Source organism: Polistes fuscatus, unplaced genomic scaffold, assembly GCF_010416935.1.
Source record: "Polistes fuscatus isolate 324 unplaced genomic scaffold, CU_Pfus_HIC Scaffold28, whole genome shotgun sequence".
Lineage (NCBI taxonomy): Eukaryota > Metazoa > Arthropoda > Insecta > Hymenoptera > Vespidae > Polistes > Polistes fuscatus.
Window position 1 is genome coordinate 438102 of NW_025113105.1, and position 65721 is coordinate 503822.

The 65721-nt window shown below is 30.6% G+C and overlaps 4 protein-coding genes across 4 annotated transcripts; 1 reads left to right on the top strand and 3 right to left on the bottom strand.

Annotated features, from left to right (window-relative positions):
• Positions 1–5553: 5553 nt before the first annotated feature.
• Positions 5554–6422, bottom strand: LOC122519025 (histone H1B-like). Its single transcript, XM_043638190.1, is given in 2 exon segments — positions 5554–6171; positions 6173–6422. Coding segments are annotated over 2 exon segments (393 nt in total). The 5' UTR covers positions 6328–6422; the 3' UTR covers positions 5554–5933.
• A 6046-nt stretch (positions 6423–12468) lies between these two features.
• LOC122519005 (tigger transposable element-derived protein 1-like) lies at positions 12469–21297 on the bottom strand. The gene is made up of 4 exons (XM_043638169.1): positions 21176–21297; positions 13745–13884; positions 12713–13630; positions 12469–12650 (listed from the first exon to the last, which is right to left on the bottom strand). Exons 1-4 carry the CDS (start codon positions 21295–21297, stop codon positions 12469–12471), a joined length of 1362 nt encoding a protein of 453 aa, XP_043494104.1.
• Positions 21298–21309: 12 nt separating this feature from the next.
• LOC122519006 lies at positions 21310–22032 on the bottom strand. Its single transcript, XM_043638170.1, has one exon. The coding sequence runs from the start codon at positions 22030–22032 to the stop codon at positions 21310–21312; it is 723 nt and encodes a 240-aa protein (XP_043494105.1).
• Positions 22033–26074: 4042 nt separating this feature from the next.
• LOC122519007 (piggyBac transposable element-derived protein 4-like) lies at positions 26075–28939 on the top strand. Its single transcript, XM_043638171.1, has 3 exons — positions 26075–26323; positions 27177–27189; positions 27327–28939. The coding sequence occupies exons 1-3, from the start codon at positions 26075–26077 to the stop codon at positions 28901–28903; spliced, it is 1839 nt and encodes a 612-aa protein (XP_043494106.1). The 3' UTR covers positions 28904–28939.
• The last annotated feature ends 36782 nt before the right edge of the window (positions 28940–65721 follow it).

Genomic DNA, 65721 nt, shown 5'->3' on the forward strand with positions numbered 1-65721 from the left:
ACTGTTTTTGGGCAATATAGTATATACTAAGTTGCAGTCTTTCCAGTATTAATACGAGAAAAAAAAAGCAAAAAAAACTAATTTCTCCTAAACTATATTTATTCATGTAATGTCCAAATCGGTTGTATAAATGACTAATAAAGCGAGATAGTAATACAAGCATGATTGATGATTTGCAATAATCAAAGAACTTCTGAATCAATTGCTTCAATATGCTGCATGATGAAGAATGCTCCTTTAACGTTTATAAAATGAAGTTAATTTTTATCATATATTTTTATTTCTTATATTTATTATGCTATCTATATATTTTACAAAACATAACTGCATAGATCTATAAAGTTCTTCTTAACAAAGACCTGAAAATATGGACAAACAATTTTTTCCAAGTTCAATTCAGTAACACCAATAATAAAAACAAGTGTGAGATATCTCATACTAACATATAAATAAAAAAAAAGATTCATTTTACCATAATGTCCGATTGATTGAACATCTGAAACTTATATCTATCTTAATAGTACTACATTCAGTGAAACCCGCAAATTTAAAAATATTTTATTGTGGTTATTCAATTTAAAATGACAAACAATATAATTTATAAGTAACCGATCATTACTTCTAATAAGGTAACTAAACCACTTGGTAATTTACACGATTGTTATACGAATTTCAACGTCTTCACAAAATACAATTCTGAAGCATTGATGATATGTATATTAATGCAAAACTGATTCCTTCTCTTTCTGTATGTTTTGATATTCCCTTGACAGGTTCAGCCACGTTAGCTTGACTTGAAACTAGTTCGCGTTTCCGTATCAACGTCATATGTGCTATGTATATATCTACATTACCGCATACGCGTTTGATATACCAAAAAAAATCAAAACGTCTACCTTCAAATTATTCATACGTCAAGAATAAATTTGAAATAAAATTTTACAACGATTTAAAAAAATTTTAAGCTACAATTTATTTATTAACAATCTTTCAATCTCGTGTAGTTGAAGCATTAATTATACGAATAGTACCTTGATAGTTAGAGGATATTCTGTAAAATCATAACCTTTTCGAGGATATTGATATATATTTAATCATGTTCTATTTAAAATTATTCTACGTGAAACAAAAGTCTACATCACATACAAAGTGGAAATCGAAAAAAAATTGCAAAGGCGACACAATCAAACCTACTTGCATATTGCAATACAAAAACATATGAAAGGGGTAGATCGTGCAGATCAGTACTTGGCGAACAGCAGTATCTTACGAAAAACTGTAAAGGGGTAAAAAAAGTTAGCATTTTTTCTGATAAACTGCACCTTGTTCAATGCTTATAACTGTACTGTACCTATTTGCCAGAAAATAAAACAGATACACAAAATTTCTACTGGAAGTAGATAGAGAATTAATTAAAATTTAACAGTTAATGTGGATTTCAAAGAATGTAGCAACCCTGACGCAACTCTGACACTTCTCGAATTTCTAAAACAGCGCCTTATAAAAACACACCTTTCAGGTTTTCCGGACAAGTAAGAGACCACGTCTTAGAAACAAAGTCACTACCAGAAAAGCAAATCCGAGTAGAGCATGCAGAGTATGCTCTTCAAAGTGAAAACGAAGCAAACAAGATATATTTGTAAAAGCTGTGTGTACCATTACACGTAGGTGATTGTTATACAGCTTATCATACGAAAAGGAAATATTAAAAGTTGAATAATAAATAAAATTTATTAAAGTTTACTTTTATTGTCTTACTTCCACATCCAATTACGAAAAATAGCCAGTGACATGAGATAAATTTTTAGTAAAATTGCCGGTCAACGATGTGTTAAGATTGAGAAATTCGAACCTAATAATCAGTACTGGTTAAACTGGATACTAACTGCAGATTTATCAACTAAAACTAAAGTACACGATTCGACAGAAAAATATAAGTGTAAATATTTACTTACTAATTTAGTGTATGATTCAACCAAAAGAATATATACATCTGTCCATTTCTATTTTGGAATCATTCCTTCTGAACTATTCCAATTCTTACTTTCTAGTGCATGTACTCTTTCGCGTAGCAAATGCATTTTCAAATGCCACAGGATTTTTTTCACTGACATGAGTAAGGCTGATTGATTTGAGGATTTTTTGGATTATTTGTATTGTCGGACGTTAGATCTGAACGCCGTAAAGCTTTTAAGCATTTTAACGGAGTTTGTTGATAGAAGAAGTGAAAGTCTTTCAGATATGTAAGAAATCAATTCATAAATAATAAATATTAAAAATATGTTACACTTGTGTGATGGCTTGAATGTATTATGTAAAAATTTCGTAGATAGCATGAGTGTGAGAGAGTGTATAGGTATAGTGAGTGGAAATATGTAAAACATACATACACATACAGATAGACCGATCAATATACAGGATGTAGTAGCATAAACGCGGAATACTATGAGATAACTTCAACACATCAAAATCAGACAAAAAGTTTATATGAGCATATATCCTATTTGACCATGTTTAGAAATTATATCGAATCGGAGTTTGGATTAACTGAATGCACTTACATTCACAAGAGGTGTTCAAAATAGCTTCCTTGTACCTATGCACAAGCTTGCAGTCGTTTTACGGGCGATTGCCTTACTCTCTCTCCATATTTTCGAACAATTGCTCGGATATACTGGAAGTTTTTGATAATTCCTTTCACGAAGTATTTCTGCATTGTTTATAGGTTTTTTTTTTATAGAGAATGTTTTTTAAATAGCCTCACGAGTGAGAATCCAACAGATTCAAATCGGAGGAACGAACAGGTCAGGTAGCAAGACCCAGCGGTGCTTCATCATGCGTTAACTATATAGGTTGTTCGACATCCAGTTTAACGTCCTATTTCCGCTTTTGTAATAATCATTGCGATAGAAACACCACGTAATTCGATGTAACTCCGAAACAAGGTCAAATAAGACATATTTACAGGAATTTGTATTTCTGCTTTAAAGCTATTCGTATAATATTTTCCACTTATTCTGTTACTTATTCTGTATTGATGGAGAAATACATAGTCAAATATGGACAGAGTGAGTGTGGGAGAAAAATCATGTTTTATTACATTTCATCGATTAGTGACACGTATTCCACTATTCAGTATCAAGTTAATACTTGCAAAATAAGGTTGGTTAACGTAAAGGTCATTTCCTGGTAAAGCCTTCACGACCTTAACAATCTATATTACGCCACAAGACGTAACATATTCAAAACTTTAGTTATGTTAAGTCTTGCATAGAATAACTTCATTTCTTTGGTTCCTAATAATATTTTTCTTGCGAGAATTTTAAAATATTCCACTTAGCGACTTGTTTAAGATCCAACCGATGCCTTACGGTATTTATTAAGCAACAAATATTTTATCACACCGTTGTTGAGGGACTAAACTTTTAAAAATTCCTGGTCACTCTTACAATCTTCTACTATTTTCCTGTTTGCGTTTATTTTCTTTTTATATTTCATAATTTTTTGAAGATCCTTTGCTTCGATACTTTGCTGCTACCAAGTATTTCTAGTTTTTAAAACATTATCTAATTAAATGTATTATATAATAAATAAATTTATTAAACCAATAGAGAACAAACTATGTCAAGGACGGATAAACCTACACTTGAAAGGCCATAAACCGAAGAAATGCATACTTCTTATCTCAAAAATTTACTACTGTGAAAATATCGACAGGAATGGATCAGCTGACAAAGAATATTTTTTTTATATTATATTTTGGAGCATGTCCTAACATAAATATGATAGATTAACGAGAGACAATGTATTTCAAAAATATTTGAAAATAATGCACATATTTCAAATATCATAGATAAAAAACTAGGCTCAACTATAAACAATTAAGAAATCAATTTGTCTCTTTTCTTACAACTCCATTGCAGGAAGCCGAATATCTTTACGCAGTTATTTATCTTTGCGAACTTATTAGAAGCAATTGATTACTGTTAAATATTATTAGCTTCATGTTAAAAGCAATAGATTTTAATCGAACGATTGTAATGTAACATCCATATTATTTGAATCATGCTTCGATGATAAAGTTAAATTAGTGTCCGAAGTCAAATTAACTACGTGACTTATTCGAATTGTGAAACGAGTATCTATCGATTCTTTAACAGAGAAAATATTTTTTTTCTGATCTTTTATTATTTTTGGTTTTTATTATTGTAAAGTATATACGACACAAGAAAAATAATAAGGCTATAAAAATTTTGGGACCAAACAAGCACAAGGTAGCCGAATTCATTATTAGATATCGATAAAAAATCATTAAAAAAAACTATTGCAGCGAAAGAATTCTCTAAATTATGAAAAGAAGAGATCAAGAGAAAAGTTGATTTCTCAATATAAAAAAAGTAATTACGTTGGCGAAACGAGGAAACTTCACATGCTTTTTAATAAAAAGCACATTTTTATTATATTCCCTACAAAATTAATATAACTTCCTCTAGAAAAATTAAAAAAAATAAAATCAATTGAACATTCTTTATAATATGATATATATATATCATATTTCATATATATTTCATTATGTTTTTTATTGTAAGTTGTAATATCATAATTCACAGTTAAAAATACACTGGTAAATAAAGAATTTTTATTGCATATTCTTTCAGAAGAGTATTAAATTAGTCATTTAGCCGATAATAATATTGTTTCATTACACGAAAAGCCAAAGGAGCAATTTCATGTTTGTAAATATTGTCTAGAAAATAATGATTCGTTTAAGAAAAAAAAAGGAATCATTGTTTGTTTAATGACGAGTCTTCATCTATTCATATCATCTGCTTTAAAATGGTAGTTCTTAAATTTTTTATTGTATTTTATATATATTATTACAATCAAACTGTGAATGAAAATAACTTGGTCTTGTAATAAAAAGACCAATCACCAATAGGTGATACTCAAATGTATCTTTCAGTAAATCAATTATTACAGATTAAATTTAATTATTTAAAATTACATGAAGTATTTTTTTTTCATGGACTGTTCTGTAAATTAATGAAAAATATATGATTGTCTATTTGATTTTTTTCTTATCTAATATATATTTGGAGTTGAAAGAGTGATTATATTCTTAAGTCTTCAAAGGTTAAATGAATATTCAATTAAAAAGACTAGTTCTGAAAAAAAAATAAGTCTTGAAACGTTTACAAATATTTTTGTTTTTCAAAATAGATTTTGGCTTACAGTATTCAACTGGTTTTAAATGTTTTCTTATTAAAATTCTGTAGTTATTATTGGGGCTTCTTATTTAATTACTTAAATTAGTACTGAATGAATTATTATCTATATCACATTAAATACTAGTTTGCTATAAGTAGATGAACAAAGGGGACAGTAAACTAAATAAACGAATACTTTTATTTAATAAAATTTATTAAAACTTTGTATTTACATATTTACAGATGTTGTAGAAAATAACACTAAAATTATTATTTTACTTATACAACCACAATTACTACAAACTATAAAAAAAAACTATTTGACACAATGACTTATAAAAAAACGTTGTGGCCCTGAAAAGGGCCAATTTATAGGATTCTGGTGGAAAAATTATTTTTTGGCAACAGCCTTGGCAGTTGTCTTCTTCGGTTTAGGAGTTCTAGTTTTGGCAGCTGGTGCCTTAGCAGTTTTCTTAGCTTTTGAGACAGTTTTAGGTGTAGCTGGTTTCTTCGCAACTTTCTTTTCGGTGGTAACAGCAGCGGCGGCTGCGGCAGCGGCAGCAGCAGCAGCAGTAGCAGATCTTGATGTTGCAATTTTCGATTTTTTCGGATCGGCTGCTTTCTTCACAGTTTCAGCTTTTTTAGCCGGTGCTTTGGTCTTCTTAGCAACAGCAGTAGCAGCCGATTTGCGTGCTACAGCAGTCTTCTTTTCTACAGATTTGTCAGCTACTTTCTTTTCCTTAATAACTCGTGGAGATTTAGCTTGGCAGGGCTCGCCTTAATGGTCGACAACTTGAACGATTCAGACGCACCCTTTCCTTTCGTCTGAACAACGGCTCCAGTCGAGACTGCATTTTTTAGATATTTTTTGATAAATGGTGTTACCTTTTCGCCATCAACCTTGTACGTAGCTACAACGAATTTCTTGATAGCTTGCAACGACGAACCCTTACGATCCTTAATTCCTTAAGGCGGCAGTCACCATTTCAGATGTCGGTGGATGAGTAGATTTTGGCCTTTGAGTCTTGGCTTTAGGTTTAGCAACTTTTTTCGGTGTTGCCGTAGTCGTTTCAGTTGAATTCTCAACTGCTGCTCCAGAAGTATTGACTAAGTCCTCCATTGTAAGATATCGTAGGATGTTCTTTCCCTTCTGTTATAATAGTTTATAACTCGTTAAGTCCTCTTCAGCAATTTTCGGCAAAGGACGATGTATATATCGATGTGATTCCTTTAAGTTAGGTGTATCAAACTCTGCCGCGCAAGGAATGACCCTCATTTTGTATCGTAGCGCGGACCATGAAGAGAGACTCTCTCGATATGGCGCACGAACGTCTCGATTAGAAAGATACGCAGACAATTCCGACATCGTAATATCAACCTTATTTTAAATAATACTAAACGTTCCCAACACTTGTTTTATATATCAATCGAAAGTTTAGTTTATGGGCTTTCATAATATCTACTTTTTATCCATTTATCTATCAGATTTTGTTTCATTATTTATAATATATTCCGAAGCATACACTTTTCAGATGATAGTTTAGTCGATATTGTTAAAATTTACTTTATTCTTTATTAAAATTATATATTTTTTCATCTTAATAACATCATCATGGATTAATCTTTCCATATCGATCAATATTATTCTCATATGTGTCTTATTGTTGAAAATATCAAACAAATGCGACGTGTCAATACCATACGATTTACTTTTCGTCGTACACGTAGTCGTCAACACCGGTTAACACATTTTTGCACTAACGTATATTATCAATGTGATTAATATTTTTTATTTCATATTATTGTGTAAGATATGTTTGTGAAAAAACTTGACGATTAATTGGTCGATTAAGTCGAACAAACGTAGATTTTCCAGGCGTACTTCCTACGAAATAAGAAGAAAGAAACGACTGAGTAGAGAATGGATTTTCATTTGTAAAAGAAAAAAAAAATTGAAAATATATCGGATCGACTAATTAATTTAACACATTTTTATATTTTATTAAAACAATGATCCTTTTGTAATACGATCTCTATGTAAATTAATAGAATAAATGTTCTTTCATAATACGGTATTCTTATAGCACGATTTTCCAAATATAACGAGTTAAAAAAATTTAGATTATTCTGTCTAACACGAAGGCTTATTCATTCTATTGCGTTATTTTTTTTTTTATTTTTTAATTTGTTCTTTATTTAACACGATTTTGTTTAAATGTAGAACGCATAATTGTGTTATAGGAGAATTAGAGCGTACATTGTTTTTATTTGTTAGGAATACACGTGTTCATGCCATATATGTAGGAATTGAAGATTCATAAAGACAATATTCTGGTACTACTTCAATAAATAACCAATATATATTTTAATTATATAATTTATGTATAATTAAACAAAATACGGTTTTTTCTCTGCTTTATAGCAATAACTCGTTTACCCTAACCCCAAATCATTTTTTTGTCTAATATATATATATATATATATATTGTATATGTGTATATGTTATTTAAAAAAAAACAAAAAAATTTCTTTCCTATCGAGGAATCGATCTACGCCTCAGAGACACGAGGCTTTTTGCGAAATTTCTCTTCGTTTTTTCGAAACGCTTGCATATATATTTTGTAAATACATTATTCTCATGGACTATTACAAATGTGAAAAGTTTCAAAAATCGAAAGAAGTTACTTTTACGGTCCTCCCCTAAGGGATACAAAAATAGAGAGAACCCTCTTCCCCTTTAAACTAAATGATTACAGAAGTACCTTACTTTATTAAGCCTTTGCCATGTTTATTTTGGAGGAAACTAACCCTCCGCTATATATTAAGTTCACAAGAACTATCGAAGCGAAGGAATTCCAAAAATTATCGAAAAACAGGCTATAATTTAACAGAATCTAGGAATAAATCAGGGTAGTAAATAAAGCTGTGAGAAGAACAGAATTCGCAACAGAAACCAATCGCCACGCTGATCTATGTTGTAACAAAATAACAGAATACATCGTTAATAGTAAACGAGCTCCTGTCTTTTACTCTGTCCTTACAACATGGAAGCTTGAAAGAGTAAAATTTTATTATCAAGCAGTTTGAGAAGGCGCGTGCATGTGTCCGTGCACAGTAAAGAAATTGAAGATCCTTACATGACTATACGAACATATATATACAGTATTCCTAAGGACAAACAATTCACAAAAGCTACAACACTTTTAGTAATAAAAGCGCATTCCACCAAATATCTCAAACCTTATATCAGTCTGATATTTCTCGTAATGCAATAAGGCTCCTAAACAATCGGAGTTATGAGTGTTGAATTACTGTATCCAATAATAATTACGAGTATCTTCAGTAAATCTAACGTCATGTAGTTAAAAAGGATCGGTAAGTATCAAAGTCAGCTAGTCAGTAAATTATAACCAACCTATAAGAACAAATACCCTATAAATCCAGTTTTTGATTAGTTATTAAATCCATATCCTGTATTTAGTGAAACCGATAGTAATTATTAAGTCTGTATTTTGAGCGATGAAATAATTACAATAAATCATTTCTTTAAGGAAATTAACTTATATCAGAAACTCTGTAAATTAATTTGAATTTTATTTGGCATCTTTATTCAATGGGGGTGGAGGGAGGAAAGAGAAGAGGAAAGGTGAAAATATTCTCTCTCCCTTAGTTACACTAAATTTGTAGTATTTAAGTATACAATGCCACAAATTGGCCCTTACTACAGAAAGTAATTCATGCATAAGAGAAAAAAAAAAAAAATTACCAGCACTTGATATAAATTATAATTTTATGACAGTGATAATTATTTAATAATTTTTATAACGGATTATTTATTCCCACTAGTCCAAGTCGCTACCTTTTTTTCTACTTAAACAATTCTTAAGCTTATAGGAGTAGAATAATTGACACAATTTCAGTGAAAATGAATAGAACCTTTCTCTAAATAACTATTAAAATCCTGACACAGGAGGAAAATATCAAGATTCAATATCAAAAAGTTATTGGTACACGAAAGTATGGTGAAAAAATATCTCGTAATTCGCGCGACTTTAATTTTTTGGTTGAATTTAAAACATAATTTTTGGAACAAAAAATTGAATGATTCAAGAACTACATATTTACGATCATATTTTTAACAAATGTTATAAGGCATATGTACGACATTTAAAAGAAAAGAATTGTGTTCCTTCTAAACAAATTAGCTTTTAACATTGTATCCTAACACTTTACCATTTAGTGTTACGAAAGGATTAAAAAAAATACAATGAGTATAATTTAAATAAAAAAATACTAATGACTTTAAATCATGTAAAAAAATTTAATTAAGAGACAATGTCTCCTATCAAATACAGCCTTTAAAATAGTGTAACATTGTCCTAAGCATTTTTTCGTAAAATAAAAAATAATTAGGTTATATTACCAGCTCATAATTGTTATAGACTAACCCTCTATTTACTTATAGATTACGTTATGTTATAGTTAGATTATATGTAAATGTGAAATGTACAACAGATTTTCATTTCCGTTAAAGTATAATAAATATAAAATAAATGCAAATATATATAAAAAAAGGTATCAACGTTACTTAGGTTTATTTGCGAGGAAGAAAAAACGAATGGAAAAGTAAAAGGATAAGTCACATACCAAAGACGACCGTACATGCTATGCCTTATAGTATAAGTACCTACGTTTTAACTCTTGCGACTCCGTTGCGGTAACTTCCAAGTAAATAATTAAGTGAGTGTCAATTTTGCAATTTTGTTTATTATTATCTACACTGGGAATTTTTCTGATATCTTTTTATATTTATATGATAGTTTATTAGTTGACAATCACTTAGTTGCCTACCCAATATAATAGTGTCTAAATAATACGTACAGTAAATATTGTATTGACCGTGCTTATAAGACAGAAAAAGATCTATTCTATAATTAACGGTCTATTTTATTATTATTGTTCGGATTTATGAGACACGTGTTTTATTAATTAATTTAAACAATAAAATGTAATAAAAATTACTTTTGAAAGAGTATGTAATCGTTTGAAAACAACTTTTTATATTCTTTTTTGCATTTCAAACGTTAATATTTGCAGTTTATTTAATTTTAATGTAGGTATACGTACGGTTTATTAATCTTACCAAAAATATGGTCATAGTCATTGTCGCCTCTGGTCATTTAGGGAACATCGAAGAGTGTCAATAGCCGCCCCACCCCCCTCTTTTAACCATTGCTAAGCACGCCCTGCTATGCCCGCTAACAAAACCGCATTTGCTATTCTCTTCCGTTGGAAAGTACACGCCCACCATTAGGACAGATATTATACGACAAGAAAAAATATACAGAGTGATTCACTAATTCTTGCCACCAAGATAGCTCCGAAAATGTGACAGTAGCAGGAAAGTTTATACAACAAAAATTGCAAGAAAAATTTAGGAGTATATGACTTCAGTTTTTTGCTAGGTTTAGTCGCTTCTAAGATTTAAGAGGTAATTTTTTTTTTTAAATGGAATGCTATGTTTCGGCACTTATTTCTGATAGCGGCTATCATGGTGAATCCAACAATGTGCAACATTAAGGTATTTGAAGATCAACAAAGGTCAAGTTTGGCGAACCAGCCAGCCCAGCCACGATACAACTCCTCCGCGACGTGCTTGCATCAGATCACATCATCCTTTAGGTGTCCGACAAAGGACGAAACAGTCAGACGGAATAGTCAGGTTTAATGAGTACGTCATATTTAATAAATATTTACTGTATTTAATGTTACACAAAGTTGGATTCACCACGACAGCCGTTATAATCAAAAAATAAGTACCAAAACATAGCATTCCATTTAAAAAAACAAACTTGTCTCTTAAATCTTAGAAGCGACTAAACCCAACAAAAAAAATGATGTCATATTATACTCCTGAATTTTTCTTGCAATTTTTGTTGTATAAACTTTCCTGCTACTGTCACATTCTCGGAGCTATCTTGGTGGCAAGAGTTAGTGAATCACCCTGTATATAAGCGAGGTATAAGTGTATCCCTTATACTTCCAGATACGAGAGAGAGGTGCATCACCGCGAAAGCAGCAAACCGATGAGGAAGAGAATAAGCGAAGTGTTTAAACTCTCTTGACACTCTACAGACGAGCCAGAGGCGAGATTCATTATTGTATCTATCTAGAAGCGAGACGAGCGAGAAGGTGAACCACGTGTCCTAATCTTTAGTTGGACGCTGTTCAGTATTATATACAATTTATCAATGAGGATTTATATGCCGCAAGGCTTTTCTTCCCTGACGAGCTAATAAAAATATTATGTATTTTCTATTGGCTCAATCACGTGTTTTATTTCTTATTTTAATTCAACTTTTCTTCTTCCTGATCATTAGCGTATCACAATCACTAAAGAACTCCATGTTGGGAAAATTTGCGCACAATACAATCAGTGATAGAGAAGTATATTTTACTTGATTAGCGTTCGGAAAAATTAGAACTATTAAATCTGCCGGAAACTAATGCATACCTCACGTGTTTAAAAAAATTCATTAAAGTGAGATGTTATTAAAAAAATTTGTTATTCAAGAAAATAATCTTTGTTTGTTCATTATTTTAGGTTCTATTTACAGTAAAACCTCTTTTTGTGCGGTGGATAGGGACCGCATAAAAGAAATCGTACAAAAAAATATTCGGTAATTTTATAAATACTTACATATTATAAACAACTTTGTACGATATACAGTAAAACCTCATTTTGTGCGGTGGATAGAGACCGCATAAAAAAGTCGCACTTAGAAAATACATCAATTATTTGCGAAATAGATGTGAAAATGCTTTTAATCAAATTAAATAATTAAATTAGACTTGGAGAAATTGTAAAAATATTTTATTCTTCTTTGTACATATACAGTACATGGGGAAGTTTTCAAAATGCATATTAAGTATGTACATACGTAGTTCACTGCTAATCGTCGTCGTAATCCAAAACGCGCATCTTCTTGTGATGAATTATTCCAAAATCGCTTTCGTCGCTTGAATATGGGATTTCAATTGATTGGTTTGGTACCATAAAGTCCGTGATCAGTTTTTGTGACGAAGGTCGATTGGTCAATTCTTTGTAAACGTCACGATAGCGAGACATGCACGATCTAAGCTCATCTTGGAATTTCTTGCTTCTTTCCGCATTGGAATCTATTTTAAGAAAATGCGTTTCTAATATTTTAGACATCTGGAGCCCTGCATATATTTTGTCTGCTGTAATAGATTCCAGTTCTTATTGTCCATCTTCATAATCTGTCAGATTATTAATAATGTCACTATCATTGACAGGTTGGTCCTCAATCATTTCGTCTAGATCATTTTCGCTGAAAGTATCAAATCCTTCTCCGCTGATGTTATGTGCGAGCGCAGTAATTTCAGTTAATAACCTAGACGCGTTTTCGGTTACATTTCGTGCTATTACACATTCAGGCCAGATCGCTTTCCAGCACGAATTTAATGTGTGTTGTTTATTTGACCAATTGCTGCAGTAGTATTGTTTATGCAGTCTAATATGGAGAATTTTTTCCAAACTTCAGTCAGAGTTAATTTATCGTTCTCTATCTGTTTCAAAATGTAGCTAAAAGTTAATTTTACATAATGTTTCTTAAAATTTGCGATTATGCCCTGATCTAGTGGCTGTATAAGGCTAGTCGTATTCGGTGGTAAAAAGACTATTTGTACGTTGGGATGTTCTATACAGGGATGGCCGGGTGCATTATCAACAATTAACAACACTTTAAATGGGAGACCCATCTCTACCATGTATTCTTCAACTTCTGGTACAAAAGATTCGTTGAACCATGTTACAAATAAAGTTGAGGTGACCCATGCTTTTTTATTGACCATGAAATGTATTGGATACTCAGCTAAACTTATGCCTTTTAGCGCACGTGGGTGCAAAGCTTTATTTATAATAAGGGGTTTTAACATTTTTGCACCCGAGGCATTACTGCAAAGAAGAAGTGTGATTCGATCCTTTGCCGCTTTAAAACCACTTGCAGTTTTCTCAGATTTCGCAATGAATGTTCGGCTGGGCATCTTTTTCCAGAATAGCCCAGTCTCATCTGCATTAAATACTTGATCTGGGCAATATCCACCATCATCAATGATTTTTGCTAATACTTCCCGATAATTCATAGCAGCTGTTTCATCAGCGGACGCTGCCTCGTCTTGTATCTTCACATTGTGAAGTCCGTATCGTTTTAAAAATCTAGTAAACCACCCATTGCTCGCAGAAAAATTTACGTTTTGCGAACAGGATGTCGAACTTGGTTCTAAAACCTTTAGTTGGTTGAAATACAGTCTAGCTTTTTCTTGAATTAATTCCTTGTGAATGGGGAGTCGTTTTTTAGTTAAATCTTTAATCCACAAGACGAGAGCCTTTTCCGTCTTCTCTTTTACAATATTTCTCGAATATGATGCTCTTTTACTACTGTCGTTTGTTGTATTATTAAGAGATTCATATATTTAACTCGAACGATTGTGTATTGCTCTGATCGTGGATTCACCTAATTTAAATTCATTAGCAACAGCTGTGGATCCTTTACCATCTGCTAGTCTATTTAATATTAGAATTTTTGTTTCTAATGGAATTGTCTGTCTTTTTACTTTCTTTTTGCTATAATTCATTTTAAAGAAGTACTTATGTCTAAAAATAAAGTTAAAACCATAAAAATTGCATATGTATAAATAGAGACAAAAGTAACTAATTTGGATAAAACTCTAAAAATAGAGTGGATAAAACTCTGAATACGAAACGTATGTACTGTTCACGCGTCGAGCGACAATATGTATGCAATTGTTAGGAGATTGTTTAAATCTGATGAACAGCGTCGCGAAGTCCGGATACATCATCGTCAAGGAGACCATGTAATCAGAGTTCGTCCACAACATGTATATGTACATACATTAAAAGAAAACATAAAACTGGTAGCAACGCTGCTGAGATTTAGATACCGACAAAAGAAAATCTCACAAAAGAAATCGCACAAAAAGAAAATCGCACAAAAGAAATCGCACAAAAAGAAAATCGTATAAAAAAAGACCGCACAAAAAGAGGTCTTACTGTATTTAACACATTCACGCCGGGGCGAAAATCTACGTTTTTCCGCGTGAGGCGGGACTGTCCTATCTCCTTACGCTTCGTGGAGCGGGGCAACATCGTTATTTTGAAAAGTTGCATAGGTACAAATTAATAATTGTATCCATTTAAAATATTGAATGTTAATGTTTATAATACTTAATTTTTATATGTAATGTTGAGAGATAATAAAATCAACTTATTTTCTTAACGACTAATTTTCTGAAAACAAGTGATCCACAAGTGGGTCATGCCGCCCCACGGAACAGTAAAGTGTTACCCACCGGTGGTCTCAACGTTTATGCCTTGTTTGATTTATATCTTTATATTTTAGTTTTTACTTTATCATTTGTATATTCATCCCTAAAAATGTCAAGACATTCGAGGAATATCAATTTATTAGACAAAATAAATAATATCAATGAGGATCGTTCAGAAGATGACCAAGAAGTTACCGATATCGATGATATATCAGAAAATAATTATGACTTATTTGACAGCGATACGGACGAAGAGAATATTTTGAATATACATATTGAATATTTTGAATATATAAATGAGGAAGGGATTGAAATTGCTATGGACGGAACTGTCTGGCAAAAAATAAAAGAAGGGTCTATCTAATCGCGGAAGAGCACCGATTTATAATATTTTCAAGGAAATATCAGGACCGATAGGATACACTTAACGAAATATTGTAAAGAGCAGAGTTGATCGATAAGATATTGTAAAGTCAATAAGACTAACGAAATTTGTATAAAATGTAAAAAATACGTATGGTAAAAGTGTGCAATAAAAAATGCTGTAATTTTTAAAAAATGTGCTAAAAATTCATAAGTAAAACTTTCTAAATAGAAAAGCGGGGAGCGGGTTTTTTTTGTAGCACCAGAAAAATGTTTTGTTTACTATCCAATTGGCCAAAATCTCTTTCTATATTAAGATACTTATGTTCTTTTGAAACGATCATTTGACTGCTTATTGGTAGGAATAGGAATACATGAAATGTCGGAAGGTTTAGTGTTAGACATCTAAATTTCCAGATTGAAAACACTTGAACCAACTTTATCTCACAAATATACTGATACTATATCATGTCCATAAAACTCACAATTCTTGAACAACTTGAGCCGCATTCTTCTCTTTTTTAAAATAGCTTTAAAATTTCCCGACTTTTTTACTAATTCTTATTTATTTTTAAGACGCAATAACTTATGATTGGAAAAACAAATACCAAAACTTTATGTTTTAATTACTCTTTGATATGGCAGCTATTAAACTACATAAATATTGTCAAATTCGATTAAATATTACCAGAGTTATGCGATTTTACAACTCTCTACCGGGAAAATAAGAAAAAAATTTTTTTAATTAAATATTCATAATATATGTAAAAAAAAATAATTTTGAAAAAAAAAACTAATTTATATAATGAAAATATAAATCGAACATATGTATTTATATAAACCGACCCGAACTTTACGGACAACCCAATAAAATATACAAATTGCAATGCATTAATGAAAGACTATCACACAATGAATCGTGAACAGTAAAGTGCAATTTTACCGCTTGCTGAACCAGGTAACGTAATACGAGACAAAGCGGAGAACTTTGAAAACTAAAATACAAAGAGATAGAAGAGAGAAATAAGTAGTAGATTTATATTTGCTTTAATGAAACATTCTAAAACTACAAAAGAGCTTATCATAGCTTTTTTATCAAAAGCTCAATAGATCTTCGCTTATTTTACATTATTTAATTATTTAAATATATCGCAAAATTGTGCTACTTTGAACAATTTTTCGAAGAGTGCTAAGGCTTAACAATTTTACAAGTATTAAAAATATAAAACAAAAAAAACTGTGTGTAGCCTTCAAATGCCCGATAGAAGCGAAACTTGTATTTATCGTGTTAAAAATATATATAATCAATTGATACATATATAAATATGATCCATATATAAATATGTACTTTATTGCGAGAAAATGAAACTAAGAAATAAAACGAGAGAAAAAAGATAGAGAAATTTAATAATTTAAAGATTTTATTGTCAACATTAGAAACAGTATTTATAAAATTATTATTGATTCTATTTTCACCTCTTCTATTTAAAAAAAAAAAAATATATTATACGAGTAGCTTATAGTAACTAAAATATAGTATATTATATTTTTTATAATTATAGTATATTTTATAAAGTTATTATATTTATGAATTTAATTATAATAATTATTATTTCAATATAAGCTATTCTACTAATGTATCAACTATAAGAAAAAGTAAATTATTAAAATATGAAATATTTTACTTTATTCAATAAAAAAAAAGAATATCTTAAATAACCTCCGAATTACATCTTATTAATGTTAACTATTGTATATCAGGTTTTAGAGCTCTTAACGACGTCAAAAACGGCGCATAAGAGATCTTTACATTAACTCTGTTATCTTTCTGGCCAGTTTTTTCGGATATCAAATGAAAAAAAAGTTTTCTCTTAGAGCTCTAAGATAACTTTGTACTAAGCGGGTTATAATGTATACTTTTTAAAATCTAATTATCAGAGGTTTTCAACTTAATGGATAGTTACTTACTTCCAAGATAAATATAAACCCGATGTTGTTTTTACGCAAACTTTTTTTACACGATTTTAATTTAACACGCATATTGGCAGTTTACTTTGAAAGTGGTGTAAGTCCACCATTTAAAAAAAAAATAAGATCACGTAATTTATATTTAATTTAGCATAAACTTTTTGTTTATAACTGGTTGGTGTTTAATTCCTTTAAAAATGCCAATGCTTTGTCCAATTTAAAATTGGCCTGTAAAAAAAATTACGTAGAAAGAAATTTATATATGTAAATTACATATTGAGATAAATTAGTAGAAACACTGCCAGACTTGACATAATTAACTTATATTTTTTAATTGAAAAATATGTAAACTTTTAATTTCCTTAAGAAACAGAAAAAAGACTTGCATCATTTTCAAAATAAACGGCCCATATATAAATTATCCGACAGGAATGTTAATAATAGTAACATAAGATTTTTATTGTCTTCATAATCAAATATCAATATTAACACTATAAAATTATATGTGAAATAAATCTTCGTAATTAAGTTAACCGTAATTAAATGTAAACATTTTCTATTTGATTAAATCAAAAAATTATTCACAGAAATTAATTTAGACAAAAATTGTTTCGTTATATTTGCAAATTAGAAAATAACTAAGACGTAGTTTTATCCGGTTAGAATAGAAAACGGAGTATCGATTCGTGTCTGTTAATACTGGGATACGCTTAGAGAATTAAAACATTTAACCCTTTGACTGCTAAAGGCGTATATATACGCCCTTTGTATTTTTTAGCCATAACACTTTATTCGTTCATTATGGTTTTATTATTTTTATTATTATTATATTAAAATTATCAAAATATCCTGTTAAAGTTGTCAGATTCTTTGTTACATTATAAATTTTGGATTTTTTCTTTTATATTTATTTACCGATTATTATTGAAGGAATGTACAAAAGTTAAGTAAATTAAAATAGCTTAAAAAGATACTTAATATAAATAAAAAAAATTGATATTTTTAATTTTTTGCCATTATTATTTTTTAAACCATAAGAATAGCATCAAATTTCCGGGTACTGTTTTGGTCACTGTCAGTGTCTATCAGTCAGTGGACAACTAGTCGCAGCGACCGACAAGAGAAAAACGCACCGTCCATATTGATGGATTCGTCCGAGAACGCGCCGCAGTCAAAGGGTTAACGGTTAATCATGTTTTCAATTTAAGTGCAAGTTTAATCGCGTAAATAAAAAATTAGCTCGGCAAATGTATCTGAAATAATTTTTACTTTTTTTTTTCGAAGTTTGCATTAGGCTGTTATCTGAGAAGATAACATTATACCCGTGTAATCTAATTAAAACCACCTTTAATTTTTATTATTCACTACCACTTTTAACATATCTCTACAATTATATATAAAATATGTATATTTGTATATGTATTTAATAAAAAATAATATCTATATTTTCTTATTTTTATCAGAATATTGTTATCTGTTTGCATTTTTATTTCTTTATTTATTTACCACTTAAAAATGCATTTTTACGAAAACTTTTCATTTATACTAATCTTATTCATAATATAATGTAACTTTTTTTTATACCGAATCTTGTTTTGTTACAACTTCCAACAAATAATAACGGAAATCTTTTATAATTAGTGTAATTTAAAAAGATAGAAGTAAAGTTGAGTTTGTTGAAATAAATAAAACATATGTATTTATAATCAGAGATATCTTAAATTTAGGGAAATCAGTTTTTTTATAAAGTCGTATTTGTGCAAATATACCCAATCAAGAAATCAACAAGGATAAGAGAGCAAATAACCATGATCTTGGTTAAAAAGACGTCGGATAAACGCAAACTTGTTAAGGGGTTATACGCAGTTAGGATTTTCAAAAATCGATTTTTTTTTTGCATTTTCGGAATGTACATATATTTAAGTATATTCTCTGAAAATTTCAAATCGATCCGACAAATATTCTTCACTTCATGTAAGCCTCAAACAAAAATTTTTAACTATGTGTAAACGTCTCTTTGAAACTTTAAACGCGTTTTTCTCAAAACGGTATTTTCAAAGTCGGTGATCTCGATTTTTCAAAAACGGCTTAACCGATCGGTTTCAAATTTTCACACAATCTTCTTAGATATATTCCTCAGGTATTAAGTATAAGGAAAAATTTTAAAAAAATTTATTACTATTTTTTGTAACAATTTAAAGCGAAAATTTTAGTCAAAAACAACAACTTTTTTTCAAATAGACGCCATTTTGTCAAAAATCAAAATTTTTATTATTCCTTGGTTTTAATACCTGCATTAATCTATCCTTTAAAAGAATCCACCATATTTTTTAATTTCGAATAATCCAAACCGCCAAAATGGAGATCACCGCCAAACGTCTTTTTTTAGAGGACGTTCAGGAAATCATCTACAGGAGCGGTGCAGATTAATATTTTTACAGAATCGACGCGCTATTGTATTCTCAAAAGTTCACTCTATTTGAATTACCAACAATTTTTTTTGAGAAATAAAAACTGTTTCTAGAAAAAATTCATGAAAATACGTCTTTTTCGAGCCTCGCAACTGCGTATAACCCCTTAATCTAGTTCTATTGTATATGTATGTACAAATATAAACATTTTTCTACTTAGATTTGTAGTATAGTAATGAAAAATACTTTATCATTCATCAACTGACTAACTAGCTTGCAAAAATTGCTTTAATAATAATGTTTCTTTAACTATAAGAATACAAAAAAATTGTTATTTAATTTTAGGGAACCAACCGTCTTCTTGTATCATTTATTCGTATTATTATATAACATAGTATTTTTTAGTAACCTTAAAACGCTTTTATCCGAAGTTTTCTTGTAATATAAGTTAAAATTTTTCTTATTATTGTAAACATCCCACTCCTGAAATTTGTAAACATCCCACTTCTGAAATTTGTAAACTCCCAAACACATAAGAACATAAGACTAACTAACTCTTAAGAACATAAGAACATAAGATTAACTAACTGCTACTTCCTACCACGCGTATTGTCCGACTCCCTTTTTCACTTTTCCGTCGAACAACGAAGCATCGGCCTCCCTCCACGGGTGACGCATACAGCCTCTGTTCCTCACACTTAATCTTAAGAACGCCGATATCCTAAATAAACATCCGCACGCACTCACACCAGTGCAGGCGCCAACGTGCACGAACCTGCATAAGCGTTTACATTATCATGGCGTGTTGTTATCGTACTTAGCTAACTACTTATATTAATGCTCATACTTGACATACATCTATTTATTTTAAGGGGGGGAAGGATACTAATTTTTTTTTTCGATTTTTTAAAAATGTTTGAAGTTAAAGTACCATATTTCAGGAATATTTTGTGAAAATTTCAAGTCGATCCGAGAAAAATTGATGGAGATACAGCATTTTTAGTATGCTTTATATTATAAAAAAAGGATTAATCGAGCTGATTAATCGGGTTAGACATAGACAAGAGCAACAATGTATTCTAGACACCTCTGATGACAGTTCCATAATGTACAGACCCGGAATTGACGATTCTATGAACGTAAAAAAAAAACCTCTTTATTTACGATGAATTTTAAAATTTCTCAATGTCAAACTTTATATTGATTTTCCCAGAACTTGCTTTTTAAAAGTCGGTGGACACTATCACTTAAAATCTATGGAACCGATCGATTTATTTTTGGCACACTTCTTCTTCACATATTTAGCGAGGTAGCGCTGTCAAGTTTTTTTTTTAATTTTAAGTATTTTTTATAGGAGCTGAAATGTTGGTTTTTTGGTCGAAAATCGGGTTTTTGACTTTAGAATGCTACCAAAAATCCAAAATGTAAAAACATTTTTGTCTCGACTGGGATACCGAGATAAATTTATAAACTAACAGAATTGGGGTTTTTTTGTTTTCAATGATCCAGTCTTCAGTTCTGAAGTTCACCGCAAAACGTGTTTTTTCCGCGTCGCCTGATAAAAGTTGCTGCCACTGGCTCAAATCTTTATATTTTCTCACGAAGATTTCACAGAGTATTCTTGAAATGTGACTTGACAATACCCCATTAGAATAAAATCATTTATATTAACCATTTCTTCAATAAAAACTCAGAAAAAATGCCATTTTCGACCGAATTACCCTAGCCGCCCCCCCTTATGCGATGAAAAGGACTTTGTCTCGGAATTATCAAGAAATTCTCAAGAGAATCGTTACGTAAAATACGCCTGGATCTCGTGCTTTTGCAGTTATCCTTACACACCCAAAGAGATATCACGGACTTGCAATTCTATTCTCAAAAGTATTTATAATGTCCTCGTCAGAGATATTCCATTCATTATTGAGAATATTTTTCGATAATGTTTCTTCTTCTTCTTCTTCCAGCGTCCAAATAGGCATATTGCCTGTTCTTCATCGCAACTCGCTTCTTGTAGGTATATTGTCCGCCCATCGTTTTCGTGGTCTTCCTGGGCTTCGTTTCCCTAGTGGTGATCTATCCCTAGCGATCTTCACAATTCGGTCCCCTGTCATTCGGGTTATGTGATCGTTCCACTGAATTTTCCTCCCCAATACCCAATCATTGATGTTGTCGATTTGGCATGTTCTTCTGAGGGCTTCACTTCTTTGTCTATCCCATAGAGATTTTTCGGTTATTCTCCGGATTATTTTCATTTCCGCTGCCTCCATCATCTGGCGGGTTTTAGATGTCTCGGGTCTTGTTTCTGCCGCATATGTTAGTATGGATCTTATAGTGGCCTTGTAAATACGGCTTTTTGTGTCTATTCTGAGATGTTTGTTGCGGAATATGGTGTCATTGAGTTGTGCCGCAGCTCTTGTTGCCTTAACCACTTGTGTTCTTACTTCCGTTTCTATTTCACCAAAGCTGGAAATTTCTATGCTTAAGTAGTCAAACTTCATCACTTGTTGTATAATGCTTCCATCAACCACCAATTTACATCTAAGGGGTATCTTGGATGTGGTCATGCACTTAGTTTTGGATGTAGATATTACCATCCCAAGAGATTGAGCCATTGTGTTGAACTCATGTAGAAGTCTCTGCAGATCGTCTTCATTTTCCGCTATTAAAACTGCGTCGTCTGAATAGCATATGATTTTCAGTTCTTTATCTCCCATCCTATAACCTCTCTGTTTACAGACTTTTTTTATAATTTCATCCATGATAATATTGAATAGTAGCGGGCTCAGTGAGTCTCCCTGTCTAATGCCTCTTCCCAGTGTTATGGTTTCTGTTAGTTCGTTATCTATCTTTGCCTGTATGTTGTTGTTCTGGTATATATCTTCTATTGTTTTTATGATGTTGTTTGGTATTTGTCTGTTATAGAGGAAATGAACTACATCAGTTAGTCGTATCCTATCGAACGCTTTTTTTAGGTCTATAAAGCAGAAGAACGCCGGTTTATTATATTCTATCGACTTTTCCGTTATTTGTCTGACGACGAATGCTGCATTGTACATGATCGTCCAGGTTTGAACCCTTGTTGCTCGTCAGCTAGTGTTATCCTTTCACTGATAAGATTTGAGATTACTTTGGTGACTAATTTCAAGGTAGTGCATAGCAGATTTATTCCTCTATAGTTCCCGGGCTGTTTTTTATCTCCTTTTTTAAAGAGTAAAATCATTATGCTTGTTCTCCATTCGTCCGGAATTTTTTGTTGTTCGAGGATCCTTTGTGTGAGAATAGTCAACTCCTGAAGCAATCTTTCTCCACCGTATTTGAGGAGTTCATTTGCGATGCCGTTTTGACCAGGGCTCTTCCTGTTTTTTAATCCATATAGTGCTTTTCTCATGTCAGCTTCGTCGATAGAGATGTTATTATTTATCATGATATCTGGGACACCTTGTGTTGTGTTAGGTTGGTCATCCTTGTATAGGTCTTTTAGATATGCGGTCCATGTTTCCTTATCAATTTGGCTTACTGGTATTAATTCCGTAATTTCTTTCTTCTGGTTTCTAATGAATCTCCACATTTGTTTTTGGAGACCGTAAAAGTCCTTCCCTAGTTGTTTTGAGAACTTTTCCCAGTGCATGTCCTTCATTCTTCTAACTAGCGTACCAGTTTCGTTCCTGATGTTTTTGTATGCGTTGTAAGACTCGGCTGTTCTAGTTGTTAGATATTTAAGGTAGGCTTGTTTCTTCTTCTTACATTGTTCTTTTATCTCTTCGCAGAATCATGGAGTTTTATTTTTTGCGACGCCTCGTTTTTTACATTTCTTGGTTCCCAATGCCTCTATGGCCGCGCTTTTTATGTTTGTTTTTAGTTTCAGCCATATAGTGTTTACTTCGTCACGATTATCAGCTGGGTTCAGTTCGATTTTTTCTCTTAAACGTCTTTAGTATAATTCTCGTGTTGTAAACTTTCACAAGCAAATCAGACTGGGTTACTCACATCCTCTTACACACAGATGACGTCACTGCCATGCTTCAGTGGAAGAGTAAAAAGAAAATTTAGCGACGCATTCTTTGATCATCTGGCAGAAGGGACAAAACAAGTAGTAGGAGGAAAGTCACTCCAGTCAATGATAACATCTTATTCACAATTAAAAGAAGAATTAAGGATAATGTTGGAAAAGAATGATCGTTCTATCTCAACTGGTACGTACAGTAGCATGGCGCAAAGTGGCAGGGTTATCTCCTGATGTGATGTTGGAATGCAGGAATAGCCTTTATGCGTGATTAGGAATTATCGGGAAGTTTCCGGAAGGAATGACGAGAAACAACGGGAGACGATGGAGGGGATGTTGAGTATAAATAGGCGACGGAAGGGACTGGTGGGCGTGTTCGGTAATAGTTTTAGATTAGAAAAAGGATTGAATTTGTTGAGCTATTAGTTTCTGCTGGTATCCAGCTAGATAAGTCGGCTGCGAATTATCCAGAAGTACTTCCAGATTCAGTAAGACAGGTCGCGGAGTTCGATCGAGAATGATCGAACGATTAAAATACTATGCGTGCGCTGGGTTCCGGAACATGACGAATTTAAGTTCGATGCTGCTAGTATGGCTGACATGGCTGCCGCCCATACTAGAAGATCGGTTTTATCAAATATCGCGGGGTTATTCGACCCCTTAGGATGGATTTCACCTGTTACCGTTGTCGCCAAGATATTGATGCAGGACATGTGGTTGTTGAAATGTGATTGGAACGCGCCATTACCGTCGGAAATCCGTGAACGTTGGTATAGGTATTGTCAAGGGTTAGTTACATTACCGGGTTTATCTGTAAGGAGGTAGCTAGGGAGTACCGCGGAATCATTTTGCCAGATACACGGTTTCGCGGATGCCTCTGCGCGTGCGTACGCCGCAGCAGTATATTTGCGTATTGACGAGGGTCATGGGAAGTTTCGCGTGTCGTTGTTAGCTTCTAAATCAAAGGTAGCTCCTGTTAAGACTGTAAGTATTCCTAATCTAGAACTTTGCTGAGCGGCTCTTCTTGTTAAGCTTATTCTTCATCTAACTAGCCTGGACCTTCTTCAGAGATGTCCAATTTTGCCTGGTCAGATAGTCAAATCGTGCTTAATTGGCTTCGTAAGCAGCCGTGCCATTGGAAAACCTTTGTCGCCAATCGCGTTTCGCTCATTTAGATTCAACTGCCTTCAGCAACGTAGTCCCATGTTCCGACTAAGAAAAATCCTGTCGATTTGGCATCGCAAGGTGTTCTACCGGATGAGTTAGCTAGGAGCGCTCTTTGGGGGCAGGGCCCGGCATGGCTTTCCATGTCCTCCGTCCAGTGGTCGCACTCGAACGAAGCCGTTTGAGTGCACCATGTCCGTCATAGCTTAAATGAGCCCGAGATCCTGACTCGATTCTCTTCCTTAACTAAACTTCTAAGATCTTTTTGCATACTGCAGGCGCCCAATTCTCCGGGTAAGAAATCGTCAACCAGTAGATACAAGTTCTTTACCTCATTTTATTATCAGTGTTGAGATATCTGACGCTCGAGTGATGGTCTTTCGTTTAGTTCAGGCAATAGTGTTCGCGACGGAGATAGGAATCCTGACGGCAGGCAAGAGATTGCCGAAAGGCAACTGCCTTACTAAGTTAAATCCCTTCTTGAATGAGGATGACGGTCTATTACGAGTAGGAGGTCGTTTGGCCAGTTCTTACTTAGCTTTCGATCGGAAACATCCGCCAATTTTGCCCCAGAATTCATACCTTAGTCAATTGTTTGTGCGACATGCACACCACCAGTGTCTCCATGGAGGTCCAACCTTGACCTCGAGTTATCTGATGTCCCAAGTTGGATATTAAGCAGAAACCGGCTAGTTAAATCGGCTATTCGAGCTTGTTAGCGACTTAACCTCTGATTCCGTCATAGCCGCGTATCGTCGATTTGTAGGTAGACGAGGTATTTCTCAGACTCTTTATAGTGACAATGTTACTAATTTCCAAGGAGCTGATAAAGAGCTTAGGATTATGTTCAACCGTGCTTCGGAGTTTTATCAGAAAGTGACATTTCTTCTTGCCAACGATGGAACGAACTGGAAGTTCATCCCAACCAGTGCTCCACATTATGGTGGGTTGTGGGAAGCTGGAGTCAAATCAGTAAAGCACCATTTAAAGAGAGTCATAGGGGAGCATACGCTCACCTTTGAGGAGTTATCCACAGCTCTCGTGGAAATCGATGCTTGTCTCAATTCTCGTCCTCTATGGCCGCTAAGCTCGGAAACCGACGATCGGCGGGAGCTCACTCCTTCTCATTTTCCCAATGAGGGAGTTTCTACTTTGATTCAGGATGCCGATTTACCAAAATTGCCTGAGAAACGGTTAAGTAGATTTCAACTTCTTCAACGCATTAGAAACAATTTCTGGAAACGTTGGTCAAGCGAGTGTTTGGTGCACTTGTAATGTCGAGAAAAATGGAGGGATCCTTACGAGATCACCACAGTAGGTCAGCTTGTGTCAGTGCGCGACGACCGATACCCCCCTCAAAATAGTCCTTATGCAGAGTAACAGAGATACTCCCACGTAAGATACTCATTGGAGAACAGCTAGTTTTGGTTCGTCAGTTTGACGAAGGCGGGCGGGATGTTCGGTGAAATTAGGGAATTTGACCAATTCGTATTGCGCGCCGAATAGGTTAGATAGCGACGGCGTTGGGATATTACATTGGTTAGAATTACATTCTAAATAGGATCGGGTACGGTTGCCTTAGTTGAGTTATGAGGGCGCGAGGGGGCATTAGAGATACATGTAGGACCGCCTTTAGCCGGCAAGGTACGTGCGCGTGGGTCTTGAGGTACTTGGGAGAGGGAAGATGGGTGCGTAGGCCCTGGCTCGAGAGCGCAAGCGAGAGACCGATTCTGGATATTGAAAAGGACTTTTCGTTTGCTGATAAGGTACAGTGGCGCCATATTGGTTTCTTTGAAGTAAGAGCTGTTTCTTGTGGCGTTCTTTCGAGTTGTCGACTGGTAAGTTTGAAAGGGTTGTGCATAGACACAACCATGCACTTGGCCAAGTAGAAGGGGTTTTGCATAGACTCAACCGCCCTCATTATTAAGTTCGATGGGGTCGTGCTAGCACACGACCGCACTGTTACTTCGCTTTGAAGGAGTTGTGCAAAGGGCACAACTACGCTTGTCACCGACAGTAACGGTGCCTATTACAGTGTTTACCAGTCGACCTGCCGAGGTAAATTTGTGAAGGAAAAGGCTACCCCACGTGGAAGGTGTTGGCAGCGAGATTAACGTGTTTTGAAGACCGGATAACGCATCTAAGTAGGCTACGATAAGTTACATATTTGTAGTGGAGACGAAGGTAAGAGAGTTCTCTAGTCAGAGAAGAAATAAGAGACTACTATTTACTGTATTATAGGATTAAATAAAGTCATAGCTTGCCCCGGCTTTTCTCTCAACTTCGTGAGAGTTTTTATGCCAAAGCAAGTGTTTCATACCGCGTAAAATTGTGTTAATTGATTTATCTATCCTTCCCTATCTCACTCATTCATGCGTCGAAATAACCGAACTCACGACATTAACCCATTTGCATCAATGCGCGGAATATTCCGCGAGCCGCGACTGTCTCTTATCACCAAGCGCGGAATATTCCGCGAGCCGCGACTGTCTCTTATCACCAAGCGCGGAATATTCCGCGAGCCGCGATTGTCTACTATCACCATGCGCGGAATATTCCGCATACCTGCGACTGTCTACTATCACCAAGCGCGGAATAATCCGCGAACCCGCGACTGTTTCTTATTGTCAGTTGCTAAGTACTCTTTAGATGTGGCAGACCATATTAATCGCTTGTGATAGCATTTTATAGGTTTATTCTATACGTACATCAGTTTATTGTAAACAAGTTTTCCTTTTTCGCGATAATCTGTTGATTCCTGAGAATCTTTCGTGAGTATTTAAGTGTAACAAGTCCAAGTTTAAAAAACCATCTAATTTTATTATTTAAACTAAAATATAGTTGCCCCAATGGATTTCGAAAGTCTTGATTCGGATTCAAGTACTGAGATTGGACCCACTCGAAAACGTGTCCATATGATTTCATCAAGTGATGACAGCTCGAGTGATGAAGTTGAACAGTGCGGCAATTTTACAAATGAAGGTTTCGTGTGGAAAGCTAAGAATCCTACGCCCATTATACACGGGTTTTCTAGTGTTGTTGGTGCAACCGTAGATACACAAAATCGGTCAAGAAGGGAAATCTTTGAATTATTCTTTAACCAAGAATTAGTTACAAAAGTAATTACAGAAACAAATAAATATGGTGCAACCGATGAAAATTTTATACCTCTTGCAGACGATGAACTAAAAATATTTATTGCTGTAAACATTCTAATGAGCTTAGTTTGTAAGCCCACGATTCAGAGCTATTGGAGTACCGATAAAAGCTTAGAAACACCATATTTTAAAAATATTATGACCCGTACCCGATTTACGTCAATCGCCAACAATTTACATTTTTCTAGTATTATTACATCTAAGGACCCACTTGTAAAAATTCGAGAAGTTTCTGAAATAGTAAAAAATACTTTCATCCGCATGTATGTACCAAATAAAAACATTTCGATTGATGAGTCATTAATGTCATGTAGAAGTCGCTTGCATTACATACAATTTATTAGAACAAAACGAGCGAGATTTGGCATAAAGTTTTACAAACTGTGTGATTCGCAATCGAGATACATACATAATTTTAAAATATATGTAGGAAAAGATAAAACCGTTACTGGATCTGCTAGTAGAAACGTTGTAATGAATTTATTGAAAGAAAGTCAGTTATTGAACAAAGGATACTGCTTATTTATAGACAATTGGTACAGTTCACCGATCTTATATCGAGAATTATACAGTATGAAAACGAATGTATGTGGAACCGCGAGAATTAATAGGAAAGAAATGCCTCAGGAATTAAAATCACAACAATTGCAAAGGGGAGAAGCTATTGTGTTTTCTACAAGAGAGATGGCGGCAATAAAATGGAAAGATAAAAAAGATGTCGTTTTACTAACGACTATGCATGGCTTAGAATTTGCTGAAACTGGAAAAATAAACCGATATACCGGACAAAAAAGTTTAAAACCAACCGCAGTGCGAGATTATAATCAGTATATGGGTGGAGTTGATGTAGGCGACCAAATGCTAAGTAAATTTCACACCATGCGAAGAAATAAAAAAGCCTATAAGAAAATATTTTTTTATTTTGTCGACATGATGTTGTTAAACAGTTATGTAATTTTTAAAGGTCATAAAAAAGATCGGTCATTTCACGTTTATAAACAGCTATTAGCTGAGGAAATTATTAACAAATATTTGCCTAATATAAAAATAAATAACGCACCTATCAATGATTCTATATCGCGGTATACTGGCAGGCATTTTCCTATACGAATACCTCAAACCTTGGCAAAAGGTAACAAAACGTCAAAACGATGTGTTGTATGCGTATCTAAGGGTATTCGAAGAGAGACAGTGTTTCAATGCCATATTTGTAAGGTAGCATTATGTATTGATCACTTCAAAGAATATCACGAAAAATAATTTAATTAAATTTTCGTTGCATTATAAATAATTTTATTTCATTTATAAAAAATATTTGTTTCTCCGTTTGTGTAAAAAAAATAAAATAAAATGTTTGATGTAAACTATTGCGTATTAGTTGTTTTAGACACTGTATTTTTGACAAAATTCATAAATTTTTCTCATTGTCGGTTTCACACCCACATGCCCGACAGCGCGCGGTGATACGCGACAGTCGTCTGTCGTTCGGCTCTGATGTTCAGGCGCGGCGGCCTAAGTAGAGCGATGATGCAAATGGGTTAATATCGAAACGCTTACAGTCTTATATTCTACAAACACTTCTAAATAAAACTCATCGAAAATAAGATTTTCTTCCTCATCCAGGTATATTAGTTTCAAATCTTCAGATAAAGTTATCCACACACTCCTTTTTGGTGTCTTTTTCTAAGAGTGTTTCTTATTCTAGCATAATCCTTCGTTCTTTCAAGAATGTTGTGTAGATTCATACTCTGATATTCTAGTGGTATTATGTAACATTTATTTTCTTGTGTCGTAATTGAGGTTAGAAAAATTTTATTAGCTTTTCCGTCCTCTGCCCCTTTCACTTCGAATTCAAATTTAAGTTTATCCATGATTGGGTATTTGACGATAATGTCGTTTTATAAGGTTTGTTATCAATAATTATTAGAATCAGGATTGAATAATCACAAATCTGAGTTTCTCACATGTAAAAAGAGGAATTTAATTTACTGTGAAAATGACTATTTTACAAATATTTATTATTTTATTTTATTTAACTCACCTGTAAAAAGAGAAACGACATTAAATGTCAATTATTCACAACGCCCCTTCTCTAATTACAAATTTTTAACAATTTAATTCGTAACTATGATAATTAACATGTCACTGCTTCGTCATCATGATCTATCCATTTCTAATTAACTTCAAGTTATTAAGTAATGTAACAATCTACCTTACCCACGCTACGCAAGTGCGCGGGATGATTCAAAAAGTACTATGTATTTTACATATATATATATGTAAGGACAGTAATTTGAGCTATATTGAATTTAGCGCGTAAATAGGTTAGGGAATAAAACAGGTGGCGTTAGTGCTACAAAGAAAGCAGGAGTGAAAAGATACAGAGATTAAGAGATATATGTAAGAAAATTAATCAAGAAACAACGGTGTAGATATTAGCATTGAATGTTGTTTCTTTGTTATTACAGGTAGGATAAATAATTAGTCTAAGTTGCTACATTATTATTTTGTTCAAAATAAAATAAAATCTTTGTTATTACAGAGAAACAATTCTACCTATTATCTACCCATAACCTGCACAATAAATAAGACATTATATATATATATTGGTACACATACCAACTTCCAAGATACAGCTCAAGTTTATGGAAATCTTAATTCTATCTATCTGTCCTTCTTCTGCCATACGTGTCTATGTATATTAATATTATTTGGATATACTAATTAATTGGTTAGCTTCCTAATTAATTGTTCTTTCTATAAAATCTTCTTTACTCCGTTACTAAAATTAGATAACATATTTCTCTGTTATTTTTACGTAAATACGTAATAAATGATTTAACAATCCTCGCTAAAGGTTTTATCACGAAGTGTTTATCGATTGATAAAAAAGTTTGACTTCGGTTCAATGATTTTTTTTTGTTGAATATTATCGATACCAGAACTCGAACGTGATCTAAAATTGTCTTATATATTTAAATCGAATCTTAATAAAAGTTATTACTTTACTTTCTTTTTTCAAATCTGTTTTATATACTTATACAATATTGTGACATCCCGCCACGCATATCTTCTTCAATTTTTCCACAGTAGAATAATATTAACTAACAGAGACATTATTACAGTGATTTATATAAATTTCAACCGAAACCATTTTTAGTAGTAAGTACCGAAAACAATTACAACAGTAGTATTGATAAAGGATTAACTTATCATAACCAATTTATAAAATGCACGTAACAATTGTTCTCGAAACCTAGTTGATTTTATTAAAACATATGTCTTCTAACGATACAAAAGCAACCACGATAAATCATTGGAAAATGCCCAAAAATTCGATAAGCCATGTGCCTGCCCCCTACCATCAACCCTTGTTCGTAAACACGTGCTAATCATAAAATACCGTAGGCCGCGTGGCCAGGAGGATCGGAGAACGTGAAATCTAAGATCGAAAGGACCAACGTTCTCCTATTGTCTCCGGGACCCCATTGTCGCCATGAATACATTGCCATTCACTTAATAAAGAAATCTCTGTTAGAATCCTCGCCATGAAAGACATAAATATTAAACTAAAACTAATCGTCACCCGACCGATAGACTAAACTTAAACAATTATGAACTAAAAGAAATGCGTAGAACTTTCTCGAATGATTTTAATGGAAAAATATGGAAGATCCTCAAATATCTTAGACTTGAATCCTCGAAGCACAGAAATACTAAAACAATTGCTGAAATACGAATCTTCTATGTATACTCGTACGACGAAAGAATAAATGAAAAAGGAATTATAGAAATATTATTAATGAATAATTAAAAAAGGATTATTATATGAATATCGTCGAAATTAATTAAATAAGATTCGAATGTTAAAGGAAGGAAAATGACTGCATGTTATAAGGATAACGATGGAAATATGTAAAGGAAATATTAAATAAGACTTAGATTTTAAGAAACTGTATTAATTATCTACGTAATGTTAATGAAAATATGTGAGCCTTCACAAGAATGTTCTAGAAGCTGTGGTGCATCAGGAAGGCTTGGGTTGGCTTGCGCCAAAAGGGTGGAGAAAGGACAATCCCCTCCACGACAGAATCTCTGGTCCCTATGAAAACTAGGAGGGCTTTGCCCTCACGCCTTCACTCTGACCTTAGTTATAGTAATTAGCTGTGCTTTGTTGTTTTGTAAAAAACAGAAAAAAAACAGCATCATGTCAGTAACTGCATCAGTTTTTTCTTTTTGTACAAAAATTTCAAGAAAGATCGAATTTCTTCTTTATATTCACTCATTTTCAAGTGACAATAACTTTTTATCTAATAAATGAATAACACAACTTTTTTGTTTTTTATTTTTGAAGTTAATTACTTTATGCTATGTCACCTTTCAAATTCATTCATTTATTACCAGATCCGATTAATATTACCAGAATTATGCGATAGCAAAACTTCCTATCGGGAAAATACGAAAAAGTTTCTCCCAAATTCAATATTTGAATAGATATCTAATGCAGTACTAATACGATATTGAAACAACGAATTGATTTATAATGAACATATGTTGACTACTAAACTAACAATAGACTAATAATACTAATAATACATTAAATTCATTAAATCAATGAAAAAAAAAGAATAAATGGTAAAATTTTGGTAAATTTGTTCTATGAATAATACAAAGAAGAACGGAATTTTATCGATTACTTTTATTTTCATAATGTTACACGATATTTTTATATTTACATACACATGAAAATAGCCGGAAGCTATTCTGAAATTTTTGCTTCCATGGTATCGTTAGAATCTACTTGTCCACGTTACGTTCTATCGTGACTTTCGTACGAGTATCCCAACGTTAGTTCTCGAGAAAAAGCTTAGTGCGTCGTAGTCGTAGAAATTTAGTAGAAAAGAAAATCTACGAAGCTAGATTATTCGTGTATTACTATTACGAGTATTATTACTATTACGAGTCACCCTCTGCACGTGTGTTAGAGAAATCTTACAATCAAAAGAAAAATCATACTCGAATTTATCTTTCGATCATTTCGATAGAGAAAATGAAAGATTACAAAACATTTGGATACGTTCATTGTATCCTAAAATAAATGAACACATTGATATTTCAAGGTTACTCTTATATTTCCATTTCCTTTCAAACAGACATTCCAAAAGTAAGAAAAATTTTTCTTTGAAAAATCAACAAAATCTTTAGCTTGACAAATTTGGAAGTACTCTTGCACGGTGGTAAACCCTCCTAAAGGGAAATTATTCTTTGTGTTTCTCCTCTTCCTGAATTAAAAAGTTCATACCTGAGGATTAAAATATCATTTAATTTTCTTTCAATCGTAATTATCAATAGCGACAAAAGGAAGACCAACAATTGGTTTTGTCCCTTTTCGATACTTTTTACAGTAAAGGACAGAAAAAACAGAAACCTTTTGCTTCCTTATTCTTCCTATTCTTCCTTCACCAATGCATGTGCCCTGCACGTGCAGGATCAACAATTAGGAACTTTCCCGTAAAACTTTCCCTTTTTTACAATGGACGCATATTGTTTTGGTCAAGGTTTCCACCTCCATGAATTCAAAATTCATTCAATTTTTAACCCCTCTCCTGATACCTCCTGAACCTGGAACCCTATAAAAGCCTCTTCCCAAAAAGTTTTTCCTTATTACTGTCTTGCCCATCGAAGCTAATAGTCGTTCTTGCCAAGAAACGTTCTTGCCTTGTTCAAGTTTAAGTTGCTCGAGTTGAGTTGTTCGAGCTCCATCGATTTTCATTTGGGAATCCTAAGTGATACATCAAATTCGTTTCTTCGTTTAACGAAGAATCATCCAACGTGCAACTTCCTCGTGCTCGTGCTCGTGCTCGTGTTCTTATTTTTCTTAATCAACGAGGTAAGGTATTTTAATAATTACACGAAAAATCTCTATCTTACGTACGAGATAAGGACATAGTGTTCGTTGCTGAAAGTGAAACAAAAGATCTAACGAATAATTTTCAATTTGTTTTAGAAATATATTCGACAAAATGAAGGATACCACTGTCAAAGAAGATTTGGAATACTTCGTATCTAAAGCTATTAGACTAATTGCCAAGTTCGATCCAAGTAACAATGAATTTATTTGTTGGGAGCAAAAATTTAATAGAACCACGCGTAGAATTGAGCTACCGGATGACATGAAAGTATCTTTCCTATTAAAACTGATTGAACCTCATGTTTTTACCGACGTCGAGAAAGAAACAGGATTAAGTCTTACAGAACTAAGTAATTCCTCGTACAAAGATCTTGCACATATATTACAAGATACTTTCAAAGAAGTTCCGGTATACGAGTTGTATAGAAGAACGTTCAGAAACCGAAAGCAAAGAGAGAACGAATCGACATCAAGTTTTCTTTACACGCTTGAAATTATGTGCAATAATTGTAATTTTGGACGTCTTAGAGAGGCTGCCATAAAAATACAATTTTGTAACGGTTTAAGAAATGAATTGATTCAATCTGTATTATGGAGACTGCAGGAATTAAATGCGGAAGAAATGCTAGATATTGCAAAAGAAATGGAACTCCATGACAGATACGAAGCCATGGGAATTCATTATCCTTATCCGGATATAGTTTATAATGTACTCAATTAACTTTTATTTTAACTTTTTACCTTTGTTTTTTTTTACCTTTTAACTTTTAACTTATTTTTCATGTAGAAAATTTTATAGTTGTTTTATATAAAATATAACTTTATATTGATTGTATTATATTGTATTATTTAAAACATTGTATACCAAAATTAAACAACACTTTTGATAATATATACGAGTTATTTTTTATTTTTCCGAAGGGGTCAGTTTGATGGGTAATGATCTTTCTATAGATAAATACATATCGATTTTGAAATATATTTTCAAGAAAAATAGAGTGAGAAACAAATAGAATAGAAAGATAAATAAGCGAAACCGATAAAAACGATCGAGATTCTCTAGTGGATTATAAACTTGTATGTACATGAACACACGTCTATATGATAATTATCATATTTTAACAAAAAGCTATAATGTACACCAATGGATACAAGACTTTGAAAATGAATGCGAACGTTTTGAGGTAAATCGAGATGAAAAAAAGATTGAAATTTTTAAAATATTTCTAGAAAAAACCTGTTTAGATTGGTATGGCAGTATGTTGATGAAACAAACCATAAATTCAGATTGGAATATATGGAAGGAAAATTTTATTGAAACTTATGCGATTAAAGGATGGAGTTATATTAGATATGCAATGTCATTTAAGTACCAAACAGGATCTCTTGTAGAATATGCTGTAAAGAAAGAAAGACTGCTCCTAGAAATTAGAAAAGAGATTGATACTGGCACATTGATAGATCTCATAGCTACAGGCTTACCAAACTTTATATCAGATAGAATAGACAGGGACTCACTTCAAAATGTCAAAGAGTTATTTAATGAAGTGGGAAAACTGGAGTATTTAACTGATAGGAAGAAGTTTGTAGAAAAAAGAGGGATCAAAACAGAAGTAATTATTAACCCATTTATATGTTGTAGAAAAAGTCACAAAATTATAAGAAGCTGTGTCATTATTTAAATAATTATTTTTTTAATCGAAATTCAAAAGCAGTCAAAATGACTTGCTTAGGCAATCTAGTGTTAATATTCTTCAAAATTTTAAGTTATATAGTAGTTAGATAATGTATTATAGTTTATTAAAAATAATTTATTAACTTATAATAACCTCAAATATTAATAAAATACCTCATGGTCACAAGTGGTACAACAAAAACATGTAAGTACTATTTCTGGCTATACCATGGCCACAAATGGTGCATAAACAATTCAGTTTTTGCCATCGTCTTTACTCATTTAATTTATTAAGATGTCCAAACGTATGTTTTTTAATTTTCAATATTCAAATAATTAAGATAAATAGACTAGAAAAGATAACGTAGTAATAAAAAATTATTTTTTATGCGTTGTACCGCGAAACGGCGGTACATCTGTCACCAAAAGGTGGTCTAGTCTGCAGAAAGGGGCAAAGCTGTTTATAATGTTGCTGGAAACGAGAAAGAAAATGTTAGTACACTTTTGAATGTAAACGCTGCGAGAGAATTTGCTCTATCACTGACTACTTTTAAGTATGAACGACTACTAGATTTGCGCTGACTCAGCTCCAAAAGATTAGGGCATAAAAAAATCCGAGAATGGGTGGATGACAAGTGAATCTTTTTACGAATATTTTACTAATGTTTTCTATCCATTCCTTCTGAACAATAAAATTCAACTTCTCGTGATAGTTTTCTTGGTAGGCCATGTTTCTCATATGTCTATTCATCTGAGCAAATTTTGTAAGGAAAAACAGATTATCTCGTGTTGTTTTCTTCTTCACTCCACGCATATTTTACAACCATAGGACGTTTTTTTTCCTTGGAAACAACGATGGAAAAATTTGATTAAAAACTGGCGTATACAAAATAATAATGTTGATGTTCAGAAACATACCGTTCCAGTTTTTTTACATAAACTTATTACTGAAGAAGATTTTACGACTACTATTAAGAATGGATTTAAAGCTTGCGGTTTATATCCGTTTGAAGCGAATTAAGTTGATTATATTAAGTGTGTTGAAACGAAAGACCACGAAAACAATCAAAGTATTTCTGATGAAACAAATTCGTTAAAAACCATACAACAAGTTTAATCTCATCAAGAATACATCGAGAGTAGAATTGATCATGAGCTTTTACAACATTTCAAAAATGCCAAAGCTACAGATATTGGTTGGGAAACGGGTGATAAACACGAGTCATTATACAATTTTTGAGCCTATCAGTATTATTTATTTGCCAACCAAATATTTTTTTATTGTTCGTAATTATATATCACGATAATTATTTCTTGCATTTTCTACCACAAAAATAAAATAAAATTTATTTGTATGATAGTCCTATTATAAGAAATTGAAAAGTACGTTCTGAATTATTTGTGTTCGGTGAAATTATAGTCCAGTCAACGGGGGCCGTTTTTCCGGAAATCTCAGGAAAGAAGGTGAAAACTTGATATAAGGGTAAATAGACGACGCTGAATCGAATGGTGCTAATTTTTTTGATCTGAGTGGTGCTGTTTTTGAGAAAAAGGGTAAAAACGGATAAAAATTGGTAAAAAATGGCTTTATCTTAGAATCTAGGCATTTAATCGAAAAACGTTTCAAACAAAAGTTGTAGAGAATTAAAATATACATAAAAAATGTTCTATGAGTTATCTTCGTATTTTCAAAAATAAGCGAATAAAATTGGATTGAAGATGGGAAAATAATTGTAAGAGTGGGGAAGCAAGTCCCGCCTCTCAGTCGGCTTTTACACGCGAGCGAGCTAGTGTGCGTGCAAGCGTCGGTGTGCACTAATACACAAACGAAGGATCTTCGACAATCTTCGGGACTCTCGGTCTTGAATGAAAGTGCGAGTGAGAGAACAAACCAATACTTCTCTCTTTTTATTTATCATGCGATAACGAGTATTATTGTCCTTGGCCATCGATTGTTGTGCGTTCTGATATTTCTCTTTTTATATTTTTTCTTTCGGTAGCAAGAATTTTACGTCTTGGCCATCGAGCGTCGAGCGTTTTGTATATCTATATATATCGGCGTATAAGCGCGGCATTTTTAAATCGAATCTTGATGCTTATGGCACACCGTTTCTTTATTTATTGTCAAAAATAATGAACCTCGAGTAAAAAAAAAATAATTCATTTTAACAAAAACTATTATTATTTAGTTGAGAGTAAAAATAATGAATTAATTTTGTGTCTCGCCATAAAATAAATTAGAATAATTAATTGATATAAATTCTTTGCCTCACAAAAATTTATTTGTATATCAAATTGAATACGTATTCTCTTTAAGACGAAATTTAAAATTTAAATATTTTTCCTATTAAATTATGTATTTTATAAAATTTTAAATTACTGACTTTTTGTCTCGTAAAAATTTATTAGTGTATCAAACTAAATACATATTTGAAAACGAAGAATTTTATAACCACACATAAAATTAATTCAAGATATATATGAAAGGATATTCTAAAAACGTGGAATTTATTTTTTGTCCATACATAATTTTAATTCATTTTTATTATGTTATAAGAAAATAGTAATGCATTCTGATTCATCTTCGAAGTCTTAAGAATTCTACGAAAAAAATTGAACAATTACCAAGTGGAGCGTTAGCGTAAGTAGTAACGTCTTCGCTTCTCGCGCTGGGTATTAACGTTCGATTCTTCGTGGGGGAATTATTTTTTTTACAAGTTTTTCTATCCTTAGGTTATATAAATTGTTTTTACATTTCCTAATTTCTAATTATATATAGAAAAAAATTAAAATTATTACAAAAAAATTAAAAGCAATAAATTTTTTTACATCTTGCACAAATAAAGGAAGATTTATTACTTAAATTACAAATTCATCCTGTAAATATCATCCTAAAAAATGTCTCGTTTTGGCACGTTAAAAATTAAATTTTGTTATTTATTGGATATTATTTAATTTATAATTAGTAACTTTATTACTCGCGTAATAATGTTGATTTCTTAATAAATTTTATATCGTTAGTGCAAAATTTAAAAAAAATCTGAGGTGGGACTCACTGACCGTCTCCCTGTTAAGGATAGACCATAACCTGCCATGGCGCTAACACGAATTTGTTATTATTATGCATTACATATTATATTAAAATATTATTTTGAAAAGATAAGTTTTATATAGCTATATGAAATGCATTTATCTTACTGAGTGATTATAGGTAACCCCCAAAGCGCTGAAATGCATTTATTTGTGTTGACTGGATTAGTAAAATCCCGAGATAATGCAATTGAAGAATTGAATGCCTTTTATCGTGTGAAAACTTACTTAAAAAACTAGCTTAATACAAAAAATGCCAGGACAAACCAAAACAGGACGATTTTATACAATTTTACAAAAAAAAATTGTTTTAATCTATGTAGGACAAACACAAAAACCCATACTAAAAAATTCCAGACTTTACTGGTTCACCTTTCTTTTATTTGAAATATTTCAATACGACACATTGCAATATGCGTGCATAATATTTAAGTATATATGTTATAATTATTTATTTAAATAATACTACATTTATATGTTTAATATGACAATAATTTCCTCGCACAACTGCAGTAATGATAATAATATTGAAAAGTTTAAATATATGGAAATTTATTCAAATTATCTTCTTTTTTTTCTTCTTTTTTATTAGGACTTCGTCCTGTTATAGCTTTTATTGCTATTTCCGAGAGTGTTTTATTGTTTTTACCGAGGGTAGGTTACTTTAAATATGTTCCTGATAACCATGGTTTCACCGGTCATCGATGTAATCCCTGTAGCGCTTTAAGCTAACTTACAATTAGTATCGGTTGCCGGTGGTGGCTATGACATTCAACGTTTGAACATTATTATGTTGTTGTACAGCTCGAATTTGAAGTTTTATAAGAAAATTCATTTCTGGAACAGGATATATCAATCTTAAGAATTATTTGGACTTTGTCATCTCTTTAACAATTTTTATGCTATTTCTTTTAGAAGTCTCTTTATTGAGATTTATGGTAATAAAATTGAATTTAACTTTTATCGTAATACTTTTTATGAAATAGTATTTGTAAATACATATTAAATGGTTTCTTAAGAGAATCTGTCTTTTTAACAGAACTTACTAAAACTCAATTTGTAAAAGTAAAATTTCATAAACAGAAGGAACTATATGGAAATAATTTTTCTTTTAATTTATGAACATAAATTTTTGTTTTCTTTCAATTTATGAAAATAATTATCTTATTCGAATTTGAGAAGGTATGAGAAAAATAATTTTCTATTTTTTTAAGATAAGAGATCTAAATTATAAAAACTAAAATATATTTTAAAAATTTTTAATCGATCTTTTCTTTTCTCGATCTAGAATATTAACTAAAATTATGTTTTAAACATTTCGTTATTCAGTCTTGTGTACGTTTAATTTATTTCCACGCTCAATTTTTATCTCGTTGTAGGCAAGATATGTTTAACCTAAGAAGTCACTTAAGAAAAGACAAAAAAATTCTTGCTGCTAATGCTCAAATTTGGTATACTAAGATTATTGAGACCGATGATTATAAATTAAAATTGAAGATAACACAAAAAGAAAAGAATTAATCTATTGCGGTAAACACATATGTTTAAAAAAGATCAAATTTCATTGAAATCTGGTATAATATTATAATGTTTTGAGTTACTAGTTACAAATTAAAAATCAAAATATAAAATAAATTCAATATAGTGGACATATATACATATATTTTTGAAATTTTAGTCATTGATGATATAAATTTACAAAATTCAAAATACGAAGTAATCATAATTAAAATGGAACTTGATCTTTTCTAAGGCTTATTAGAAGCATACTAAATTCGCTGCTAATCATTCCTCATGACAACTTTTGTCTTAATGATACGAAGAATCTTATAGAGGAATTTCCTCTTTTATTTAAAATAATTAATTCATTAGATGTTTGTAGTATTACAAAAACGTTATCAAATTTTCTTCTATTTGTTTAAATTCATTATACGCATTTAATTGTATTGGACGAAGCTTTAAGTTTCAAAAATTGCATAGAAGTGAAAAATCCTAGATCTAGAACGATTGAAACATATTATCTATTAGGATAGGTGGTTTACCCTTGAAGAAGATATGCGCTTAAAATCTTATCTTTACTTACAATTACAGATGTAAAAATAACTAGCTTCTTTATTTTTAGTTTTATTTTTTTTAATTTTTAATTTTTTTTTGTATTTTTTTTATTCTTTTTTATTTTTTATTCTTTTTTATTTTTTATTCTTTTTTATTTTTTATTCTTTTTTATTTTTTATTCTTTTTTATTTTTATTCTTTTTTATTTTTTATTCTTTTTTATTTTTTATTCTTTTTTATTTTTTATTCTTTTTTATTTTTATTCTTTTTGTCTTTTTTTTTTCTTGTTTTTTTTTCTCTTTATTCTTTTTTTTTTTTTTAAATTACATTAATTTTCTACTTTACAATTTGTCCGTGAGCATAAGGTAAATTTCTTTTTTGATTAGATTAAAATAATATTTGGGTAGTAATGTACTACCCTTCAGGGTTATCGTTTTCTTTTATAATTTTTATGGATATAAGTTTACCAGATGTTTCCTTTTTAGTCTTTTTATAATGTGAGTAGTAAACGTTTCTGCGGCTAGTTGGCTGGAGTGTAACTGCGGGTTCTTCTTCCTATATTTTGTTGTAAAATTTTCTATTTCTTCCATCATTGTAATTAGTACAAGGTCCTTTCGTATATTTCCCTCCGTATGAACCATATAGGGCGTCGACTATCATTCTTAGTATTTTCGATTGCATTTATTTTAGCTTTATTATATAATTCATTATTGCTGTTTCCTATAGTGATAACCCAAAGGGTTCATTATTGGTTTTATAATGATTTTATAGACTGTTAATTTATTTTCTAGGCTGACCTTGAATTTTTGCCTAGTTTGTCGAATTACTATGTTATTTAGTCTAATATCCGAAGAGTCTTTCTTATAGAGTGTGAAAGCGAAGTGGATGTATTTGCTTGTGTTTGCTTTTATCCTTTTTTCTTCTAACTATTTTTCTATTTTTCTTACGTTTTCTTGTAAAAAGGTCATCGCTACTGCGGGATCAGAATGATAGCTAATATTTAGCAGTGTCATCAACAAACGTTAGTATTTTTCTTCCATCATTAATTGGAATATCACCTGTATAGAGTATGTATGGGACAGTGTATCAGTGTGAGGGTCTAAGGACACTTCTTTGTGGTACATCAGCTTTGATTTCTTTAATTTCGAAGTACACATCTTTGATTTTTATAATAAAGGTCTTGTCCCTTAGATATGATGATGAAAGTATATTGTGCATATGCATTGGTAAGAGGGCTCTAGATGTATCTACGAGCCCTACATGCCAAACTTTATAGAATGCTTTTTTAATGTCGGTCTAGTTGTAATAATTTGTGAACCCTACACGTAAAATAGTAAGTTTAGCATTACGAACTCCTGTGCTGAGACGGATTTGTTACCACCAATCGACTGAAAGTAATCCTGCCATTTCTGTGAGGTAATTTTTTGTCCTGGCGGTGCATATATAGCCGAAATTTTAAATTTATTAGTGTTACATTGTACTGTAACTTAGTTGCTTGATTGTGTTTGTGGCAAATTTGACTATATAGATGGTATTTGATGTTACTTTTCAATATAAATGCTTGTAACTTCGTGTGCCTTCCCTTGTGGGATGTCTTGTTTTGAATATATTGTAATATTAGATTTTCATATAGTTTCTTGTGGTGAAAGGGTGTGGGTTTTCGAAATGAGTATATCAATATTGTTATTGCATAAGAATGTTTCTGTCTCTATGACCCTTTGTTGCAATCTTTTAGCGTTTCAAAATGCTATTTTCAGGATATCTCCATTTTTATTTCTTAGTTATCACGTTTGTGAGCAATTGTAGCTTAGTTTTTGTTTGTTATTTTACTATTTCGTTTAATTTTATTATTATTTTTGTTAGTATCCTGTATTTCTAATTGATTGTTTGAAGAGTTTCTTGATTTCTGTAGCGTCATTTGTTTCCCCTTCGTTTATTAATTGTATTGTGGAAGTCGTCTGTGCATAACTATTTGAGTCAGTAAAATTTATTTTTTCCCCACATTGTGTTTAGAACAGAGTACCTACGTATCATCTTTTAAGTAAGTTACCTCTTCTTTGTTGTATATTTTGCTGCGGATGTACTCTGCTTGGAGGAATTAAGATGAGTTTTCTTGAGGCTACTTTCTTATCTCACAACCTTTGTAACTAATTGGTAGTTGTTTCTTTGCAATTGTAGCACTTTATTGAATCTATCTTTCTTAAAATGGGGCAGTTAGTTGACAGGTGATTTTGTGCACATCTTACGCACGTAGGTGTTCTATTGCAATAATTTTTTGTATGTCGTATGGCTGAAATCTTATGCACTGCTGCATATCTTTTTTATGTCGTGGTGGTTCTACGCTTATTATAGTATTTAGCATTTTGTTTATACTAAAAATATCCTTGTTATTGCTTCCAGGCGAGAATTTTCATAAACAACGGCAATACTTGTTTTATATCAAATTTCGTCATACAATTTACTTCTCTTATCTCATGTCCCAGCTTAAAATCCTTTTTGACGGTTGTATTGGCTTTTTTTCGGATGTAAGCCTCTGATGACTGTTTTGTAGCTTTCTTCCGTCTTCAGCTGATATATGTGACGACTGCGTTTTTTGACTTTAGAACTTGTTTTACTTTAGCAAATATTTCAGGAGTATTAGTTTGTATTTTTAACTTGATGCAGTTTTATTTGTTTTTAAATATAGTTTTCTGTCCCTGTTTTGTATATTTAAACAACTCTATAAGGGGTTCTACTGATTAAGCTAGAAAGTAAATTGGTTGTGATTTAATAAAATGAGGTGTAGCTTCTTTACATACGTTCATCTCTATCTCTTCTTCTAATGAGTTAGACGAATTTGATAGTGATATTTCTTCAAGCCAGTGTTGCATCTCAGAATTGTTTGCATACGGAGTTATTTTACGCATGTTATTTGCTTGTAACTTCTTTCCAGTTATTATTTCGATCGTCAATACTTGTTTTAGCTACTATTTTCTTCGTAATTTTGTCATCCACAAAACCGAACTTGTGCTCGGATTTTTGGAATCTGCAGTTTTGTGTATGTTTAAATTATCATAATCTTTTTTTTAGGATATATTTATCGCCGTCAGCGATAATTTTAATCGATATTCGGTAGATTTCATGGCATTATTAGAAGATCGAACCATCACAGCACTCGCTAGCCGTAAGTCATCTGTTTACTTTAAACGCTTTAAAAAGTTTAACCAATGTTCGGAAAAAAGTCGAAGTCGAAACAGGTCTTCCTGCTTTAACAACCTTGCTGATCAACCAGAAATATTTATGTAAATTTCTGAACGTAAATAGCTCGAAAACAGACTAATCGATAATCGACGATTCAAAGGGACATTTGTAATTTTAGCTAAATTTTCAAAATAATCCTTACGTTTGCTCCGGTATATCTTTTTCTCTTTTGAAACATCGTTAAAGACTTTACCTTTACTATATTGTTTTTAAGTCAAGTGTTAAATTCTAGCCGCAATTAAACAATTTGTTTTAAAATCAGCTTAAATATTTTTAATAGCAGTGTGTTTTAACTTCTAGCCTTTCTTCAATTATAACAACTTTTGCAATAAACTTGTAAATTCCGTATTAGTTCAGTGCCTCGATTTAGTATTCCTTTTATACAATTTAATACTACTTTTAACAAAATCTCTCACATTTTCTAAAAATATCGGATATTACATTATTTAAAATAAATACAATGTTTTTCTTATAAAAAAAAAGTCTGCCTATTATCATGTGATGCTTTATAATAATTACTAAATACAAAGTAAGGTTACTTAAATACTTCATTTTTTACAAATCCAGTAATCCTAAATGTTTTTAAGAATATATACCGTTTTTTCGGACAGAAAGAATATTTTTTGCAGTTAAACGTAGATAATAGTTAATTCTTTATTAAATTGGAAATTTATGTCAATGGACATTAAACCTTGCGAAACTTTATATATAGCTATTTCTACTAGGATTGTGTTAAAATTGATTTTTAGAAAAAAGTTATATTATCGACAGATAATGTAATACGCATTAAATTATTAATATTATTTAATACATTATATAAATAAAACGTAGGTAATGAAATGTAATACATTATATAAATAAAACGTAGGTAATGAAATGTAATACATATATAAATAAAACGTAGGTAATGAAATGTAATACAATACTGTAGTAATAAATAACGCGTTCACGGTTGGCTCAACTACCAATTGCAAATATAAGAAGTAAAAAATTGCTGACAAAGATCTATTGTTTTCTGTTATTTCAATTAAATTATTTTCCTCGTCATCATTATAGTCAGAAAATTCTAGCTCATCGGATGTGTCAAATGTCATTATTTTATCTATATTATCTTCAGTTTCCAAAATTTATTGTTTTTTGAAATACGAATACTACCTCTATATGCTTTTTATTTCTTTTATTGATGTCTTATTTTTAGAATGTAATGACATTTTTCGAATAAATGAGCCGTTTATTTTGATAAAACCTAAGACTATTTTTTTTCCGCGAAATGTTTTTAATGACAGTTGACTTCCAGTTGTAGATGTTATTATGATCAACAACAAAAATATATAAAAATGAACTTAGGCTACTTTCAAAATAAACGGCTCAAATATCTACTAAAAAATAATGCACTATATACAGAATACAAAATTTAGATCGAAGTATGGTTGGCTTACTTTTCTTTCTTTCAAATTAGTACTTACAACTTAATATGCAACGGGGAAACACTTTTGAACTTTTGTACTATGATTATTCTCTTTCCTATAATTATAAATTTGTTCTGTAACACCTGCCTCACTTTACAGTCAGTTTACACTTTTGTAATAATGGATACTTTCAGACAATGTAATAAAAGATTCATTTCGCTTTCAGTTTGTCCTTCATTTTTTGTATTGAGTGAATAAATTAAAAGAATAAATGTCTTCATAATTTTTCTGATTGGTCAGATTGATCGGTCGTAGTAAATAGGAGAGGCTACAACTACTTCCCCTCAAAAAAAAAAAAAGAAAAAAAAACAGGAGAGAAAAAGTAAGTAATGAAACATTTATTGTATGCATATTTTTAAAAAATTCCGTAAAAATAAATAGCCATGTAATGAGATTGTATGTGAGAAATTATACCCAAAAGCTTAAAAATTGTTAATTCGACCAGCAGTAATAGGTTTAGCGCTTATGTGGACCTTCCACGATATCTCAACTAATAAGCAATATAAGCTATAAACAAACTATGTAGATTATTTCTTTTTTACTTTTATCAGTTATATAACGAAATCTGAGATTTAAAAAAAAAATCTGTGATCAATAACGAAGCATTATAGTGCTCAATAGTTATAAATGTAAATACTTTTGAGGAATAAGAAAAATTAAATTTTTCTTTGAAAATGATTCGAAAAATAGTTTTGAAGTTATACTTCTTTTGGCGCGATTGGGAAAATGTGATGAGAGTGAAATTTTTACGAGCGACATGGTAAAAATCGACACCACGAAGTTTGTCGGTACTAACGATGCACATCATCGTACTTAGTGCTGCTTGACTTAAATGATCGAGCGGGAAGTAGTTCTATCACCGAGTCATGGCCGTTGACGCATTAAGTAATTCGATATATCTCCCTTATATTAAGTGTGGACTGATTTTAATATTTTTTTTTATTCTTTTTTATACATATAATAGATCGATCGATTGAAAATATGTTTTCTTTCTTTTTTTTTGTTAAATAAATAATTAATAATAATTGGTAGCTTATCTTCTCATACTTTCAATCCTACCCCTTTTTATCTGGTCACGCTATATATATAAATATATATTTATAAAATTTAATAAATAAATAAATTAACAAAAATATAATAATAAAAGAAAAAAATAATCGGCTTACATTAGCGAATATTATCGATCATCAAGCAAGGAGGGGGAAACAGGTTTCTTTATCAACTGTATTCTATGTAAAAAGAAAATTAACGACGACGACGACGACGACGACGACGACGACGACGACACCAACAATAACTTTTTTGAAGTTTTATTTTTAAAGTTATTTTTGAGGTTATTGAGGTTATATTCGTTTTGGTACGACGAAAAGTATAACTTCTTACGTGCGTACATAAATACATACACCAGTTTTTTTTAAATTGTTGAGATTGTTAGATTTATTGTATTATAACATGTATAGGAAAAGAAAAAATAGAAACTAAATATAACTCCTATGTTGTAAAATATTGTAGATCCCTGAAAATCCGTTCACTTTATTTTTATATTATAATTCAAAAACTATAAAAAAAATAGAAAGTAGCTTACTTTAATCTTAAATTTTATTCGGTAAACAATTTAACACTAGATTGCCCAAGGAAGTCATTTTGACTACTTTTTAATTCCAATTATAAAAATAGTTATGTATATAATGACACAATTTCTTAGAATATTGTGATTTTTTGTAAAACATATAAATGCGTCTATTAATAATTGTGTAGTTACCTCCCCCCTCATTCATTTCCTGTATATATATGTTATACCTATATTGCCCAAAAGCAATCATTTTTGCTGCATGGGAAATTTTATAGAATCAAATGACTCTTATTATTGAATTGAGTAAATTTCTTATATGACCAGTTAGGCTTCGTATCTAAATAACAGTACATGATAAATTGTCGATTTAGGCGTACATATTTGATAACTTGCAGTTGTTCAATAAGACTTATATACTTATTAAGACGGAGTGGAGACAGCGGCGGCTTGGTATATGGGGAACCCATTTGCATAAAATGTACAAATAATAATGAATCAATTATTTTTTGTCTAGTGATGTAAATTTTTTTGTTGGTAATATTTATTAATAACTTATTATATAATTGTAAATAATATAAAAATAATAAAAATTCATTTTAAACAAATTTCTTTACGCATTACTAATTCTTTCACGATGCAGTCATTTTGACTGCTTTTGGGCAATATAGGTATATACTAAGTTGCAGTCATTCCAGTATTATTACGAGAAAAAAAAGCAATAAAAAACCTAATTTTTCCTAAACTATATTTATTCATGTAATGTCCAAATCGGTTGTATAAATGACTAATAAAGAGAATAGTAATACAAGCATGATTGATGATTTGCAATAATCAAAGAACTTCTTGAATCAATTGCTTCATAGATATGCTGCATGATGAAGAATGCTCCTTTAACGTTTATAAAATGAAGTTAATTTTTATCATATATTTTTATTTCTTATATCTTATATTATGCTATCTTATATTATTTTACAAAACATAACTGCATAGATCTATAAAGTTCTTCTTAACAAAGACCTGAAAATATGGACAAACAATTTTTTCCAAGTTCAATTCAGTAACACCAATAATAAAAACAAGTGTGAGATATCTCATACTAACATTATAAATAAAAAAAAAAAAGATTTCATTTTACCATAATACCGATTGATTGAACATCTGAAACTTATATCTATCTTAATAGTACTACATTCAGTGAAACATCCGCAAATTTAAAAATATTTTATTGTGGTTATTCAATTTAAAATGAACAAACAATATAATTTATAAGTAACCGATCATTACTTCTAATAAGGTAACTATAACCACTTGGTAATTTACACGATTGTTATACGAATTTCAACGTCTTCACAGAATACAATTCTGAAGCATTGATGATATGTATATTAATGCAAAACTGATTCCTTCTCTTTCTGTATGTTTTGATATTCCCTTGACAGGTTCAGCCACGTTAGCTTGACTTGAAACTAGTTCGCGTTTCCGTATCAACGTCATATGTGCTATGTATATATCTACATTACCGCATACGCGTTTGATATACCAAAATAAAATCAAAACGTCTACCTTCAAATTATTCATACGTCAAGAATAAAATTTGAAATAAAATTTTACAACGATTTAAAAAAAATTTTAAGCTACAATTTATTTATTAACAATTCTTTCAATCTCGTGTAGTTGAAGCATTAATTATACGAATAGTACCTTGATAGTTAGAGGATATTCTGTAAAATCATAACCTTTTCGAGGATATTGATATATATATTAATCATGTTCTATATTAAAATTATTCTACGTGAAAAAAAAGTCTACATCACTTTCTTGTATATTCATTGTTTTTTCCATTTATTCTAGCTCGCTAAATCGCTGTCGATAAAAAAGAAGTAAGATATAAAATTAATTAAGAAAATTTAATTATTTTCTTTCCACTTTAAAAAATACGTCTCTCGAAGAGGTTAACAAAAAGATTTCAAAATCTTCTCATGATATAAATCATAATAGATATTCTTTGTGAAATATCACTTGATATTATATATTCTCAGCAGAAGAAACAAATTCTCTTTCTTTTCTCTCCTCAATCGTTCGACGGAATATAATCGTGATATTATGCTTCTGATGTTCCAGAACCTGTATATTCAGATTTATGCAAAAATAGTACAGACTGTAGTAAGTGCACGGATGAAACTGGAATAATAAGAGGAAAATTTGAACTATGCGACCACGAGCGAACAAAAAAAGTTAGCTCGATCGCTCGATCAAAAGACATGAATTGTTTCGTTCGTTTTATAAGCGTAACGCTTACAAGGGGACCTTACACTGGGACACCCGCGGATTTAAACAAGCTTTGGTATATTAGTAGTATAATTTTAGGGTGTTATCGCGGTAAAGGGTTTTTTCAAAATGCTCTGCAAATTTTGAGAAAAAAGATTTTAAAGTTTTGATTTTTGTTGTATATATGTTTATATTATCTTAAATTTATCAGTCTATTAAGTGGCGCGCTAGCGTCAGTAGTAAGCGTTTTTGTTTCTCGTGCCGCTAGTTAGTGGTTCGATCCTTCATGAAGGAAGTTTTCTTTAATAATTTTTTTTCTATCTGTTTTCAAATATTTTTTCATATTTCTTAATTTTTAAATATATACAGGAAAGAGAAAATTACTTATTACAAAAAAATTAGAAATAATAAATTTTTTAAAATATTGCACAAATAATAAAGGAAAATTGACTACTTGAATTACAGTTAACATTTTATTTTTAACAGGTATATAAAAATAGATAAACTTCAATATACTAAGAAATAAACAATCGTATATATTCTAATCATTAACAATTTTATATATAATTTTTTATATCCATGAGTTTTAACATTTATTGTACATTTATTATTATTTATTAAACGCAGATTCCAGAGTGATAGTTATCGTAAAATCATTCAATAGTCCATCATGAATGTCATCAAAAATTTTTCATAAAATGATTCAATATGCATGGTACGCTTCGAAATTATTAAAATCGAATGAAAGAGAAATATTTTTAAACGTTAATCAGGTTTGTTTTCCAAAAAATCTTTTAAGAAATCGATTTTTATGTAATAAGTAATCTTTTATTAATTTGCGCGAGATGTGACAAAATTTATTATTTCTAATTTATTTGTAATAAATAATTTTTTCTTTCTTGTATATATTTAAAAATAAAAAATATGAAAAATAATTTGAAAACAGACAGAAAAAAATTATTAAAAAAAACTCTCCTTATGAAGGATCGAACACTAACTAGCAGCACGAGAAGCGAGAACGCTACTAGATACGCTAGCGCGTCACTTAGACGGTCGAATTTAAGATATTATAAACATATATACAACAAAAATTAAAACTCTAACCTTCTTTCTCAAAATTGGATCGGCATTTTGAAAAAACCCTTTACCACGATAACACCCTAAAAGTATACTACTAATATACCAAAGCTCGTTAATATTTGTGGGTATCCCAGTGTAAAATCCACTTGCTAGTCCATGGATATTGCGTAAATTTATTCATTACTCTAAGCCAATGTCAAAGCGTTACCATAAGCACAATTAGAATTTCCTGCGTAGTAACGAATGTCGAACCATAAATTAGTATTTTCTACCGAGTGGTGGAACTAAAGGGTAAAAGAATTAAAAATGAAAAAAGGAAGAAACAATAAAAATTTGGCTTAAATTTTCATAATAATAGTAGAAAGTTGTGAACCATGATAAATTTTACACTTCTATTATTTCACGACCCTTGACTAATAGAATTTTTCATTATTTTCATTCAACAAATATCTAAAATAAACTAACCGAAAATCCAAATGCTAGTAACGGAAGTTCGGGAAAATTTTTTAAGGCCATAATAAACGTATCTGATTTCATCCTTTTATTATCAAAATATTTACTTCTATAAGTAATATAATAACCATAATATTCTAAAATAAATATAATCAATTAGAAAATAATTTTAATACGAATAATTAAATGTTTATAATAACGTAGATATATACATTGTTAATTAATTATGTTTTAATTTATAAATAAGGTAAATAAATCGATAAAGATAAAAGTCAAAGGACAATTCATTTTATCGTTAAATTTTCATAGGCAATTTCGTTAAACGATATTTGGAAACGACGACTGTATGATAAAAGGTTCATATATTAAGATTTTAAGTCAATATCACTTTCACGACATATGTATTCTTTTTATTTTCTTGAATAGAAAAGAGAAGAATATTCACAGGTTACACGTACAGCATTTCGTCATATTATTATGCGGAAGAACGTTTCTACGTAATTGGAGGTGAATATAGAGTAGTTGATGATACTTCTTCCGTAAGATTTATATGGTGGATTTATAAAGTTTAGAGTTGGAAAGGTTACGAATACTTCCAAACAAGAAAGGAAGTTGAACTATTTTAAACATTCATACCTCACAAGAGACATTTGATAAACCTTTAACGATCTCGTAAATATATAAATATTCACTTATTTATTAAACATTTTTACCCTAATGTTAGCTGTTTTATTGTAGAAAAGATCTTAAGAGTTGATTTCGAAGAATAATTATCCGGAAACAAGATCTGTTCTTTTTCGTTTTTTTAATCGATAGATACATATAGACTTCTCATCAAGCAATGAAAGTAATGAAATCATTCGAATTATCCAGACGAATAGAATGATGAAAATTAGAATTTGCAAAATAAATATATCAATGAGCATTATAAACAATTGATTAACATATACAAAGAACATATCCAGAAAATTGAATACTTTCGTTACTTATCGAATCCTGCGTAATTTAATTTTGTCTAATCATTTCTGTTACCAACAATAGATAAAATCATTTATCATCGTACACACTTCTTATATCTTACCAATTTCAAATATCATAGATAAAAAACTAGGCTCATCTATAACCAATTAAGAAATCAATTTGTCTCTTTTCTTACAAATCCATTGCAGGAAGCCGAATATCTTTACGCAGTTAGTTATCTTTGCGAATTTATTAGAAGCAATTGTGATTACTGTTAAATATTATTAGCTTCATGTTAAAAGCAATAGATTTTAATCGAACGATTGTAATGTAACATCCCTATTATTTGAATCATGCTTCGATGATAAAGTTAAATTAGTGTCCGAAGTCAAATTAACTACGTGACTTATTCGAATTGTGAAACGAGTATCTATCGATTCTTTAACAGAGAAAATATTTTTTTTCTGATCTTTTATTATTTTTGGTTTTTATTATTGTAAAGTATATTATACGACACAAGAAAAATAATAAGGCTATAAAAATCTTGGGACCAAACAAGCACAAGGGTAGCCGAATTCATTATTAGATATCGATAAAAAATCATTAAAAAAAATCTATTGCAGCGAAAGAATTCTCTAAATTACGAAAAGAAGAGATCAAGAGAAAAGTTGATTTCTCAATATAATAAAAAAGTAATTACGTTGGCGAAACGAGGAAACTTCACATGCTTTTTAATAAAAATGCACATTTTTATTATATTCCCTACAAAATTAATATAACTTCCTCTAGAAAAATTAAAAAAAATAAAATCAATTGAACATTCTTTATAATATGATATATATATATATATATATATATATATGTAGGATTCAATACAAAGATGAATAGAATGTTTCCATGTAAATGCAATAATAGCTGTTTGCTAAAAAAAATAATTCCCCCACGAAGAATCGAACGTTAAATACCCAGCGCGAGAAGCGAAGACGTTACTACTTACGCTAACGCACCACTTGGTAATTGTTCAATTTTTTTCGTATAATTCTTAAGACTTCGAAGATGAATCAGAATGCATTACTGTTTTCTTATAACATAATAAAATGAATTAAAATTATGTATAGACAAAAAAAAAATTCCACGTTTTTAGAATATCCTTTCATATATATCTTGAATTAATTTTATGTGTGGTTATAAAATTCTTCTTTTTCAAATATGTATTTAATATGATAAACTAATAAATTTTTACGAGACAAAAAGTCAGTAATTTAAAATTTTATAAAATACATAATTTAATAGGAAAAATATTTAAATTTTAAATTTCGTCTTAAAGAGAATACGTATTCAATTTGATAAAGAAATAAATTTTTGTGAGGCAAAGAATTTATATCAATTAATTATTCTAATTAATTTTATGGCGAGACACAAAATTAATTTATTATTTTTACTCTCAACTAAATAATAATAGTTTCTGTTAAAATGAATTATTTTTTTTTACTCAAGGTTCATTATTTTTGACAATAAATAAAGAAACGGCGTGCCATAAGCATCAAGATTCGATTTAAAAATGCCGCGCTTATACGCCGATATATATAGATATACAAAACGCTCGACACACGATGGCCAAGACGTAAAATTCTGTCTACCGAATGAAAAAATAGAAAGAGAGAAACATCGGTTTTCTTTCTCACTCGCACTCGTATACAAAACGCTCGACGCTCGATGGCCAAGACGTAAAATTCTTGCTACCGAAAGAAAAAATATAAAAAGAGAAATATCAGAACGCACAACAATCGATGGCCAAGGACAATAATACTCGTTATCGCATGATAAATAAAAAGAGAGAAGTATTGGTTTGTTCTCTCACTCGCACTTTCATTCAAGACCGAGAGTCCCGAAGATTGCCGAAGATCCTTCGTTTGTGTTTAGTGCACACGGACGCTCGCACGCATACTAGCTCGCTCGCGTGTAAAACGCGACGGAGGGATAAGCTTGCTTTCTCCCACTCTTACAATTTTGTTCCCATCTTCAATCCAATTTTATGCGCTTATTTTTGAAAATACGAAGATAACTCATAGAACATTTTTTTAGTATTTTTCAATTCTCTACAACTTTTGTTTGAAACTTTTTTCGATTAAATGCCTAGATTCTAAGATAAGGCCATTTATTACCCTTTTTTACCCTTTTTCTCAAAACCTCGGGATCAAATTTAAATAAAATTAGCACCATTCGATTCAGCGTCGTCAACTTACCCTTAGGACAAAGATGCACGCGTTTGCCAGAGAATCTGGAAGTTAAGCCCGCGTTGACTGGCCTATATGGGGGCTCGTCCGGGATTAAAAGAGAATAGATTTCATGTGTGCAATAAAAAGTCGTATAAAGTCGTAAAGTCGTGTGAAGTTGCATAAAGTTGTATGTCGAAAGTTCTACAATTACCAGCAGTGTGAATCCGATTCTAAGTTGATTAAGAGTGTTGCGCGAGGAAAGTTGACAACGCTTGAATACTAAAGTAAAGTTGTGAAGTAATCGGTAGTGTTGGTGTAACGGTGATATAGAAGGACGATAAAGAAACATTAAGATTAAGAAAAGTAGCTGTTTGAACGATGGCTCAATTGAAGGTAACACTCGAAACAAGTGCGGATGAGCAGGAAGTTGGACGTGAGGAATTGAACGAAAAGGCCGTTCAAAACACGCAACTAAGAAGACGAGTTGAAAAACGAAAGCGTCAAGGTAAAACAGTCATCGTATAGCCTTTAAGAAGCAAACAGCTATTATTGAATTTACATAGAAACATTCTATTCATCTTTGTATTGAATCATACATTTATATATATATGTATATATTAAAAAAAAAAAAAAAAAATTTTCTTTCCTATCGAGGAATCGATCTAACGCATCAGAGACACGAGGATCATTTTTGCGAAATTTCTATTCGTTTTTTCGAAAACGCTTGAATATATATTTTATGTAAATACAATAAATATTCTCATGGACTATTACAAATGTGAAAAGTTTCAAAAAAAAATCGGAAAGAAGTTACTTTTACGGTCTTCCCATAAGGGTATAACAAAAAAATAGAGAGAACCCCCTTCCCCTTTAAACTAAATGATTACAGAAGTTCCTTACTTTATTAAGCCTTTGCCATGTTTATTTTAGAGAAAACTAACCCTCCGCTATATATTAAGTTCACAAGAACTATCGAAGCGAAGGAATTCCAAAAATTATCGAAAAACAGGCTATAATTTAACAGAATCTAGGAATAAATCAGGGTAGTAAATAAAGCTGTGAGAAGAACAGAATTTGCAACAGAAACCAATCGCCACGCTGATCTATGTTGTAACAAAATAACAGAATACATCGTTAATAGTAAACGAACTCCTGTCTTTTACTCTGTCCTTACAACATGGAAGCTTGAAAGAGTAAAATTTTATTATCAAGCAGTTTGAGAAGGCGCGTGCATGTGTCCGTGCACAGTAAAGAAATTGAAGATCCTTACATGACTATACGAATATATATATACAGCATTCCTAAGAGACAAGCAATTAACAAAAGCTACAACATTTTTAGTTATAAAAGCGCATTCCATCAAATATCTCAAACCTTATATCAGTCTGATATATTTTCGTAATGCAATAAGGCTCCTAACAAATCGGAGTTATGAGTGTTGATTACTGTATCCAATAATAATTACGAGTCATCTTCAGTAAATTCTAACGTCATGTAGTTAAAAAGGATCGGTAAGAATCAAAGTCAGCTAGTCAGTAAAATGTAATCAACCTATAAGAACAAATACCCTATAAATCCAGTTTTTGATTAGTTATTAAATCCATATCCTGTATTTAGTGAAACCGATAGTAATTATTAAGTCTGTATTTTGAGAGATGAAATAATTACAATAAATCGATTTCTTTAAGGAAATTAACTTATATCAGAAACTCTGTAAATTAATTTGAATTTTATTTGGCATCTTTATTCAATGGGGGTGGAGGGAGGAAAGAGAAGAGGAAAGGTGAAAATATTCTCTCTCCCTTAGTTACACTAAATTTGTAGTATTTAAGTATACAATGCCACAAATTGGCCCTTACTACAGAAAGTAATTCATGCATAAGAGAAAAAAAGAAAAAAATTACCAGCACTTGATATAAAATTATAATTTTATGACAGTGATAATTATTTAATAATTTTTATAACGGATTATTTGTTCCCACTAGTCCAAGTCGCTACCTTTTTTTCTACTTAAACAATTCTTAAGCTTATAGGAGTAGAATAATTGACACAATTTCAGTGGAAATGAATAGAACCTTTCTCTAAATAACTATTATAAATCCTGAGACAGGAGGAAAATATCAAGATTCAATATCAAAAAGTTATTGGTACACGAATGTATGGTGAAAAAAATATCTCATAATTCGCGCGACTTTAATTTTTTGGTTGAATTTAAAACAGAGATTTTTTGAATAAAAAAATTAATGATTCAAGAAGTACATATTTACGATCATATTTTTAACAAATGTTATAAGGCATATGTACGACATTTAAAAGAAATAGAATTGTGTTCCTTCTAAACAAATTAGCTTTTAACATTGTATCCTAACACTTTACCATTTAGTGTTACGGAAGGATTAAAAAAAATACAATTAAGTATAATTTAAATAAACAAATACTAATGACTTTAAAATCATGTAAAAAAATTTAATTAAGAGACAATGTCTCCTATCAAATACAGCCTTTAAAATAGTGTAACATTGTCCTAAGCATTTTTTTCGTAAGATAAAAAATAATTAGGTTATATTACCAGCTCATAATTGTTATAGACTAACCCTCTATTTACTTATAGATTACGTTAATGTTATAGTTAGATTATATGTAAATGTGAAATGTACAACAGATTTTCATTTCCGTTAAAGTATAATAAATATAAAATAAATGCAAATATATATAAAAAAAGGTATCAACGTTACTTAGGTTTATTTGCGAGGAAGAAAAAACGAATGGAAAAGTAAAAGGATAAGTCACATACCAAAGACGACCGTACATGCTATGCCTTTATAGTATAAGTACCTACGTTTTAACTCTTGCGACTCCGTTGCGGTAACTTCCAAGTAAATAATTAAGTGAGTGTCAATTTTGCAATTTTGTTTATTATTATCTACACTGGGAATTTTTCTGATATCTTTTTATATTTATATGATAGTTTATTAGTTGACAATCACTTAGTTGCCTACCCAATATTAATAGTGTCTAAATAATACGTACAGTAAATATTGTATTGACCGTGCTTATAAGACAGAAAAAGATCTATTCTATAATTAACGGTCTATTTTTATTATTATTGTACGGATTTATGAGACACGCGTTTTATTAATTAATTTAAACAATAAAATATAATAAAAATTACTTTTGAAAGAGTATGTAATCGTTTGAAAACAACTTTTTATATTCTTTTTTGAGTTTCAAACGTTAATATTTGCAGTTTATTTAATTTTAATGTAGGTATACGTACGGTTATATTAATCTTACCTAAAATATGGTCATAGTCATTGTCGCCTCTGGTCATTTAGGGAATATCAAAGAGTGTCAATAGCCGCCCCGCCCCGCCCTTTTAACCGTTGCTAAGCACGCCCTGCTATGCCCGCTAACAAAACCGCATTTGCTATTCTCTTCCGTTGGAAAGTACACGCCCACCATGAGGACAGATATTATACGACAAGAAAACAATATACAGAGTGATTCACTAACTCTTGCTACCAAGATAGCTCCGAAAATGTGACAGTAGCAGGAAAGTTTATACAACAAAAATTGCAAGAAAAATTAAGGAGTATAATATGACGTCAGTTTTTCTGCTAGGTTTAGTCGCTTCTAAGATTTAAGAGGCAAGTTTGTTTTTTTAAATGGAATGCTATGCTTCGGCACTTATTTTCTGATAGCGGCTATCATGGTGAATCCAAAAATGTGCAACATTAAGGTATTTGAAGATCAACAAAGGTCAAAAATATAAAAAAACAAAAACTGGGTGTGGTCTCCAACGCCCGATAGAAGCGAAACTCGTATTTATTATGTGAAAAATAATCAATTGATCCATATATAAATATGTACTTATTGCGAGAAAATGAAACTAAGAAATAAAACGAGAGAAAAAAGATGGAGAAATTTAATAATTTAAAGATTTTATTGTCAATATTCGAAAAGTATTTATAAAATTTATTGTTGATTCAGTTTCAATCTCCTCTATTTAAAAAAAAAAAATTATACGAGTAGCTTATAGTAACTAAAACATAGTATATTATATTTTTTATAATTATCGTATATTTTATATAGTTATTATATTTTTGCATTTAATTATAATAATTATTATTTCAATATAAATTATTCTACTAATGTATCAACTATAAGAAAATAAAAATTATTAAAATATGAAATATTTTACTTTATTCAATAAAAAAAAATATCTTGAATAACCTCCGAATTACATCTTATTAATGTTAACTATTGTATATCAGGTTTTAGAGCTCTTAACGACGTCAAAAACGGCGCATAAGAGATCTTTACATTAACTCTGTTATTTTTCTGGCCAGTTTTTTCGGATATCAAATGAAAAAAAAGTTTTCTCTTATAGCTCTAAGATAACTTTGTACTAAGCGGGTTATAATGTATACTTTTTAAAATCTAATTATCAGAGGTTTTCAACTTAATGGATAGTTACTTACTTCCAAGATAAATATAAAACCGCTGTTATTTTTACGCAAACTTTTTTACACGATTTTAATTTAACACGCATATTGGCAGTTTACTTTGAAAGTGGTGTAAGTCCACCATTTAAAAAAAAAATAAGATCACGTAATTTATATTTAATTTAGCATAAACTTTTTGTTTATAACTGGTTGGTGTTTAATTCCTTTAAAAATGCCAATGCTTTGTCCAATTTAAAATTGGCCTGTAAAAAAATTACGTAGAAAGAAATTTATATATGTAAATTACATATTGAGATAAATTAGTAGAAACACTGCCAGACTTGACATAATTAACTATATTTTTTAATTGAAAAATATGTAAACTTTTAATTTCCTTAAGAAACAGAAAAAAGACTTGCATCATTTTCAAAATAAACGGCCCATATATAAATTATCCGACAGGAATGTTAATAATAGTAACATAAGATTTTTATTGTCTTCATAATCAAATATCAATATTAACACTATAAAAATATATGTGAAATAAATCTCCGTAATTAAGTTAACCGTAATTAAATGTAAGCATTTTCTATTTGATTAAATCAAAAATTATTCACAGAAATTAATTTAGACAAAAATTGTTTCGTTATATTTGCAAATTAGAAAATAATTAAGACGTAGTTTTATCCGGTTAGAATAGAAAACGGAGTATCGATTCGTGTCTGTTAATACTGAGATACGCTTAGAGAATTAAAACGTTTAACGATTAATCATGTTATCAACTTAAGAGCAAGTTTAATCGCGTAAAGGAAAAATTAGCTCGGCAAATGTATCTGAAATAATTTTTTACTTTTTTTTTTTTTCAAAGTTTGCATGAGGCCGTTATCTGAGAAGAAGTTAAACTTCTCGTGCAAATTAAACTTCCATTTTTGATAATATTAAAAGAAATAAATCATCTGTTTTTTACTTTTTTTTTTATTAAGATTTATTATAACATATCTTATATATATATAAATATATAAGGTATAATATATATTGCAATATGTAGAAAATATGCTTTTCAATTATGTTTTTTTATGTGGCATAAGCTTTTTCTTTTATAAGTGGTATAAGTTTAATTGAAGAGTATAATAGTTTCAGTCAGGCATAAAAAACTTCTTTTCATATTGTTAATAAAAAGTAGACATAATAAATCATTACGAATTCAGCAAAAAAAGTTTCACTTTAAAATTTTAATGCAAAAATTTTTATTTTTAATTTTTTCCCCTGAAGTAATAAGTTATAGAACCAATTTTTCATAACTCGTTTTTTATTATCGAATAATAAAATTAAACACGCTTGTATTTTATAAGCATTGTTCAAATTCATGAAAACATGTAGCAATCTTTTTAATTCAATTTAAACTAAAACTCTGGAATATCTCAAAATCGGAATAATGGTCTTATACTATTAAAAAAAAAAAAAAAAGAACGATTATACCCAAAACTTTTTATGTTCATTTATTTCACATTTTTAAAGATATCTTTTATTTGCAGATGTGTACCGATTGAGAATCCTCTCGGTAAAACAAGTTATGATAGTTCTGACGATTCTGAGATTGCTGCGGAGACGACAAAATTAAAAATGAGAGGAAACTTTAGCTCGTTCTCGATCAAAGAAGACCCGAGCTCGTATTCGATCAAGTTTGAGAACATTTATCGAGAAAGGTGAACCGAATTTCAAGTTGAAAAAGTTATAGAGAGAGATAAAAAGAAAGCATTTTAATCGAATTTAGAATTAATTTCAAGATCGTCCATTGGAAAGAATTTCATTCATGTTTACTTAACAATTTTACTTTTGTAAAAAAAAAAAGGAATCTTTTTTTATACGTAAATAATTTTAAAATCATTAAATTAAAAGAATTTTCTAGAATTTGAATAACTCCGTATAGTACGGTATTTTTATAGAATCGTTTCGTTTTAGTAGAGTTTGAGAATAAAACAGGGTATCCTAGAACATGGTTTTACTCTAACATGGTTTGAGAATAGACGAATCCCCAAACAATACCGAACGTCATGTGAGTACAAAGAGACAGAGTCGTCAAAATAACACAAATTTATTTAAATAAAAACATAACAAAAGTATGAATGTAGGTGTAATGAATATATATAGTAGGACCTTGATTAACACCAGCGACAAACGACACGGATAAATCATCAAAGTTCAATGAATAATAAAAATTAGGGTTGAATTATTTTAAATAGGATTCTTGCATACAAAAAAGATTTTTTACTACAACTTTTTTATAGTATATATGTACTCAATTATGAATGTGATCAAAGTTAAAATTAAAAAAAAAAGGGGGTTTATCAGTTATTTCAAACCACATTATTTTAAACCTAATTAATTCAATGTAATTTTCACTATACTGTCAAAAATGAACCATTAGATAATGGTTGTTATATTTACATTATATGGAATTCATTTAGTGTTCAAATGTTATCTTTTAAATATCTCGAAGAAAGAGATTTATGACATAAACTAGTTTAATAATTATGGTCACAATATGTATATGTGTATATATTTTATTTACCCAACTAACTAGCTATAGAAACGTATGCTACTCGCATTAGAAAAAGATTAAAAAGGAAATGTCCGATGTACATAAAAATAAAAAAATAAAAATGAATAAAATAAAAAAATATATTTGTATTTTATTATATATATATGGATATGTTTTATATGTATGAGCCGTTTATTTTGAAAGTGGCCTAACTCCATTTTTCATTTTTTCCGGTTACCCACGGTAACATGTACAGCTTCAAATTATCTATCAATAAAGCATTTAAGATTTTTTATTTCGAGTAAATATGGTAATTCTTGACACACATAAGTTTTCAGAGTTAGTTGAATTACTGAACCGTTTATTTTGAAAGTGGCCTAACTCCATTTATACTTACGAAGAAGAAGAAGAAAGAAAGAATATATTTGAGAAGTTTTGGAATTTGGGAGATTTTAATAAACAAAATATATTGCTTTACGAAGCTATCGAGCGCAAAATTGTGAAACGAAGACGTCAAAAAAACGGAAAAGCTCGCCAAGAAATTTGAGTTTTAGATATTTGTTAAATACTAAAAACGGAAAAGTTACCGTTTGTAAAAAGTTCTTTTTCGATACATTTAAATATGTTGGATGCGTTTGTCAAAAATGAATAAGATTTTCTATAAGACATCAATGAATGAGAACGAAAATTTGAAAGTCCTGAATTTAATACCACGTCGGGGTAGACCAAGAAAGTTCGACAATATTGTATTGACACCACTGTATAAAAATATGAGACAAATTACAACCGCAAAATTCAAGGACATAATTGACTTATTACGATATATACCACCGGAACATCATGATTTCTTTAAATCCCTTTCACATACACAAAATGTAGATGAGTAGAAATTGTTTTGTAATTTATGTTTGTAAAAAATGTTTTCAATCGCATAATTTATGTTTTTAAAGTGTTATAAAGATATGTAAAATAAAATAAGTATTGTTTCTTCGCAATTTGAAGCATCTTAAATTATGTTGAATGGACTTCGGTTCCTTCAAATTTTATAACGAATCTGGTTGTTAATTTTGAAAGTGGCCTAACTCCATTCTTGGTAAGAAACGCATATTATTCGCTTAATAATTGCCATTATTTTAATAGGAACTGTAAATTGAACACCTTTAGATACACTTAAGCAACATAACTCATTGTTATTCTTTACGTATATTTTTAATTGCATTGAAACGCAAACCTTTAAATATCTCAATTTAAGGTTAGATGGAGTTAGGCCACTTTCAAAATAAACGGCTCGTATGTATTATTATTATATTAATATTATAATATAATATATTTATATTTATATGTATATATATTATGAAGGATGAAAGAAACCATTTCTCGGAAATGCATTTGTTTGTTTAGGTACGCGATACCGCTTGAAAAAGTCGGTCGTCTGAAGTTTTGTTGCATCAAACCTCTCGAATATTCCCTATCGAAAGTAAGAAATAATCCAGATGGTATTCGGAAATAGTCGGGAAGTTTCAAGAAAGATAGAAGAAAAATATAAAAGAGAAGTAATTCGTAGTTGTTCAGTTTCACAATCAGATTGAATCAGCGTTAGTTAATAGTGTGTAACATTATACCCATGTAATCTAAATAAAACCACCTTTAATTTTATTATTCAACTTTTAACATATCTCTACAATTATCTATATAATACGTAATTTTGCATATTATTTATTACAAAAATATTTATATTTCTTATTTTTATCAGAATATTGTTATCTGTTTGCATTTTTATTTTATTAATTATTTAACACTTACAAAAGCATTTTTACGCAAACTTTTCATTTATACTATAATCTTATTTTAATATAATCTAGCTTTTTTTATACTTAATCTTGTTTTGTTACAACTTCCAACAAATAATACGGAATTCTCTTATAATTAGTGTAATTTAAAGATAGAAGTACAGTGTTGAGTTTGTTGAAATAAATAAAACACATGTATTTCTTATCAGAGATATCGTTAAATTTGAGGAAAAAAGTTTTTTTTATAAAGTTGTATCTGTGCAATATACCCAATCAAGAAATTAACGAGGATAAGACAACAGAGAACCAGATCTTGGTTAAAAAGACGCCGGATAAACGCAAACTTGTTAATAATATTCTATTGTATATATATCTGTACAAACATAAACATTTTTCTAGCTTAGATTTGTGCTATAGTAGTGAAAAATACTTAATCTTTCATCAACTGACTTACAAAATTGCTTTAAAAAAGATGTTTCTTTTAATTAAAAAAATAAAATGAAATTGTTATTTAATTTTAGAAAACCAACCACCTTTTTGTATTAATTAATTATTCGTTATTATTATAAACTAGTAGTTTTAGTAACCTTAAAACGGTTTTATCCGAGGTTTTCTTGTAATATATTATGTTAAAATTTCTTCATGTTATCATAGCGTGATGTTATTAAACATAGCTAACGAATTATATTAATGCACGTACTTGACATACATCTATTTATTTTTTAGGGGGTGAGGGTACCTAATTTTATTTTCGATATTTTAAAATGTTTGAGGTTAAAGTACCATATTTCAGGAAGATTTTGTAAAAATTTCACGTCGATCCGAGAAAATTGACGGAGATACAGCATTTTTAGTATGCTTTATATTAAAAAAAAAAAAAAAAAAGGATTAATCGAGCTGAAATCAAAGCTACGCTTCAAAGCAAAGAAGGTCGGGTTAGATCATAGACAAGCGCAACAAGGTTATTCTGGACATCTGATGACAGTCCCATAATGTTTCTATGCAAGTAAAAAAAAAAAATACCACTTTACTTATGATGAATTTTGAAATTTCTCAATGTCAAACTTTACATCGATTTTCCTACACAACTAGCTTTTAAACAGTTAGGGGACACTGTCACTCAAAATCTACTGAACCGATCGATTTGATTTTTTGCCAACTTTTTCTAAACATATTAGCGAAGTACGCTGTCGAGTTTTTTCTTTTTTTTCTCTTTTTTTTATTTAAGTATTTTTTATAGGGGCTCAATGTTGATTTCTGGTCAAAAATCGAGTTTTGTAATTTAGAATGAAACCAAAAATCCAAAAATGAAAAAAAACATTTTTTCTCGACAGGCTACCTAGATAAACTTATAAACTAACAGGATCTTGAGGTTTTTTGTTTTTGATGACCCAGTCTTGAGTTCTGATGCCACCGCCAAAACGGCGTTTTTTCGCGGCGCCTGACAAAAGTGCTGCCACGGGCTCAAATCTTTATTTTCTCACAAAATTCACAGAGTATTCTTGAAATGTGACTTGACAACCCATTGGAATAACATCATTTCTATTAACCATTTTTCAATAAAAACTTCAGAAAAATTATGCATTTTTCGACCGAATTACCCCTCCCCCTTGTGCGATGAAAAAATCTTTGGTCACGGAATTATCAAGAAACTCCAAGAAAATCGTTACGTAAAATACGCTTGGATCTCGTGCTTTGCAGTTCTCCTTACGCACGACAATTATAGTTTAATATAAATATATCGTTTCATTATTGTAGAATTTTATTTTTGCCTTATTTTATGTTAGCCTATCCAGGAATGCTGACATATTGTGTACGTCTATAATACTTTTTAAAGTACCGTTCAAGTGGGCATATTTGTTTTTTTATTTTTTTTTAAATTAATAGAACTTTTGTCGACTGAAAATGTATAATACGTAACCAAAAAGATAATAGATAATAAGATATAAGTAAAAAATTTATCGATGTACAATGATAGGTTCAAATATCATAACTGATCCTAATTTATGGAAATAGTTGTGTAGCTATGATGAAAAATAAAATATTAACGTTTCCAGTAAATTAACAGTGAAGCGACGAAAAATTAATTTTAGTTAACGACAATATAAGCTTATACTTATATAACATAAATATTTCATATAAATAAATTGATAATGCAAAAAAATAGTTTTTTAGATAAGATTTTTTTCTTTTGTTCTTCTTGAAGAAAAATGCCACTAAACATTCTAATACGCGAAAATCTAACATTTCTGTACTACACGCAAAAATAAATTACATTTCGGAATATAATTGACTTTTACCCTTGTATGTAGAACGGAAAAAAAAATTAAAAAATCCAGTTTTTAAATGAACTTTAAATTCGGTAGAGTTTAATGATAAAAATGTAACACATATTATATGCAAAAGAAAAGAAGAAAGAATGAAGAAAAGAGAAGAAGAAAATTATGTGAAAGAGAAAGATAAGAAAAAAGTAAAAACGATATATGAATACAGATATAAAGAAAGAAAAGGAAGGAAAAAAAAGAAGGAAGAGCAAAAGAGAGTAATAAGCACGCTCCTGTTTTCCGTAATATTTCTGTACATATGAGAAGCTAGAATTTCTCTTAACAGTAGCCTCAGAAAATACACAGGCTGCTTTTACTTGTATACTACTATTTTCACCACTCTTTCGTTTACCCGTCATCTCGCTTTTTTTTTATAAAGAAAAGGACTTGCAACCGTAGCAATAGACGTTGTTGCGCACTGGAGTGCAATTAAGGAAAAATGGTTATCATTGTCAAGAAAGAACAAAGCGCATCCGCAAACAGAATTCAGGATCGTGATTTTTCATTAAACTTTAAACTCGTTTCATTCACTTTCTTTACCTATTATTATTTCTACTATTTCTCGGTTTTAACTAAAAACAATTAAGCACGCAATAACTTAATCGATGGAATCTCACCTTTCCAGGAATACAAATCTGTCCGGTATAAATCTACAAACTTCTAAAGCCCGTATATTTTTTTTCGTAATTATAAAGAAATTATGCACCTGAATTCAAGAATATGAACCTTTAAATAGAAATTGCAAATAATTAAATATTTTCAAAAATATTTAATTCACGTCTATATTTTAAGTTAAAATCGATTATTGCAACATAAAAATCTTATTGGTTACCTATTAAAGATTACAGAATAAAACGTGTATATCGAATTTAAAAATGATGAAAAAGTTTAATTAAATTTAAAAAAAATGTTAGAGATAAAAAAAAGAATATAAGAAAGTTGTATTACAATGTTGTCTTTATAAAACGTTTTTTCTCGACATTAA

Bases quoted from the DNA above. Each gene is read 5' to 3' on its own strand.
- LOC122519005 (XM_043638169.1), bottom strand. From the start codon at position 21,297: ATGCCTATTTGGACGCTGGAAGAAGAAGAAGAAGAAACATTATCGAAA. The intron at 13,885-21,175 runs GTGATATCTCTT...CTTTATTTTTAG, and splicing joins GAGAATAGAATTGCAAGTCC to ACATAAGTACTTCTTTAAAA. The intron at 12,651-12,712 runs GTCAAATAAACA...AATGTGTAATAG, and splicing joins CAATACTACTGCAGCAATTG to CACGAAATGTAACCGAAAAC.
- LOC122519006 (XM_043638170.1), bottom strand. From the start codon at position 22,032: ATGGGAGATAAAGAACTGAAAATCATATGCTATTCAGACGACGCAGTT.
- LOC122519007 (XM_043638171.1), top strand. From the start codon at position 26,075: ATGAGGGCGCGAGGGGGCATTAGAGATACATGTAGGACCGCCTTTAGC.